At 44.1% G+C, this 72,089-nt stretch overlaps 1 long non-coding RNA gene across 2 annotated transcripts; it reads right to left on the bottom strand.

The window, feature by feature from the left end:
* Positions 1–15,912: 15,912 nt before the first annotated feature.
* LOC123367068 lies at positions 15,913–71,629 on the bottom strand. 2 transcript variants are annotated; one of them, XR_006578294.1, is made up of 3 exons: positions 71,538–71,629; positions 16,577–16,628; positions 15,913–16,220 (listed from the first exon to the last, which is right to left on the bottom strand). It is a non-coding gene; the product is annotated as an uncharacterized LOC123367068 (long non-coding RNA). The 2 variants fall into 2 exon arrangements; XR_006578295.1 differs by lacking the exon at positions 71,538–71,629 and adding an exon at positions 66,003–66,384.
* Between the last annotated feature and the right edge of the window lie 460 nt (positions 71,630–72,089).

Genomic DNA, 72,089 nt, shown 5'->3' with positions numbered 1-72,089 from the left:
CCCCTGTTGTCCAGTCCCAGCTTCTGACAATCAAAGGTCTAGGGACACAGAATGGGGTTGATTCCCTGACCAGCTTGACTAATAGTCATTGATGGACCAATCCTTCAAGAACTTATCCAATTCTTTTTTTTAACGCAGTTATATTCTTGGCCTTCACAACATCCCTGGCAATGAGTTCCATAGGCTGACTGTGCATTGTATGAAGAAGTACTTCCTTATGTTCGGTTTAAACCAGCTTCCTATTAATCTCATTGGGTGACCCCTGGTTCTTGTATTATGAGAAGGAGTGCTAACTATCACTCCCAGCTTGGTGTCATCTGCAAAATTTTATAAGCCGACTCTCCATTCCTTTATCCAAATCATTCATGAAAATATTGACTAATACCAGAACCAGGACTGACTCCTGCAGGGCCCTATTAGATACATTCCCCGTTTGACAGTGAATCATTGATAACTATTCTTTGAATACAGTCATTCAAGCAGTTCTGCACCCACCTTATAGTAATTTCATCTAGACCACAATTCCCTTGTTTGCTCATGTGGGACTGTGTTAAATGCTTACTAAAATCAAAATATATTGCATCTACCGCTTCCTCCCTCCACTAGGCCAGTAACCCTGTCAAAGAAGGAAATTAGGTTGGTTTGGCATGATTTGTTCTTGACAAATCCATGCTGGCTATTACTTATAACCTATTATACTCCAGGTGCTTATAAATGGATTGTTTAATAATATATTCCAGTATCTTTCCAGGTATTGAAGTTAGGCAGATTGATCTAGAATTCCCCAGGACCTCTTTTCTCCCCTTTTTAAAGATAGTTACTACATTTGCCTTTGTGCAGTCTTCTGGGACCTCACCTGTCCTCCAGGAGTTATCAAAGATAATTGCTAATGATTCCAAGATTGCTCAGTTAGTTCCTTAAGTACCATTGGATGAATTTCATCAGGCCCTGCTGACTTTAATACACATAACGTATCTAAATGGAAATTTACAAGCACAGTTACCTGGCTGCAATATGTGCTCATAGGTATGATGTGTGTTGTACAGCCACTATATAAGCCTCAGTTTTTAACAATTTAACCTTTGAAGACTTGAGTCTTTGTTTTCTCATCTGCTCATCACTTAAGCATCTGAAATTGGTTAGTGTTGCCTTATCCCATAGGCACCACACTTAAAATCTAGTTAGGATCTGGCTTAGAACCGGATGAATGGCACCAATGTTTTCGCTTTGGTTGATGGGTTTTTCAAGTTGCATTCCATCAATAATATTACTGCTGGCTAGTAATTCTGACTTGTTTTGTTGAACCAGTCTGTAAGAGAGTGACTTTCACAAACCCAGGGGCAGCTCCAGGCCCCAGCATGCCAAGCGCGGGGGGTGCTCTGCCAGTCGCCGGGAGGGAGGCAGGTTGCCTTTGGCGGCATGCCTGTGGAGGGTCCGCTGGTCCCGCAGCTCCGGTGGACCTCCCACAGGCGTGCCTGCGGAGGGTCCGCTGGTCCCGCAGCTCCACCGAAGCTGCGGGACCGGCGGACCCTCCGCAGGCACGCCTGCGGGAGGTCCACCGGAGCCGCGGGACCAGCGAGCAGCAGAGCGCCCCCCGCGGCATGACGCCGTGCTTGGGGCGGCAAAATGTCTAGAGCCGCCCCTGCACAAACCACTTCCTTCCCCAAGCCCACAGCCAGTAGTTAGGTCTCCAAATGTTTTATCCTACAGCTTGATAGCAAGGCTCTCCAAATCCCTTGTGATCCACAGATCATAATTTGTGTAGCTGAATGCCAGTAAATGCATATTCTGGGTGTATGTTTGCCTTATTCAAAGGCAGAAAAGGCAAAGGCAGAAAAAACCTACAGGTAGATTTTTCAAAAATACCTATGGAATTAAGGAACACAAGTCCAATTGATTTTCAATAGGACTGTGCTCCTAAATCCTTGAGACACTTTCAAAAATATCCATTTTAGGTGAAATTAGAGAGACCCTAATTAGTAAATATTGAGCTGATATAATTATTCTGACTGTCACAAGGTGCACCCTTGGTCTGGTGCCTCCTCCTGGTCACTCCTTAGTTCTTGAGGTCACCACCCCCTTCCATAGTTTGCAGACTGTCTCTCCTTCTGGTCTCCAGCCACACTCTTAACCCCAGGAATAGCAGCATCCTCTTCATGACTCAGCCCTCCGGCTTGGTCACTCCATGTTCCCCCCTTCTCTGGTAGCAAAGTCTTTTCTCCCTAGCAGTTCTAGGCAGTCTTCCCTTCTACTCCCTCAGTGGCTGGTAGAGAAACCCAGGCCTGCCCTCTACTCCAGGTTCCAGCTCACAGACCCTCAGTTCAGCAGTTCTGGGCTTTCTTCTCTCAACCCTTACTGCTCCTTCCCTGGACTGCTTCCTACCACACCTAGTTCTCCTTCTCTCTCTGCATGTACCAGCTCTAAAACCCACCTCCCCATTCCCAGGGAGTGACTGCTGCCTGCGTTCCTGCAGCCTTTCCCAGCAGCCCCTGTCTGTTGCCAGCCACCTGCCTTTATACAGGCCCTGCATGTTCCTGAACAGGTGAGCCTACTTGCAATCAATTAGTTCTCTGTGCCCTGGCTCCTCCTCCAGGTGCAGCCTGTGGAAGTAATAGACCCACCTGGCCACATTAATTCCCTTTTCAGTCCTGTGTGGGATGGCCACCCCATCACACTTACCAATTATATGAGTTAATTAAAGTCAAGCAAAGAAAATGCTAATGAAATAAAACAGTCAACCATTTTCATTTAAGATTACTATTTAGGGATTATAACTGAAGCTAAAAAGAAATTAAACAATCTGCTTTAATTAAATACTCCAGGAAACGTCTCTGCAGTCTCATCTATTATCCAAATTTGTCTCTGAATGTTATGACTTAACTTTAGTTCACAATAATAGACGTCAGAGAAAATCCCCATATTAACCAAACAATCAGAACTGCTCTGTATTCTTCAAATACTACCAAGTTAAATAGCCACACTTCACTCAATCTTCAAAATGTTAATATCTTGATGATAACTGCTATTAACTAATTGCTTGAAGTCTACAAAGCTCACTATGCACAACTCCATATTCTCTTCCAAGATGTCCTCACCTGTCCAGAGCTATCTTGTTTATTGACAGGCACCATGATCTGAATGGTTAGGCTCAGGAGTGGAAGTTGGGAGACCTTGTGGCCCAATTCTATTCTTTCCCTCACATTTGGGTCACCAGGAATAACTCCATGAAAGTCAATACAAGCTGTGCCATTGTAATGTCCCTAGTTGTATACATTAACCTCTCTTGGCTAAAACCATCCCATGATGGAATTTGGCCCTTTGTCTCTGTAGCCTCGTCTCTAAAATGGGGGCATCAATACCTATCAGCCTCTCACAATGTTGTGTCGTTAGTGTTTGTAAAGTACTTCGAACATGCAAATGCTTAATAGATTTAATATTAATTATTATTATTATTTATTCAAAGAAAGAGACAAGTGACAGGGGCTAGGGAGCAGAATTATGAGTTTGTGTATTTTTCCACTTCCCTATTTCTTTCTGGACTTTCTCATCTGCCAATTCCTAATCGTCTGGCGTGTCTCACAAGGCTAAAATTCCAGATGACTGGATCTCAATTTTACCTCTGTTATATTTGGGGTGTCACAGTCAGTCTCTCTTTCACACACAATTTAGTTATTGAAAATTGGATTGATCATTGATAGTAGAATATTTTGGCTTAGAGCCCAATATCTGTAGGAGAGTTTCTTCTTGAACAGAACAAAGGGGTTTTGTTCATAACACTGGAAAGGATTAAAGATGGCTCCCTTTTGGATCATTGGGAACTCTTTGTATAGCCTCGGAGGTATTTGTAAGAAGATACCCAGCTCCTATTTAGGCAAAGAAATGGTTTGGTGGTTGAGGTTTACAATAAGAGCTTCCACAAGTGCATTGTAAAATGTGTCAAGGGAGTGTAAATGGAATGAGGGGAAATACATACTAATTCATTTGCAGTGTAGGGTACACAGGGTAGTTTTTAGCATCTAGAGATGAATGACTTAGATAATAAATGGCAGGTGCCAGTCAAGGAATGACATATCTGCAGAATTCATTCCAGGTAAAGAATTTTGCCAGACTGCTCAAAAATGAATGTAGGAACCATCTGCTCCACCCCTGAATTCTATCTGCGAAGGTGGTGAGACAGCTGAACAAGCTCCTCAAGGCCTGCAGAGCGCCTAAAATTAATTAATGTTTCGAGTTGTTTTTGATGCATGATAAGGCACATGAAGTGAAGAATGAATTAGATGAGAAAAATGTGTAGAACTAATCATATTTGTGACACTACACTGAAGATCATCTAGGGAAGAGATTATTTTAGGACTCAAACCAGTCAAGAGAGCTATATTTTACAAGGAAAGTTTGATTTTCTATTAATAAAAGAGGAATACAAATGAAGTGATTTGTCAAGGATTACAAGTCAGTGATACAGTTCCTCTCAGCAGCCTTTGTAACATAAAAAATGGGAAGGCAAAGCTTCCAAAAGTTACAGGTCTTTGGACAGTGTATAAAAAAGGAGCCAATAATAATACTGTTGCACTTTCATAGTGCATTTTATCACTAGAGCTTCACATGCTCCACAAAGTTAGGTAGATATTATTATTATTATTATTATTCCTATTTTATTGATCAGAAAGCTAAGGAATTGAAAAGTTAAGTGACTTGCCCAAGGTCACTCAACAAATCAGTTGGCAGAGTTGGGAATGGAAACCAAGTCCACCAACTCCAACTCCTATGCTCCATCGATCGGGCCACACAGCCTAAAATTTATAGCGCAGACTAGAAAGGGAAAGAGGTTAGTGGTCAGAGGAAGGGACGTAGAGTCAGTACTCATGGCATCTATTTCCAGCTCTGCTTCTGACATGCTGATTGGAAAATTCTCATCTCTGTTATATCACTGATTTCAACAGAAGGATAGCAATCTAACAGAGAAAAATATGGTCTTTACCCTCTCAGTGCCTCCGTGGACCTGTCAATGAAATGAGTATCATTCTTATCTATAATGTGTGTGTAAAGCTCAGAAAATCAATGTGATATATGTAAATGAGGATTAACACCATGACAGATAGGAAAAACTATTTGAATCCCAAACCCAAAGAGCTGAGATTTGGGGATACAGGCCATTCAACGATAGCTCACGAGCAAACATGGTGAATCTTGTCTTTGCTGTTTTGTGATGAGATCAGAAATATCACTACCCTAGCATCCGTACAGTGTAACAATCATAACTTGATACAAGCCTGATGCAGCTTTCGTTGGGATCTGACAATGGCCTGGAACATAAAATCAAATGTAAATGTTTATAGGCACTAAACTAAGAATTCAAAATGGCACAAAACATTAGTCAGACAAGGTTTCTGAATGTCCAGTGTACTTGGCTCTTCACTGTTTGGCTCTGCTCAGAACAAGAGAAGCAACGCTCTTATCATCTGTGATTCCATCTATCAGACTTCAGCACTCTTAAGTAACGGAACCATCTCAGATGTATGGTAATAAAGCCTTTGTACCACCCCATTGTGTATTCGCTGCATTAATTATTACTCTTCTTAACCTCTCACCCCTCTCCTCTGTCTCTTTCCCCTTACAATACAAGCATGCTTTAGTCTCTCCCATCTTAAAAAACCTACCCTTGACCCCACTTCCACCTCATCTCTCTTCCCCTTTCATCTCTAAACTCACTGAACGCACTATTTACAGTTGCTGCCTGGAGTTCCTCTCCTCTAATTCCATGCTAGAGCCTCTTCCACCACTTGTACTCCACTGAAACCACTCTCAAAGTCCCTAACAACTTCTTCCTAGATAAAGCTCAGAACCAGGACTCCATCCTCATTTTCCTTGATCTGTTAGCTGCCTTCAATATAACTGACCATATTCTTCTTGAAATCTTGTCCTCCTTTGGCTTCTGTGACTCTGTCCTCTTCTGGTTCTCCTCCTACCTCTATAATTACTCCTTCATCATGTCCTTTGGAGGATCCTCCTCATTCCCCCTCCAATTTTCTGTGGGGGTTCTACAGGGCTCTGTCCTTGTTCCCTTCTATTCTCCCTCTATGCCTTATCTCTTGGTAATCTCATCCCCAAACACAAATTAACTATCATCTCTATGCTGACAACGCACAGATCTACCTCTCTACTCCAGACCTGTCTCCCTCTATCCAAACTAAACTCTTAGTCTGTCTGACATCTCCTTGTAGATATGTAGCCTTCAGATCAACTTGAACATGGCTAGAAGAGAGTTCTTAGTCTTTTCTCTCAAGATCCACTACTTCCTTTTTCAATCACCGTGGACAACACCCTACCCTGCCTGTCACTCAGGCCTGTAACGTGGGTATCATGTTCACCTCAGGTCTCTAGGTCCTCACATTGTCTAAATCCTGCAGATTGTTTCAAAATAACTTTTCTAAGATATGACCCTTCCAATCTATCCAGGCAGCTGAAATTCTCTTCCAGGCTCTCATCATCTTGTGTCTCGATTACACAACAGACCTTTTCCTGGCCTTGACAAATGTAATCTTCCCCCACTTGTATCAATTCACAATGTTGCTGCAAAAATTATTCTCTGACCCCCCATCATTTTTCCTGTGTCGCCCTCTCTTTAAATCCCTCCACTGGCTCTGCCTTCTATAACGCATCAAACATAAGCTACTTGTATTTACTTTCAGGGCTCTTCAAAGAACATCTCCTCCTACCTATCACATCTCATTCACTATTGAGAAGTCTACTCCCACCGGATCCAGTGTTGCCAGCATCCATCACCACTTGCTAAATTTTCAAACAAACACCTTCGTGCTTTCCCATGCTGCCCTTCATGCTGTAAACATCTGCACTGGTTGCAGCACTGCACTGAACGCTAAGTTTTACAATGCCACATTGTATGGGGATGTCTAAAAATGCCCCTTCTGTGGTCTTGAGTTTTTAATCACAGAGCAGTAAAAATGAAGCTTTTGAGGACATTTATGAATATCTAGCAATCAAATTAAATTCAGCACTAGAAAAAAATGGCTTTGTCTCATTATTACAGGAATTTCTCTTCTCTTTATTTTAGAGGGTGGGGTGTTAGGTTTCTAACAACACAAAAGCAATTAATAGACCTCAGTGTCAAGACCTGCCTGAATAATGGGGAAAACATGGGCATGAATATTCATTTTAATTTTTAGTAAATTCTCTTTAGTTGTGTTTGTGCGTCTGTTATTATTAACAATATTATTATTTTCATTACAGTAGGTCCTAGAGGCCCCATCCCAGATGAGGCATTATACTAACAGATAGTAAGAGACAGTCACTTAGGGCATGTCTACATGTACAGTGCTGCAGTGGCGCAGCTGCACCAATGCAGCTGCGCCACTGGAGCATGTCTGGTGAAGACGCTCTATGCCAACAGGAGAGCGCTCTCCCGTCAGCATAATAAAACTACCTCCGGGAGTGGCAGAAGCTATGTCACTGGGAGAAGCTCTCCCACTGACATAGTGCTGTCCACACCGGCACTTATGTCAGTGTATCTTATGGTCACTCGGGGATAGTTTATTCACACCCCTGAACAACATAAGTTATGCTGATATAAGCTGTAGTGTAGACGTAGCCTTATAAACACAGATGAAGAGACAAATCCTTCCCTAAAGAGCTTATCATCTAAAAAGACAAGGTGTGGGGGAAGGAAGTATTATTAACTGCATTTTACAGATGAGGAACTGAGGCAGAAAAAGATTAAGTGACTTGCCTAAGGTCACACAGGAAGTCTGTTTCAGAGCTGTGAACTGAACCAGGTCTCCTGAGTCCCAACCCAGTACCTTAACCACAAGGCAATTATTCCTCTCTTCCTTCCTTTTGCATTCATTATCCATGACCTTTCAAATGATTGAGGCTTATTGGCTCAAAAAAATGTGGACATGGGTGTTTTTCCATATTTTATAGATCGGGAAAATGAGACACAGCCATTCAATGACTTGACAAAGTTCACAAACCTCCATTTTTAGAAGCTTTTCCAAACCAAATGCAAACTGTAAACTTTTGAGACCTGCCAAGTAACGTAGTTAGTGTCATATTGCTACCACCAAGCCACAGTAGGACTGAGATGTTCACAGGATAACCAGACAAACATCAAGTGTAAATGGAACCACACAATTTGGCAAAGGTTCCTCTTAACTTTTATTAATTATTTCCAGACAATGATTACATATACAACACATTCTATATACATGCAGATCTTAGACACCACTCTCCCCAGAGACCAAGGTCCAAATCCTCACCTCATGGCAATTGCTCCATTCAAGTCATAAGGAGATATATTAATTTACACCAGCTGAGCATCTGGCCCCAAGGTTACAAAACAGACAGCTTGGTCTGCTACTCCGTGGCACTGGTTTTACATCCCTGTGACGTGACTGATCTCAACAGAATTATATCGGTATAAAAACTGGTGTAACAGTTCTCTGAATCAGGCCCAGAAAGTTCCACCAACAAGAATAATAAAGCTTTAAACAATACCAACTAAATCCAAAATATCCACTAATTTAAAAAAAAAATCAATCTTAAGTAACCTATCAACATTAGCATAAAGCCATACAAATACATGTGTCGCACAGTGCTCTGTCTCCACTATCCAACTAGTTCTACCACAGTACATTTTAGACTAAACAATTTTAAAAATTAGTATCATTTACTCGTGTTTTTAAATGATCTATTCGGTCTAATCTCAAATCAGTAATGAAAACAAGACTCATTAAATATTTTATCATTCTTATTTTTTTCCTCAGTAAAAATCCAACAAACTAGTCAGAAGTGAAACATCATGTCAGACATTTGCAGAGGAAAGCAATTTGAAATCTGCATTGAGTACCTTAACCTCTGGCACTAGAGATAAAAATAATTTTCGTCAACTCATACCGCATTGAGTTACAGCTGGAAAAACTGACGTAGTAATGACCTCGGAGCAAAATATCAGAGAGCTGTCATGCCAGTTTCAAAACCCAGTTCCTATTTCTAGGGAAAACAAGGTTAACTATTAAAGTCCTCTTAAATATTGAGGCCTCTTTCTATGTTGCAGGAAGAATTTATGAGATTAAGATAACGATACAAAAAGGGCGATGTAGAACAAAGGTGACCAAACTGTGGCTAGCAAGCCACCAGGCTCTTTTACCATTAAAGTGAGGCTCGCAAGCCCCCTTAACCCCCACCCCCATTGTCCATCTACCAGCCTTGCAGTGTGGGGAGCTTGGGATCTTTGCCTTGCAGTGGGGTGGTGGGGTAGGAGCTTCTGCCCAGTGGGGAGGAGGTTCTCAGGGCTTCAGCCCTGCAGGGTGCACCTGCCGGGGTTCGGGGCTTCAGCAGGAGTGGGACTGAAGTCCCAAGCCCCAGCTCCCGCAGGTGTGCTCTGACTCTTGAGCTTCTGAAGATTGTTGTATGCAGCTCAGAGGGCCCGTAAAGTTTGTCCACCCCTGATGTAGAGGAACAAAAGAAATTGTTTTCAACTTTAAAGAGGTCAGGCCCATAAGACCCATCAAGACTTTTACACAAAAATATTCAGCTTTGCAAGATTCCCTCAAAAGGTTTGTGGTTTGAAATTTTGAGAACAACTAGCATTACGTGCTGTGGCCTAGATCGGTGGCTCTCAAAGCCGGTCCGCCGCTTGTTCAGGGAAAGCCCCTGGAGGGCCGGGCCGGTTTGTTTACCTGCCGCGTCTGCAGGTTCGGCCAATCGCGGCTTCTACTGGCTGCGGTTCACTGCTCCAGGCCAATGTGGGCTGCAGGAAGGGCGGCCAGCACGTCCCTCGGCCCGCACTGCTTCCTGCAGTCCCCATTGGCCTGGAGCAGTGAACCAAGGCCAGTGAGAGCCGCGATTGGCCAAACCTGCAGACGCGGCAGGTAAACAAACTGGCCTGGCCCTCCAGGAGCTTTCCCTGAACAAGCGGCGGACCGGCTTTGAGAGCCACTGGTCTAGATTCTCCAATCTGGCCAAGCTGTGGTACATCACAGAACCAGAAGGAGGGGTTAAAATCCCCCCTTAGACTGGTACTGGAACTAGACAGGGACTGGACCAGTGCTTTGCATAAGTCAGAGCAGCATTAGGGTCTCCTCTGTTGTCTCTTCTAAGTGACATTAAAAATCTCTTCTTGTAAACATAGGAGGTTCACTGTGGTGTACTTGGCTAAAATTCCTCTTCCCTCCACAGCCGAGCAGAGTTCTGTGAACCAGATGCCTGTCTAGCTGGCACCCTCCACCCCAAACAAAGCTGCACTTCACAGTTGCTGAATGCACATGTGGATAAATCTTCCTCTCGTTTGCTACAGTGCAAATTTAGCTCATTGTTTGTGAAGTGCATTGTAATTCTTCAAGTTCAGCTTACCTCTCTTAGGTACTGCCTGGAGGTGGAGGATACCGCCGGAACATCGAAAGGAAAAGATGGAGGCCCAACTCAGCTTTTACCTCAACGAAAGTCACACATGCCCACTTTAATGGTTATCTAACCACCACAATTTAAAATAGACAAATTGGTTGATGAACTTTTGCAACACACTCTTCAGGCAAGAAATGCGTGCAATTTCTTATTGTAATAAAGAAATTCTATCTTACCACTTGCTTTGTAATGGTCTGCTAAAGCAACTGAAAATAATAATGAGGGTGTAGCAAGGAAGCGTGGCCGCCCTCAGAGGCGGACGCGGTAGGAACACCACAAGCCGCCTGGTGGGCAGAGTCAAGAGGACCATACCCCGCATGCTGGAAGCAGAGGGATGGGACAGGAAGAGGAAGTATAAAAGGATGGCTCAGCTGCTCAGTGGAGAAGGAGCTGCTGAGGGAGACAGACGTGTCTTCCCTGCTGCTGGATGCCGAGGAGAACTGCAGATGTCCCAAGGGCCTGCACGAGCTTCTAGAGAGCCCTGCCTCTCCCGATGCTGAGGAGCTGCTACTGCTACCCTTGGCGGTATATCCCAGGGAGACTGAGGATGACCTCTGGATGCAGATACACCTGAGAGGGAGAGTAGGAAGCAACCCAGGGGAACTAGACAACAGTCTGGTTGAGAGCTGGCCTGATACAAGGTCAGTGTGTTGTGGGCGGATCCCACTGACCAAGTGGTGGACTACTCTGCCGCTGTTAGGGTAGGCCCCTGGCTGGGATGTGGTGGAGTTGGGAGGACCCACGTCCCCCCTACGACCCCACTCCTGGGGTGGCAGTACTCTCCCTCCTTAGGCCAGGAGGCCTGCGCTCCTCAGACACCTCTGCCTGAGCCCCAGAGACTGTGCTTGGTGCTTGCCCCTGCCTGAGCCCCAGAGCCTGGGCTGTAGCTACCTCTCAGCCTGACTGCAGAACAGAACCTTGACTGTTGGCTGTCCTGCCCCACTTGAAGGCTGGGTGTATGACTGTTTCAGCTCTGCCTGACTGCAGGCCAGAGCCCAGACCCTTTGCGGCTCCGCTCAAAGGGGCACATTGATTCCCTAATTCCCCCTTTTTTCTTCGTTTGTTGAATACTCTAACAGACCAAACTGCGTGGCCTCCCTCAGCCACACCAGCTTACAGAGGGACATATGTATGTAAACACTGAGGGTTCCAGTGTATTTTACAGAGTATGCAAGCAGGTACACTACTACTGCTATCTCAAAGCTCATTGCAGAATAACGTGTTGCAAAACTATTTACGAAGTTGCAAGCGCTTCTTATTTGCACCTACCTTCAATAAAAGCTGGCAATGAAATGTATTAAACATGCTGAGTCTGCTGTTGTGCCTGTTAGACTTTGAAACACTATTTGCAATAGCTTTTTCTGGCATCTTCTGTTAATCAATAGCTACTAATTCAGGGGGGGAAATGAATTACTTACTCAGGCACTACACCACATGAGGACTTGACTCCAAATTTGCAATGTGCTTGCTATATATATAGCAAATGCCATCTGCCAGTTTGCTTTTGCTATTCACAAAGAACAACTGTACACACTGGTTCTCATGGCTTGGGGTTATGGTCCTTGTCTACTGCTTGGGAAAGTTTGTAATATGTGTCATAAAATCAGTTGGACTGGCTCCTTTGTAGGTTATCCCATAGTGCTATTGTCTGCCATGGGATTTCCTGCTCACAGAGAGCTGGTGAAAAAGACTCTCCGATTACATATTGTATGGGACCCCTGCAGTTCATAATGGTTTTACCAGACACCAGTGTTTGTCATCTGCAAAACTACCTCTCTTAGCAGCCAGGAGTGTTCATGAAAGCCACCTTACTTCCATTTTTCAACAGGTATTTTGGTTTCTGATTGCAAACAGATATCAATACCACTGAGGCATCGGCAGCACTGCCTTGCCCCTGGGCTCCAGGGGAAGAACATGACATTTGTGAGTAGGCACCATAGCATCCAAACAAGACAGAAACACTAATGTAGGCTCTGAAAATCCAGATAATTGTGGTTTGGGACAACAATATGCTTTTTGAGATGGGAATCCATCTTGAAGCTTCCATGGGAATGGAAGACTTTCCATAGCCATGGTTAAATGGCCCCACTCATCCAGTACTGAGGTAGGCTGGAGTGCAAAATGAAAATCATCATAGGCATGTCAGACCCATGTTGGGTCCCACTGAACAAGACAGAGCTGAAGAGAGCAGGGAGGGTTGAGTATTAACAGGTTTGGGCTTCAGCTATGGTTCAGCTGAGCATGCTTATCCAAGCCTTCTAAAACCTCTTGGTTATGCACAAGTGAGCTGGACGACTTATGAAAGAACAGGACCTCACATCAAGTTTCTGGAACTTGTGGTCAGAATCTGCATGTGAAAACACATGCACAACCCCTTCATAAACTTAAAAAGAATCAGGTGAAATTTGAGTGTAGGAAATGTGGGGGTTGATTTTTTTTTCTGAATTAATTTGTTGCCTGTCCATAAAGGGGGTCTCCACAAATCAGGCTCCTCATCCATGTCTCAAGATAATGTCTCTAAAATTAAGGCACCCCAAAAATTACTAGTCAATTTGAAAACGTTGGCTTAAAAGCTAAATGGATTTATTTTTTAAAATAATCATTACCCTTCCTTGGATGGAAATTTCCAGACCAAAATGAAATTTATGGCTGAGTTCCCCTGAACAGAGGTGATAATAATGGAAACAGTGACACAAACCGAACTACAGCATGAGTAGCAATAAAGCTTAGTGCATGCTTAGTTATTTCATTCTTCTTATCAAATTGGGACCTGCTCCCACAAGACACCGTGACACTTGGCTTGTGTGTCTGACAGTTAAAATCCCTGAGATATCTGTGGCTTTACAAACAGCCAGTCTGATTGACATTCAAAATATTAGGATAAAGATAACAATAAAAAATTAGAAAAAAACACCCCCACACACAAAGCTAAAGTCAATGTATAGTCCTGTTTCCCTTCGAAATGCACTGTCCCTGCTATCACTACTGTCAGTTTAATACAGTAATCTGTCACTATCCCAACAGAGCTGTCATTTAATTAGCCCTGCAGCATGGAAGGGAAGGAAAAATCCCCTTGGTATGACAATTTGGTGTCCTGTTTGGTGTCACCTACTGTTGACTCACTGGCTTCAGCTCACTCCTTCTTAGCATGTCTGATAGGGGAATTTGTGGAAACACTCTCCTTATATTGCCAGGCTGATGTACCACACCCCTACCAATGGGGAAGGAGAGTCCGTTAAAAAAAGAATACAAACTGATAAACTTGCTTGATTCTTTTTTGTGGTAGCATCCGAAGTTGTGCTATGAACTTTGCAGCAAATACAAAGCTATGGTGTCCCCAAAGTTTATCATCTACATGATGCCTGTTAGGCATGAGGAAATGAGTGAGGGTGACAAACTGTCCAGAGGGGATGGCGAGGAGAAGGGCAAAGGTTATAACAACACAAACCACACAGTTACTTGGCACAAAGCAGGTACGTGTCCTGACGTGAAATACTGGCCCCACTGAAGTCAATAGGAGTTTTGCTATTAATTTCAATCATGCCAGGATTTCATAGTAGGTGTTTTGTTACTGTTACTATGTTTTAATAAAGAAAAATAAAAACAAATAGAGCTGGTCAGAAAAACCCCACAGAAAATTTCAAATTTTTTGGTGAAAAATCAAAATATTTCAGGCAAAAAATTACTCTAAATAGCCTTTGACAGCTATTCAGTGCTGCGACAGTGCCTCACGGGAGTTGTAGCTTGCGTGCCTCATGTTCCCATTTTCATCTATAGGGTGGGCCCTGCGGTTGGCCTACATCTCTTATGATGCACCATGGTCTCTTCTCTTGGTGATGGCGGGCGGTGTACTCAGTGAGTCCTATTCACCCTTTTGTCAGCATCTAGGAAGACATGGCTTCAGTAGACACATAAATGAGTCAAAGAGCCCCCCAAAAGTTTTGACTAGTGATCTCTGGACACAGAGCCTGGCATGGCCACAAAAATCTGGACTGTTGTGTCATAAACAGATAGTTAAGGGTTAAGGTCTCTTTTACCTATAAAGGGTTAACAAGCTCAGTAACCTGACGGACACCTGACCAGAGGACCAATCAAGGGACAAGATAATTTCAAATTTCTGTGGAGGGAAGTCTTTGTCTGTGTTCTTTGTTTGGGTGTTGTTCTCTCTTTGGATCTAAGAGGGGCCAGACGTATCTCCAGGCTCTCCAAGTTTCCTTAAGTAGTTCTTCTATTCAGTATAGTGAGTATTAGAAAGGCAGATTAGTCTTATAATTAATTTCTGTATTTGCAAATGTGTGTTGGCTGGAGAAATCTCTTTATTTCTATTTGCTGTTACTTTTGATTATCCTGAGAAAAGGGAGGAGGGAAGTCTCTCCAGTTTTATAAGCTAGACCCTGTAATCTTTTCATCCTGGTGTTACAGAGATAGTGTACTTTCTTTCTTTCTTTTAATAAAATCTTTTCTTTTTGGAACCTGATTGATTTCTTCCCTTGTTTGGAATCTCAGGGGAAGAGGAGGGGGAGGGGGGAAAGAGAATCCCTCTTTGTTTAGATTCAAGGAGTTTGAATCAAGGTGATCTTTCCCGACAGATAAGGGAGGGGGAGGGGGGGAATGGGCTATTTCCCTTTGTGTTAAGACCCAAGGAGCTTGGATCTGTGTTCCCCAGGGAAAGTTTTGGGGGAACAGGGAGTGTGCTAGACACTGGAATTTCTAGCTGGTGGCAGCGTACCAGATCTGAACTAGGATTTAAGTTTAGAGGAGTCCATGCAGATCCCCATCTTGTGGATGCTAAAGTTCAAAGTGGGGAATAAACCTATGACAGTTGAACACCTGGGTCAGGCTCTGAACCCGTGTGAAGTCAGCCAGAGTCAGCTCTGGAGGGTTGGTATCCTATCTAAAAGAAACTCTTTTCCCATTAGACAATCATAAAAAAAAACATTAGCTCTTATGGTGAGGCAGCTTAGTCGTTTCTCTAAGCACTTTTTATTTCCTTTATGATAAGCCTCCTCTCTTGATTTAAAGTATTCTGCAATTTAAAGCCTCAGAGTAAACACTCACCCAATTTGATATAACCCATTTGTTAGACTATTGACCTGGGACAAACAAATCCAGCATTTACAAGGACATCTTTTCAAAATCCATAAGTAATCATAATTCTATAAACAGCAAAGGCTGCAGACAAAAGGGGAAAGGAGAGAGGCGCAATGAGGTGTAAGAGGAAAACTGACTAAACTCTAATATCATCTTGAATAAAAAAACAGTATAGATAATATTTCCCAACAGCATTTGGAACCCATTCAAGAAAGAATTAAAAAAAACATTTTAACTTCATAACGTTGGCCTTCTATTATGCCATTTAAATTATATTAGAACCACACACAAAAATAAATAAATTTAAAAAAGAAGATTAAAAAGAGCAGCCATGCAGGCATTCTCTTGATGGAGTGCCATGATGTTTTATTCATCTGATGAGCATGCAGCTGTACAGGGAGAGTTGTCGTACATACGCGCGGGAGGACAATGTACAGCCTTGATGATGTTGTTAAGCAATGAGGGAGTAAAATGGGAGGGAGGGGAGTTAAGCAATTTCATATGAGATTCTTCCATGCTGAGGAGGCTCAGCTGGCTGCTAATCAGGGCAAGGTATTTATCTCAGTTGAAAGGAAAGGCATGTGATTCTGCTGATCTGTTGGAGGCAAGATGAAAGAAATCCTCAGGACAGAACATCATGCTGCTCTCGCTGTGTGATGGCTGATGAGTGGCTTGTGTGAAATGAGTTGTTACTGGTATCAGTCCAGTTCCTGAGAAACAGTAGAGATGAACTCAAGCCATAGAACTGGGATCTTGTGGTTTTGCAGTTTACAGGGTTTTGGGATTCGAGTTGGCTCGGCCATTACAGAGTTAGAGGGCATTGGTGAACTGTGGCTCAGGGTGTAAATTTGGAACACTCCCAAATCTTGGGTATGTTCTGTGGATTCAAGGTTTTGGTTTGGCCCCATTTTTAGTGGATAGGTGTCTACATCACAAAAACCACTGTCACCACTTTGTTCCCAGGAAAGCATTTCTGCGTAGAAGGGTGATATTAACCTTCTCCACATGGAGTTTTCTTCCCATAGAGCCCTTTAAGGTATAGGATACAAAAGCCATTTGCACTTACCTTGCTACACAGGTGGGTTGCATCCTGGCTCGGCAACTAGACAATTCACTGCCTGAAACAAATGGCAGAGAACTGTACGTGAGGTTTGTTTTTTCTCTCTCCTCAGAAGGATGAGTTGACCCTACCACGATCTGAGCCAGTTGGCCTGATTTTAAACAGTCATGCCCCCGGGGTGGTCATTTACCCCTGTGCACAATGAGTGAAAAGTGCAGATAAAACAAATTAGAATGAAAGGCTCAATTCTGTGTTCAGGTGCAGTGGAAAGTGGGGGTTGGAACTTGGCAGGAAGCCAGTCATGGCTCCCCAGTCCTCAGCTGCCCAGCTTTAGCTGCCCTTTACTTTACATTGCTGGTGGAAGACTTTCCACCAGCAGATAATGGGGTGTAATGGAGCCTCATCCACAGCACACTCTCCTCACCAGACACTTCCTCTCCCATAGTCCCACCTCCCTGCCCCAACACAATCCTTCCCTCCTTATACCAGGCATAGGAAGCAGCAGCAGAGCAGGGGCAGGAAGGAGCAGAGACACCGTTGCCTGCTTTACTCCATCTGAAGGTTCCCCCTACCTAGGGGGAAGTCTCCAAGGGGAATCTCCAGCTAGTGAGAGTTCACTTTTTGTTTCTCACCCTCAGTGTTTCAAACATGATGGTCAGCTCACCAAATCAAGAAGTTATTGGATTAAGGCTCCCAAACCACCATGGCTATGCCTTCCTGCTTTAGGCAATGCAGCTCACACAGTTATCTAACAAAAACAGCCGTCCTCCCAATCAGTATCGCTGAAGTCTCCATTCCACCAGTCAGCTTTAAGCATACAGTTGGCTACAAATATTTTTTGCACCACTTGTTTGACAGCATTACTTATCTATTCCCCAGGAGTCACCAGGGTATGTGACCACATCAAGTCAAGACACTATTACTTTAATATTTTTATAAACTTCCTATCTCAGTTTAGTGAGGATTTAGTTCCCTGGAGCTGAGAGACATGATAGAATAATAAGCAATGAGTGTTGGAATCTGGCAATTCCGAGACAACCTAATAAGACAGATCAAAGTAGCAAGTGACAGAAAAAATAGTTATTCCCCAAAGTATTTTTCTGCAGACCATGTACAAACCAAAAAAAACCCACATGTATAAAGAATGTTCATAATGCCACTTTATAAATCCATGGTACTCTGATACCTGGAATGCTGCGAGCAGTTCTGGTCACCCCATCTCAAAAATATATATATATTAGAATTGGAAAAAGTAAACAGAAGGGCAACAAAAAGAATTAGTGGTATGGAACAGCTTCCATACAAGGAGAGATTTTAAAAACTGGGATTGCTCATCTTAGAAAAGAGACAATTAGGGAGGATATGATAGTGGTCTATAAATTCATTAATAGAGTGGAGAAAGTGAATAAGGAAATGTTATTTACTCCTTCACATAATACAAGAATCAGAGGTCACCCAATGAAATCAATAGGCAGCAGGTTCAAAACTAACATAAGGAAGAACTTCTTCACACCACACACAGTCAACCTGTGGAACTCATTGCCAGGGGACATTGTGAAGACCAAAAGTATAACTAGGTTAAAAAAAAAACTTAGATAAGTTCATGGAGGATAGGCCCATCAATGATTATTAGCCAAGACAGTCAGGGATGCAACCTCATGTTCCGATTGTCCCTAAGCCTCTGACTGCCAGAAGCTGAAACTGAACAACTGGATTACTCAATAATTGCCCTGTTCTATGCATTCCCTCTGAAGCATCTGGCACCAACCACTCTAGAAAATAGGATACTGGACTAGATGGACCATTGGTCTGACCCAGTATGGTCATTCTTATGTTCTTATGAAAGGCAGTAGCATCAGGGGATTGAGCGTCAGTGGAGCTGGTTGGAAAAATTCCAACATAACATTGGTTCATCAGAATATGCCAATTTTACAGAATTGGAATATTTTCCAGAGGCAGTCTATTTCACCAGAGTACCAATGGAACCCAGGCAGAGTTCTGATAGAAACCTGGTTTCCTGTCAGCCCCTTCCCACCCCCACCTCACCTCTTCAGCTGCTCACCTGGCAGGTTACTGGGGAGCCTTGGCTTCCAGTGTCTGCAGCTCCAGAGCATTCAGCCATATGGACACCCCTGAGGCCAGGGACTTCAGCGCTTCCAAAGTCTGCAACACCAGAGCAGCCACCAGATTGCCCTGGGGCCATGAACCGCAGAGTTTCCAAGGTTCTCAGCTCTGGGGCAGCCCACCAGATGGGCTGCTCTGGGGCTCCATTGCCTTTTGCAGAGAATTTCAGTGTTTTTGGTTTTCGTGCCTAATCAGAACAGAACCAAACTTCAAACCATCAAAATCCACCATGAAACAGAATTACCTTTATCTGCACCACTCTAGTCAGGAGATCTGGGTTCTATCCCAGGTTCTGTCATGGACCTTGGGCAAATCAATTACTTTCCCCCTGCCTCTGCTTCCCGATCTGCAAAATGGAGATGATGATAACTGCACCAAAGAGGGGCTGTGAACCTTCATGTTCATAAAGTGCTTTGAAATCCTTGGATAGAAGGCACTAGAGAAGGGTATTGATATTTTTGAGAGAACACACATTCTTCTAGTAGATGAACATAACCAAATCTTATCATGGGCAGATTCTCATTTACACAAAGGCCAGTGCAGTGTAAAGAGGCCAGAAAGTGAACGTTTAATTACATTTATACCCACATTAAAAAGTCCTTTTACACTACCAGAGTTGTGTAAAGGGGCCCCAGAGCAAATGAAAATCTGGTCATCAAGTCTTTTTAATGCATATAAGCAGGTGTTGATGAGTTATGGTGATACTTTGCAGATGTTTGACAGCACGTGCTACCCAATAAAATACTGTAAATAGATCCATTACCTGCCATACATTGTGAGAGGAGAGAGATTTTGCAGTCAGTTTGTGTGGGCATTCTGGTTTGCTTGTTCAGAGCAGTATGCATTAATTTCCCAAGACTGGTGTAATTAATTGTATCTGTGCTTTTCAGCTGTACAACACATCCTTGCTTGTGTACTGCTTCTGTTTGTCCCTGTAGGGAATTATCCCTAATGAACACAGGACTGACTGTCATATCGCCTTAATTGTGCAAACAGATCAGAAGGCAAATGCATTGCTAACGCAAATGTATTATTTATACTGTTTTAAAACAATATTTAATAAGTGACTCATCACTGAATTATTAATTTTATTCCACGTTCTGAAAATCCACTTTAGCCACAATTTGATCCCCAGAGCAGAGGCAACAGAAGCACCATGTGACTGCCCATTTTCAGAGAGCTTAACCACTTTACACTCTACCTCTGCTCCCTCTACCCCCTGCCTCCTGTCTGAATGTATATCCTGAGACCTGATCAAAGTGGGGTCAGTAGGTTTAAAAATGTCTTCAAGTGGGTGTTCTGGCTCACAGAACTTTCATGCTCGGGTGGTGCTCCTCTCAACTCTCAAACTAAGCCAGGAGAGGCCAGATCTACACTACACACTTACTTCAGTAGAACTACGTCACTCAGGGGTTTGAAAAATCCACACCCATGAGCAAGGTAGTTATATCGACCTTAACCCCCCATGTAGACAGCTCTATGTCAGTCAGTGGGAGAGCTTCTGCCACCAACATAGTGTGATGGGGCAAGGCCAGATGGCTATAGAAAAGTAGTGGGAGATAAATATTAGCCCCAGGTTAAACATATCCCTGGTACCAGGATAAGTAAATGGCAGCTGCTCCAGGTCAATTAAGACACCTGGGGCCAATTAAGAGCTTTCCAGAAGGCAGGGAGGATGCTAGGTTGATTGAGATACCTGAAGCCAATGGCTGAAACTAGTTAAAAGCCTCCCAGTTAGTCAGGCGGGTGTGTATGTCAGGAGCTGTGAGAAGTTGTGCTGCTGGAGAGACTGAGCTGTACACACCAGATCGGGCACAAGGAAGGAGGCCCTGAGGTAAGGGTGAAGTGGAGCTTGAAGAAGTGGGGGCTGCTGCGGGGAAGTACCCCAGGGAATTGTACGTGTCCTGTTCCTAAAAGATCAGCTACCATAGCTGATACCATTAGGGTCCCTGGGCTGGAGTCCAGAGTAGAGAGTGGGCCTGGGCTCCCCCCTTTTGGCCCCCTTATTAACCACTGAGACTGGGGAACAGACTGTGTAAGGAAGGATAGCTTCTCCTCACCTCCCTTGCTGGCTTATGATGAAAATGGCTCAGTAGAGTGTGATCCTTCTCTCTAGAGAGATGAGGGTTAAGTGGAGGGTCACAGTGAGTCTCTGAGGCTAGTGAAATCCATCAGGAAACGCAGGACCCACAGAGACAAGGACAGAGCTTTGTCACAATAGCTATCACCTCTCACAGAAGAGGAGTAACTAAGCTGATGGGACGGAGAGAGCTCTCTCCCATCAGCTTAGAGCATCTCCATCAAAGCCCTACAGTTGCCTGTGCAGCATTTGTAGTGTAGACCTGCCCTTAGTCAGTATCTGGATGGGAGATGTCTACAGACACCTCAGGGTGCTGCAGGAGGTGGGGTTGATGCTTCAGTTGATGGCTTTCTTCTTTCTGAGGCTCTGCTGAACCATGTCTCAGCCTGGTGCTTGAGGACACTATCTGGTTAGGGATCATTTTCATTAGCCTGGATCAAAAGTGTGGCGAGTGTTAACATATTTCTTAAGGCAATTGTGAACTACCTCAAATTTAACTGGGAAGCAATTAACTCAAGCTACAATGTCCTAGTGGTAGACATACTCTGAGGAGGTACTACTGTTACGATGAGATATAAAAAGGACCTCGTCCTGATCATTTTTATTTCCTAAAGAGAGGTGTTAGCTGTGGTGCTCTCACCAAATTTCAGTGCAGGTACCTTCTGCTTCTGTTTATTCTCTGCATCGTTTCAAACTGGATCTGATCGTTTTCTTTACTGACAGCCTCAGCCATTGCACGCAGTGTTATCCTGCAGCCATTCTAAAGGGAAGTGGGCAATTAGTGGCAAAATCCCACCCTTTAAATCACAGCACTACATTTTTGAAATGGCAGGAAATTCATTTCCCGAGCTTAAATTCTGTCATACTTTAGGAGAACAAATGAGCAAATCCCAACTGGTGCTGAGCCTGTTGATGTCAAGGGCTCCAGGATTTGGCTCAAAGTTAATGGTAGAGGGCCAGAGTGATATCCTTACTTTGAGTATCGCTTTACTCCATAATGAATCATTGATTAGTACCTTGAATAGCACCATATTCCTTGTGAATATGGTCCTCAGTCTGAAACACAGTAAATACCAACAACATTTTGTATTATTAACAGCTCTTTCCTTATGTGCTGCTACTGAACCACTAGGTCAGAGGTTTCAGTAACATTCATCAAGGAAAAAAAATTTCTGTGTAAGCACAAAAACACAAACATTCTTGTGACTGATTTGTTTCATTTGATAGTCTGTGGTGCCCAAAGAAATAACAATGGATCATCTCTAACAACTGGCTGCAAAATCCCAGCTGAAACCACTTAGACTAGAGTTCTGAGGAATTAGGATCACCCTCTTGGCCAAAAATTTCCTTAATGTTTGCCAGACTGGCTCATATACAAGGTGTATGTAGTTTGTGTCTGTTATATTTGTTTTCTGTATACTATATCTTGAGAGAGAGAGGTGTCTTCCCCCCCCCCAACAGAGACAGCAGCCATTTTGTTCACAACTGCTGCAATGTTTTATAGAGGACACACACACACACACTTTCTCACAGTCACTCACTTTACTTTGGTTCTTTCTTATTAGTAGTTTAGGGGCAGGAGTCCTTCAATCTAAAAATCAAAGTAATTTTAGACTGACAGTATATGTTTTGGTCTTGCTCATGAAAACTTATTATTTGACTGAAATGACTAGCCTCTCCAATGAGAAAGGAAAACAAAATCTGATCCTTTCTTCTTACAGTGAAGAAACTTCCTCAATATTATGCAAACAGAATATATGGTGACAAGGGGTAATATTTTCAAAAGGACCTAAGTCCCATTTTCAGAATTTACTTTGGCACTTAGGTTTCTAAGTCCCATTGACTTTTAATCAGACTTAGGGTAAAGTTTTCAGAGGCATCCGCTTACAAAAATACCTTTGGAGCCTAAATATCACTGAGGGCTAGTCTACATGAGAAGTGCTGTATCAGCTGCTGTAGCGCGTCTGGTGAAGATGCTCTATGGTGACATAAGAGCTTTCCCAACAGCATTACTCCATCTCCGCAAGAGGCGTAAGCTATGTCGACAGGAGAGCGTCTCCCACCAACGTAGCGCTGGTCTGGATGGCGTGTAGGTAGTTGTAATTTGCTTGGCTTTTTCATACCCCTGAGCGATGCAAGTTATATCGACATAAGCAATAGTGTAGACCTGCCCTTCTGTCATGGAAATTAGCTCAACCACTTGAAAAATTTTGCTCTCCTATTTGACCTATAAATTTCACCAAAGCAGCCATATCTTCACAAAGTAATTATCTTTAGAGTATCTCATTATTACATTCTTATTTCTTAAAAACCCATCACTGTCTCTTCTGGCTTAGCCTTGACATGCTGATCTATTAATGCCATACATCACTGCAGCACCACTCCTGTGCTGATGACACATTCCAAACTTGGCAGCAGCAGGAAGGATCCACAGGGAATCAGTTTTCATTTGATTTCATTATTTTTCAACACTGAAGATGAGGGTTTTTCAAAAACAAAATGAGATATGATGGGGTAGGAAGTCTGACAGGAAAGAGATGGTGGTAAAACTTGGCTCAGAATCTATTGGTTCACAAACCTGAGCTGAGTTTCAAGTTCATGATGAAATATGAAACCAGGAGAGTTTTAGGTTACATTATGAAATATTTGTCCAGCCCTAACTCTGGGCTGTGCACCTGCAACTACTATTGAGTCCAAATGGTAGCTCAGCACTTCACAGGTTCAAACCCTACCTGCACACTTTAAACCTGCTCTCTTAATAAAAGCATTTTCTTGTTCACCAGCTTGTTGTCAGAATAAGTTTTTACCAACACAACAATATTTTCCACTGTCTACAACTGAAAAGTCCACTTGTGGTAATGCTGCCTTTCATTGTTCTGCCTCTGAACATGTCTTGAACTTTTCTCACAGACTAGAACACATAATTGATGCCTGGTTTGATTTAAATTTCTGGGGATCAGCTAACAGAATTAAAAATATCTGGAGCTTTACTTTCAGATTAAACTGTACCAGGTATGGCACTATGACTTGAACTGCTCAGCTAAAGTAATGCAGCAGATTGGATAACAACTGTATTAAAATTCACTTCAAAAGACAAGGTGTGCGCAATAATGACACATGGGTTATTGATAACAAGATAAAGGATCTTACTTTCCCAAACCCTGAACTGAATAAAAACAGTTCAGTACACATGTTGGGAGAAATTAATGTACTTAACTGGGTGAGGTTAAGGATCTGATCTTATTTAAATCCTGTGTCTCACAGCTTTTCTATTTAAGATAGTGAATGGCACAACTTCACAGGTCTTTGATTTTATTACAGCTCTGCTTTGTCTATGAACTGGAAAAAACTGATACAGAACAACACGATTTCATCATGAAATCATCTTATAACAGGATACTTGTCAAGGCAATGCTGCAAGAATGCCTATGTTGGGGAATAATAATTCAAAGCATATTAGGGAGAAACAACATCCACAAAATTCTTAGTGGAGAGCAATATGCCTTGAATCAATTTACCATGTATATGTAAAAATAAAATAGAATCTCAAATGATTGAGCATTTAATACATTGCCAGAGTTAAATGAATGACTCTGTTTAATACAGAGATGAGGTGGGTGAGGCATCATCATTTATTGGACCAACTTCCGTTGGTGAGAGAGACAAGCTTTCAAACTAAGAAGAGCTCTGTGTAGCTCAAAAGCTTGTCTCTCTCGTCAACCGAAGTTGGTCCAATAAAAGATATTACCTTACACACCTTGTCTCTCTAATACTCTGGGACCAACACAGCTACAACACTACATACAGTAGAGTTTAATACACTGTTACTATTTATCAAACAACTAGAAATGTGTTGAAACCCACTTCACCAACAGTGAATCACAACTCCGTTTTGAGAGGTGGACTTTCCTCCATTCAAACATCTTAAGGTTCTTGAAACTAAGACCCTCCAGAAGTAAAGGAGTATAATCCCTATTATATAGATGAGGGGAAAAAGCCATAAAGAGATTAAGTGGCTTGCCCTAGGACACACAGGAAGTTTGTGGCAGAGCTAGAGATACAAATGAGTCCTACTCCTATATTTTAATTGCAAGACCATTTTTTGTCCCAAGATCCAGCAATTTAGCTAATTGAGCACTGAAGATTTCAGAAGCTTATCTGATCATCTTTGGCACACAGACAGACCTACTTGCAAGGTCATCAGTACTTTCTGGTTTCAGTAGGATCAAACTGAGCCTCTCCCATGGTTTCTTGTCTTTCCTCTTTGCCAGTGCTTAATTTGTGCCAGATCTTGCCAGGGCTGAGCCCTGGCACCTCTAGGCTTGGCAGTTCATAGCCCCAGCACCTCTGGGTTTACTGAATCAGTTATTAAATTGCTTGAGCCCCAGGATCTTTCATTACAAATCAAGCACTGCTCTTTGCTGATTTGTTTTACTGTAGCTATTGTAGGGTACACGTTATAAATATGGTGATTGTGCTTTAAAACCAGGCTAGATTCAGCCCCATTAACTCATGGAAGTGCAAATAATACTTTCCTGCAGCCTCAAGGACCACTGCCTCCAGGGGAGAGTCCCAAAGAAGAGCAAGCAGTATTTCCACCCACTGCCTTCTCTTGGGAGCTATGGCAGGGCAGGGGAAGCATTTTGAGTTTCCAACAGGGTTGCAAAAGAGATCTGTTAGTGGAGTTCCTGGGAGGAGGGGAGAATGCATTGAATTAACATATTCCCAGACTGTTTTAACAGTGTCACTAACTAACCTATGCCAACGATGTTTGGGCTGTACTGGTCTTCTGCTAACCCCACCCTCAGTTGATGGAGAATTGTTGACAACCTTATGACTACACAATCTCTCCTCGCAGATTTGCCATTGATGGGTCCTGCGCTCTTCTGTCTGGATGAACAAGAAATGACTCTAATCCAATCAATTCCAGTGTATTTGGGGTTAACTACAGGGCTGATCAAAAATTTTCCATCAATATTGTTTTCCAGCAAGGAAATTGATTTTCAGCTAAATGAAACTTTTTGCAAAAAGTGTCTGCTTTCCAGGGAAAAGGTTGACTTTCATCAAAAAAACCCAAAACTTCCAATTTGGAAATGTTGACATTATTTCAACATTTTTCAATCAAAATGTCTTGTTTTGGCTCAGTTTATCACTAAAGTGTGTCCTCCTGAACTACTGTAGTGCCTCCAGGGAGTTGTGGATCAGGTGCTTCATGATTTTCTCCTGTATGGGCCAGGCTTGCAGCCACACTAACCTATCATGATGCACCACAATAGCTCCCCTAGAGAGGAGGCGGACACAGTTCAATGTTAAATTGCACCTAACTAAAATGTTTCAGTTCAACAAACCAAAGTATTTCCTGACCCAAAACAAAATATTTAGTTTCAATTTTCCCCAACGGAAATTTTCAGTTTTTGACTGAAGGCTTTCAGTTTTCTGTTGAAGTCAACATTTTCTGTGGACAACTTTTGATAAAAACAATTATTTTGCTTTTCATTGAAATTTTCCACACACAAAAATATCCCTGCTCCCATTTTCTGACCAGTTCCAGTTAGTCATAGTCTTCTATAGCTTACAACATATAGCCCCACCAGTTAAGGAAGAAATATTCATTGCACAAGGCCTAGGTATTCACTCAGGATCATCTGTATGGCTAGAGGACAATCTTTATTCATGTCAACTTCCAAGAAAGACTAACAGGCTGTCAGCAAAGTGATCCTTTGCTGTCATCTTTTCAACCCAAGTACCTTGTCAAAGTTCATGGCTCTCTCTAGGTTTCTCTCAGGGTCACACCGTTCTTACGGGCTTGTGCTTGGATTTCTGCAGGCTGTCTGTGTCTCTCTCTGCTTCTGTGTTCTGCTTTCCAGCATCCACAGTACTCAGCAAAAACCCCTTCACTCAGGGTATGGCTACACTTACGGTTTGCAGCGCTGGTAGTTTGCAGCGCTGGTCATCCAGCTGTGCAGGGCCAGCGCTGGTGTGTGGCCACACTCACAGCTACCAGCGCTGGTGTGTGGCCACATTTGCAGTATTTGCAGCGCTGTTGGGAGTGAAGCATTATGGGCAGCTATCCCAGCGTTCAAGTGGCCGGAACATGCTTTTCAAAAGAGGGGGGTGGAGTGGGGTCTAGTGTGACAGGGAGCAGGGGGAAAGAGGGGATTTTTGGAGCCAACACTGTGTGTTTAGCTTCCTGCCTTGAAAAATCAGAACATGTTTCCGACCCCTTAGTCTTAACTCTTAATTGCAAACAGCTTGCAGCCAACACGACTCCCCACTGTTTCACTCCCTCCCTGCCTGCCTCTCATTTGATTGTTTACAGCCAGGTACAGATGATCACAGCAAACAGGAGCTCTGTTTGTTTTTTAGATAAGCAACGGAGCTCCGATCGGAGCTCATTCATAACAAAACAAAGAGAGTAATTTATAAAAGCATTCTGGGATACATCCTTATACCCTGGAGGCCAATCACAGCACTGGTGTGTGGCCACACTTGATGACCAGCGCTGCAGCACCAGCACTGGAATCCTTATTCCCCATGCTGAGTGAGGTGTACGGCCAGCGCTGCAGCCAGGGAGTTGCAGCGCTGGAAGTGCCCTGCAGGTGTGGCCACTTACTAATTGCAGCGCTGGTGGAGGCTTTCCAGCGCTGCAACTCGCCAGTGTAGCCATACCCTCAGACAGCTCCTGAACAGGTTCACAACTCTTGTCTTAGGTGGGATATTGTGATTAATTTATCCTTACTGTGTTAATTGAAGGGTATGTTCACATCCATCAATTTCAAAGAGATTTGAAATCACCCCCATAAGGTGGTTCCACACAGCTCATAACACACAGGTAAAACAGGGTTTTGTGATTAAAGATCAATAGCCTTATTTATACACGCACAAAAAACATTTAAGCATTTTTATCCATTTAAATTTTCAGTTGAGAAATTATGGGTTTTAAGCAGTTTTTCCAATTTTTATCTACAGGTCTGTCGCATCTTAGGCGCATTTAACATGCGCGATTTCGGCTTTATGCAGTCAGCAATAACAAGAAAAAAACAAAGGGAATAACAATTTAAATACTGTTTCTGTAGTGCGGGCGATTCCGCCTGCCATTAGACTCAATGTAATTTTGACTATACACGATTTTCGCTTTACGCACTGAATTTTCATTTAAATTACATTTATTTGGTGTTCTGTAAAGTATAATGTCACTTTAAATTGCTCAAAGAACAAGAGTACTTGTGGAACCTTAGAGACTAACATTTATTTGAGCATAAGCTTTCGTGGGCTACAGCCCACTTCATCGGATGCATAGAATGGAACATATAGTGAGGAGATCTATATACATACAAGCAGCAAAGAGTCCTGTGGCACCTTATAGACTAACAGACGTATTGGTGAATACCACGAAAGCTCATGCTCCAATATGTCTGTTAGTCTATAAGGTGCGACAGGACTCTTTGCTGCTTTTACAGATGCAGACTAACACGGCTACCCCTCGGATATATACATACAGAGAACATAAAAAGGTGGGAGTTGCCCAACCAACTCTAAGAGGCTAATTAAGATGAACTGTTGTCAGCAGGAGGAAAAAAAAACTTTTGTAGTGATAATCAAAATAGCCCATTTAAGACAGTTTTACAAGAAGCTGTGAGGATACTTAACATAGGGAAATAGATTCAATGCGTGTAATGGCTCAACCATTCCCAGTCTCTATTTAAGCCTAAGTTGATTGTATCTAGTTTGCATATCAATTCAAGTTCAGCAGTTTCTCGTTGGAGTCTGTTTTTGAAGTTTTTCTGTTGCAAAATTGCTACCTTTAAAATCTGTCACTGAGTGGTTAGAGAGGTTGAAGTGTTCTCCTACTGGTTTTTGAATGTTATGATTCCTGATGTCAGATTTGTGTCCATTTATTCTTTTGCGGAGAGACTGTCCGGTTTGGCCAATGTACATGGCAGAGGGGCATTGCTGGCACATGATGGCATATCACATTGGTAGATGTGCAGGTGAATGAGCCCCTCATGGTGTGGCTGATGTGATTAGGTCCTATGATGGTGTCCCTTTGTAGCAGGGTGGACCCTGCTCCTGCCCAGAGGGGCTTGAAAAGCTGCCTGCCAGGGCTTGAGAGGGGTGGCTCTGGAAGCTGGGCTGAGTAAGGAAGTGGCCACAGCTGGGGCCACGCCCCAAACTGAAGCCCTGGGGCTTATAAGAAGGCAGGGAAGCCAGAGCCCAGACAGTCTCTCTCTGCCTTCAGAGAGGGATGGGCCTGGCTGTTTTTATGAGACAGAGCTAAAGTACCTGGGTGAAGCAGGGCTGGGAACAGGCTAGGGAGCTGGGGAGCTCGAGCCAGAAAAACCCCAGGCTGCAGCCTAGCGGTAGGCCACAGGTACTGGGGGTTGCAAGGGGCGACCCAGGGGTAGGAAGAGCACCAGGTCCAAACCCTTTGCCTGTGATGAGAAGGCGGATACTGCCGTCTGTCCCAGGAGGCTGGGTTTTTTTTGTTTTTCTAGAGCACGACTGGGCAGTAGCCATTCTGAGGCGAAGCGGGGAAAGCAGGGTGGGGGTTCCCCGGGGAGGGGGAAACCCAGTTAAAGGGGCACCGGGATCCTGGGAGGGACACGGGGCCGAGAGGAAAACAGGCAGATCACCGGCCAGCAGAGGGCGCTCCGGGCTGAAAAAGAGCTAATTCCCCGGAAAAACCAGCGGGAGGTGCTGCGGCGGTGAGTAGCCCGTTTACACCCTTGAATAGATATGTGGACAGAGTTCATGTTCTCTGTATGTATATATATCTCCTCACTATATGTTCACTTCTATGCATCCTATGAAGTGGGCTGTAGCCCACGAAAGCTTATGCTCAAATAAATGTTAGTCTCTAAGCCCTGGTCTACACACAGCCCCGGGGTCGAACTAGGGTACGCGAATTCAGCTACGTGAATAACGTAGCTGAATTCGAACTACCCTAGTTCGAATGACTTACCCGTCCAGACGCCGCGGCTCCAAGGTCGACTCCGCCAACTCCTCCTGCCGCGGTGGAGTACCGGAGTCGACCGCGGCGCTTCCGGAGTTCGAACTATCGCGTCTAGATCAGACGCAATAGTTCGAACTCCGAGAAGTCGACCCGCGCGGTAAGTATAAACGTACCCTAAGGTTCCAAAAGTACTCCTGTTATTTTTGCAGATACAGACTAACACGGCTGCTACTCTGAAACCTTAAATTGCTCAGACTTTCACACATGAAAGTCATAGTTTTTCTAATCATTGTCCTGCATTTTTTTTAAATGGATAAGTAAATTCGATCATGAGCTGTAATCTAACCCCATTGTGCCTCTCTGGCACAGGGGAGAAAGCAAGAAAGCCATAGACCTTCCTAGCTGAGGATTCCATTACTGTCATTTACAATAAGGCTCCTTTACAGCACTCTGGCAAGGCAAAGGAGCCTTAAGCCTGGTCTACACTAGGCGTTTAAATCGGTTTTAGGAGCGTAAAACCGATTTAACGCCAAAACCGTCCACACTAGGAGGCACCTTATATCGATTTTAATGGCTCTTTAAACCGGTTTCTGTACTCCTCCCTAACGAGAGGAGTAACGCTAGTATCGGTATTAACATAATCGGATTAGGGTTAGTGTGGACGCTGATCGAATGGTATTGCCTCCCGGGAGCTATCCCACAGTGCACCAGTGACCGCTCTGGACTGCAATCTGAACTCGGATGCAGTGGTCAGGTAAACAGGAAAAGCCCCGCGAACTTTTGAATATTTCCTGTTTGCCCAGCGTGGAGCTCCGATCAGCACGGGTGGCGATGCAGTCCGAAATCAAAATAAAAAAAAGAGCTCCCGCATGGACCATGCGGATGTGATCGCTGTAAGGGCAGGCAATATCCGTTCTATCAGCGCTCCGTTACAGAAGATGAAATTCAGAATCCTTTTTTAAAAATCTCCAGACAGACGCCATAGCAGGGACTCAAGCGCACTGCAGCGTGACAAGCGTAACGAAAGCCAAAGAATCAAATGGATGCGCATGGACTGGTAGGACTGAAGCTAACCCACAGTTCCTGCAGCCTCCTAAAATTATTTGCATTCTTGCTGAGCTCCAAATGGCTTCTAGGGTCCAAACACAGTGCCCGCGGGTCAGGGCATAGCTTGGCAAATCTACTCACCACTCCCCCAACCCACCCCCAGAAGCGGAAAGGTAAAACAATCCTACTGACTCTTATTACATGTCACCCCTATCTTTACTGAATGCTGCAGATAGACGCGATAGTGCAGCACTCTACACCAACATCCTTGCTCCCCCCCCCGCCATGGGCGGTTTCTGATGGTACAAAAAGGATGGAAAATCCATCCTCATCATCAGCATAAGCTGATCGTACAAAATGATGGAAATCCATCCATCATCATCAGCCTCAGCTGATGGTACAAAAGGACTGGTAACCGTCCTCGTCATCAGCGCTATTGGCCCTAATTTTTTCTGGTGGATGGATGGTGCAATATGGCTTGGTAACCATCCTCATCATAGCAACAGGGGGCTGAGCTCCATCAGCCCCCCCCCCCCACCCCCCACCCCCCCTTCATGTGTAAAGAAAAAGATTCAGTTGCCCCTGGACTAGCAGTGGGATGCTGGGCTTCTCTCCCTACACACTGCTTAATGTCCTGTCTGGACTATCATAGCAGCTGGAGGCTGCCTTCCACTCATTTCTCACTAACAAGTCAGTGTGTCTTATTCCTGCATTCTTTATTAATTCATCACACAAGTGGGGGGACAATGCTACGGTAGCCAAGAAAGGCTGGGGGAAGAACGGAATCAACAAACAGGTGGGGTTGTTACAGGAGCACCCCCTGTGAATAGCAATACAGATAATAATTTCTGCGGCTCTGACACAGAGCAGGTGGTTCTCTAGCACACTTGCCTATATTAGGCAGCACTGATTCTATTTTTAGATACCAAAAAGGAGGGATTTGACTCAGGGAGTCATTCCCAATTTTTGCTTTTTGCGCCCCTGGCTGATCGGCCAGGGGCACTTATGACAGCAGCCAATGGTACAAAACGATGGAAGGTGCAATATGGCTAGTAACCACTCTTGGCTTTTGCGCCCCTGGCTGATTGACCAGGGGCACTAGCAGCAAATGGTACAAAAGGACTGGTAGACATGATCATCCTCAGTTCCAATTTATGGAAGGGGTTTGGATGGTGCAATATGGCTAGTAACCATCTCTCTGCTGTCATGCAAAAGCAAAAGCATGCTTCTGTGTAGCGCTGCTGAATCGCCTCTGTGAGCGGCATCTAGTACACATACGTTGAGAGTCACAAACGGCAAAAAAAGCTCCATGATTGCCATGCTATGGCAACTGCCAGCGCAATCCAGGGGAAAAAGGCGCGAAATGCTTGTCTGCCGTTGCTTTCCCAGACGAAGGAGTGACTGACGACATTTACCCAGAGCCACCCGCGACAATGATTTTTGCCCCATCAGGCACTGGGATCTCAACCCGGAAGTTCCAAGGGGCGGGGGAGGCTGCGGGAACTATGGGATAGCTAGGGAATAGCTACCCACAGTGCAACGCTCCAGAAATCGACGCTAGCCACGGACCATGGACGCACACCACCGATTTAATGTGCTTAGTATGGCCGCGCTCCACCCGATTTTATAAATTCTGTTTTACAAAACCGGTTTATGCAAATTCGGAATAATCCCGTAGTGTAGACGTACCCTTAGGGTATGGCTACACTGACGAGTTGCAGCGCTGGTAGTTTGCAGCGCTGGTCGTCCAGCTGTGCAGGGCCAGCGCTGCAGTGTGGCCACATTTGCAGAATTTGTAGCGCTGTACTGAGAGGTGCATTGTGGGCAGCTATCCCACAGAGCACCTCGTCCTGTTTTGGCGCCGTTTTGCCGCTGAGTATTGTGGGAAGGGGAAGGAAGTGTGTGGGTCATTCCGCTTCCTGTTCCAACGCCCCATGGTGCATCGCTTCACTTCCCAGCAGTACAGTTTCCCGGTCCACGTTTCTAGCCATTGTGAGTGCAGCACGCTTTCTGTGTGAAATGGAGCCTGAGCTGCTGAGGACTTTGCTGATGACTGTCGCCAGCACATCACGTTTGGCAGTTGAGCTATTCCTTCAGCTCCAAAGTGACAGTGAGGAGTCCGACGATGATCTGGATTTGCTTAATGCGGGTGACATGAAATTGCTTGTGGCGGTAACAGAAATGCTCAGCACCGTGGAACGCCGCTTTTGGGCTCGTGAAACAAGCAGTGAGTGGTGGGATCACATTGTCATGGAAGTCTGGGATATGACGAGCAGTGGCTGCAGAACTTTCGTATGAGAGAAAAGCCACTTTCATGGGACTGTGTGCTGAGCTCGCCCCCCCCACCCTGCGGCGCAAGGACACGAGATTGAGAGCTGCCCCTGACGGTGGAGAAGCATGTGGCTATTGCAGTCTGGAAGCCTGGCAACTCCAGACAGCTACCGATCGGTGCACTCGGGAACCAGTTTGGAGTGGGAAAGTCGACCGTGTGGGAATCGTTTTTTGGATGCAAGTTTGCAGGGCCATTAATCGCATCCTGCTAAGGAGAACCGTGGCTGTGGGGAACGTGCAGGACATAGTGGATGGCTTTGCAGAAATGGGTTTCCCTAACTGTGGAGGGGCAATAGATGGGACACATATTCCTATTCTGGCACACCCCCACCTAGCCTACGAGTACATTAATCAGCAAGGGGTATTTCTCTACAATGCGTTCTCCCAGGCGCTTGTGGATCACTGTGGGCGTTTCATTGACATTCTTACACTGGCTGCCTGGAAAAGTGCATGATGCACGCATCTTTCGGAACAGTGGCCTGTTCAGGAAGATGCAGGAAGGGACATTTTTTCCCAGACCGAAAGATCACAGTAGGGGACCCCCGCTTACCCATTAATGGCCTTGCTCATGAAACCCTATACAGGAAGCTGGGACAGGAGCCAGGACCGTTTTCAACTACAGGCTGAGCCGGTGTCGCGAATGACAGTGGAGTGTGCTTTCGGCCGTTTAAAGGGCGCTGTAGAGCCCTTTATGGGAAGCTAGACTTGGGGGGAAAGCAGCATCCCTGCGGTTATATCCGCGTGCTGTACCCTCCATAATATTTGTGAAGGGAAGGGTTGTGAAACATTCAGCCAGGCATGGACCAAACGAGGTGCAGGTCCTGGAGCTGAATTTGCACAGCCAGACAGCAGGGCTACTAGAGATGCCCACCACAGGGGCAACAAGGATTAGGGAAATGCCTTGAGGGAGGAATTTGAGGCTGAAAGCCAACAGTAATGTTTTTTGCCTTGACCAGGAGTGACGTGCACTGGTTTACAGTGCTTTTAAGTGCCTGTGTTTTCCTTGGGGTTTGTTATCTTTCACTTTATGCAATAATAAAAACTGTTTTCATAATCAAAGAAATCATTTATTTAAAAAAAAAAGCAAATGGGCAGGGGGGTTGGTTGTTGAACTGTACATTCATAGTTTTGCATATGGTACTGCCCAGGAGTGCTGTTTGTGCACCTCAGGATTGTACTGTTGCATGGTGATGGGGGTTGAGTGCAGAGGGTAAGGGTCGTAGTTCTCTGGGCTCATAGGTGACCGTACAGGTGTCGGGGGCAGCCTGGTGATGGTGTAGGTAAGAACCTGGATACTGGGGAACGGGACTTGGAGCTGACATTGTGCATAGGGGAAAGAGGTTTGGGAGGTGGGGGTTTTTGGCATGGTAGTGCTCTGCCTGCAATTGCTACCAGTGACTGCATACAGTCTGTTTGGCGCGCCATGAGGTTTATAAGCTGCCTCGTGGTTTTCTTCAGCGTCAACGCCTTTCTCCTGCTTTCTGTTTCCTTCCAGTGCTGCATCTTTTCTCCCCATTCCTGCGCAGTTTTTATTCTCTGTTGCACACTGGTTCATAACTGCCTTCACCAAATTCTTCTTTGCTTTTTGTTAGGCTTCCTTCTCAGGTTCTGAAGCTTTCTTTCAGTCACTGATAACACCGGACCAGGACTAGTCAAGGACACTGTAAAAAATCAGCAAATGATACATTTTTATAGAGCCTGCATTGTGTATAATCTGAAAGTTAGTTTCAAGTCCTCACACTGTAGCATTCCTCAGACATTTCAAACACAGCTAGAGAATTCCACAGCCTCCCAGAAATGGTAAGTTAGGGTACAGTGCCTGTTTTTTATGGGCTTTGTTAAAGGCAGGCAGCAAGCAAGCACTTGGGGAAAGCAGCACTGCCATGTCCCTCAGGAATTAACCCTGGGGTTCCTGCCCGCGGTTTTGCTTGGGCAGGGGTGCTTTTTTGCTTCATGGGTACAGTGCCTGTTTTTTTTGGCTTTGTTAAAGGCAGGCAGCAAGCAGCACTTGGGGAAAGCAGCACTGAAACACTCCCTCCATTTCCCACAGGTGTTAATACTTGAAGATATCTCCCTGCTGCGGGTTACCAAAGAAGCAAGGGAGGGTCTCCTACAACAATGCGGATTCCACCCTGGCCCCTATGCAGCTTGCCTCTGTTCAGCCATGGTTCCCCCACCCCTCCTGGAACAGTGGCACGGACACGTTAGCCTGACTGGGACAGGGACCACACTGGCTCTCCCTTTAAACTTGGTCACGCGAATTGCCTATGCTCTTGCAGAAACTTTTGAAGAGATTACAGAGGCAGATTACCGCAACGTGATAGACCACATCAATGGGATATTCCATGTCTAGGCATGCAGGCATGCAGCCATACCACCCCACCCCCTCCTCTCCCAAAACCTTTGCATTGCAATAAAAGCTGCTTACCTGGGACCTGCTCCTGTGATTCTTCTGCACCAAGCCGTTATGTGGGGGGGGTACCATGGCTGCGACTGGCTAGCTTCCTCCTGGCTTGAGAAGAGCTCCTGACTGCATGCCTCCTGGGACTCCGGGGGTGTCTTCCCCCACCACAGGAATAGACTCACTGTCTGCCCTCCCCTCCCCCTCCTCTACCGGCTCTGAACTGTCCATCGTGGGTCCTTGGATTTACAGAGGGGTCACCCCCATAAATCGCATCCAGCTCCTTGTAAAACTGGCAGGTCGTGGGGGCAGCGCCGGATCTGCGGTTCCCCTCACGTGCTTTGCAATAGGCACTCCGCAGCTCCTTTACCCTGCACTGCAGCGCGTCACGCTCATGGCCCCTTTCCAGCATGGCTCTTGATATCTGGGCAAAGGTATCATAATTCTTACGGCTAGAGCGCAGCTGTGCCTGCACAGATTCCTCCCCCCAAACACTGTGAGGTCCATCAGCTCGCCATTGCTCCATGCTGGGGCTCGTTTGCCACGTGGAGGCACGGTCACCTGTAAAGATTCACTGATTGCACTCCACACCTGGCTGAGCAAACAGGAAGGGGATTTTTAAATTCCCGGGGCATTTAAAGGGCGGGTCACCTGAGGCCAGGGCAGTAGAGTCTGAGCTGATGAGCAGAGTGGCTGAACAGGCATTCTGGGATACATCCTTATACCCTGGAGGCCAATCACAGTGCTGGTGTGTGGCCACACTTGACCAGCGCTGCAGCACCAGCGCTGGAATCCTTATTCCCCATGCCGAGTGAGGTGTACGGCCAGCGCAGCGCAGCAGCCAGGGAGTTGCAGCGCTGGAAGTGCCCTGCAGGTGTGGCCACTTACTAATTGCAGCGCTGGTGGAGGCTTTCCAGCGCTGCAAATCGCCAGTGTAGCCATACCCTTAATTGACTAAGAATGGGAATAATTAACAATGGGAACATTAGCAGCCTGCCTACTTAGTAGTTACATTTCTGCTCTGCCTCAGAGACAGAGCCTGCTTCACACAGCCCTAGGACTCCAAGGCCCAGATGCAGCAACAGCGAGTGAGGGACAGAGCAAGTCTTTGACTCGTTCATAGGCAGGGACGTGCCCAGACCCACCCCCTTAATGCCTCTCCACAGACGGACACACACATGCCCAGCCTCCCTCCTCCCCCGATCCTCCCCACGGTGATCTGCTCTCTGCTGCCGGCTGCTCCCAGCAGATGTGCCTGGGCTGCTGCAGAAGGAGCGTGTTCCCCACAGATTTCTTGGCGCCCCCATTTTTTGCAAGGGAGCCAAGATATCTGCAGAAGGTATGAATTCTGCACCCCCCCAAGGGCACAGAATTCCCCCAGGGTTAAAATGTCCATACGTCAAACGCTAAGTTCTCAAGCAGCATTTTTCTTTCTTTGCCTATCTGTAAATGTCTATTGTTACTGATGGAAATATTTTTGGTGTGTGTGTGTGTGTGTGTGATTAAATTGAAGTTAACCAACATTCACTGACAAATCTAATCCTTCAAAGTTTATTTATAGCTGAAAGACTAATTGAAAGAGAGCCAATTCCAGGCCATAAGAGGCAACATAGAAAAACTAAGGAACCCACAAGAACGTAGTATTGGATGCTAGGTTGAGTTGCCAGCCCTGGAGATTAAAATTACCTCACAAGAGGCACAACTCAGGCAGCAGCAGTAGGAGCATCCTTCACACTGCCACCACCTGCCAATACACCCCCATCCTTGACCCAGAGGGATCTCCTATAGGGGAGAGATGAGGTCAGTCTGATGTCAGACCGTGGCTTCTCTTTTGAAAATGCCAACACAAAAAGGCCCAATTAATGCCATGTATGGTGATTTTTGTGAGGTGGACTCTTCTCCAGTCCAAGAGGAATTAGAATGAGGCCACCAACTGTTTTCAGAGACATTAGATAGAAATAACTTTGGTTCACGATTATTAACCTTTATTATTGTTGACTGGCTCTTTTCCCTGAGGCCCAGAATGCATAGGTTCACAGACTCTTGAGATGAAATAGTATGTCCTTTTAGTAGACACTTCAATGAGCAATCAGTTCACTGAAACAGGGCACAGCATAGGGTTAAATGCAAGCGCACACCTCCATTCGTGTGCTTGCCTTAAATACATTGTATACAGAGTTATTCATTATATATTGTATAAACACTTAGCACTAAGATTAGTTTGTTAACTCGGTTGTTCACCTGATCAGGTTGCTGGTTCAGCTTTTCACCTGGCTGTTCTCTTTCCTTGCCAGACAAGCAGGCATCTTTTCATATGTCCCAACACCTAAAATATGCATTTTACATATCACTTCCTACAGTTATTTTTGTAATGTAGGAAAGTGTGCCAGGCAACAATCTTGTAGACTAAGTAGATTATTTGTATCCCTTGTCTGTAAATTAAGATTCTTATTTTGTTCCATTTATTAAACTCCAAGCCTAGCTGATAGTTTTGATTATTTCTCAACCTTTCACCTATTGTCTTCCTTTTTTTATCCCAAGCCCTGCCTAGATGCACTGTTTAATTTTTTTAATTAACCCATCTGTTTTCAGTGACTGATTTTCAAAACTGGGTTCCCAACATTAGGCTCCTAAATCTTTAGTTAGATGCCTATATCAGTGGTCTGTTTTTGAAAAGACCTAGCCACCCGCCAGTGTCACTTGACTTAGGAGCCTGATTTTAGTTACCCAGTTTTGAAAATCTTTGCTTTTGGCTAGATTTGACAGAAGGGTTAATATCCTATCACTAATCCTCTGAACCATCAGGCCTTAACTGGGCTTATCGTCGTTGCTTTTTAAAGTAATTTATCTGTAATTTGTGTAAATCCATCCAATTTTTAATAGCTATATCTAATCATAAAACTATAGAACTATTAACCATCAAGAAAGATGTGTGCACTTGCTACATGGCTCAGCACTTTTGAGCTGTACAATATGCTGCTTTTTACAGCTGTCAATGAAAGTGGTTAAGGTCACAATTCTTTTCCAGCATTTAGGACAAGGGGAAGACTAGAAATTGTTGTGAAGTAGGACACCTAACACCTGAAAATCGATGGGTTCTCTACAGATCACCAGCCTGTCTTAGTTACAGCACTCAGGAACTCCCCTTTAACATCTGTACAGAGTACCAATTCTCTGTCCCAGAAAACCATTATTCCAAGTGTTCTTCTTTATTTGTTATCCATACAGCAGTACTCTAAAAAGGACCTTTTTATAGAAATTTAGGGCCCAGCCCAGCTCATCGCTGTATCATGCAATATCAGCAATGGAGATTGTGAACATATGCCCACGTCTTTTGTGTTGAGCCCTTTCTCTTTAAATGGAAGAAGTTTGAGCAGTGGTCCATCTACTTAAGATCCTCCTGGCTCTAATTCAAGACAGCGCTTATCTACATGCCTTGACTTCAATGGGACTTAAGTGTGTGGTGTGGCAGAGCTCTGACCTTGCTCCTGTGGGTCCTGCGCTTATAGGCGGTTTATGCTTAGCCTCAGTGGCTCACTGTGACCCTCCACGTAGCCCTTCTCTCTCTAGGGCCAGGGTTACAGTCTACTGAGCCCTTTTCATCATAGGCTGCAAGGAGGTTGGTGAGAGAACTCCCACAGTCTCTGTTCAGCCTCCTGTCCTGACAGGGACCTGACTTCCCCTTCCAGGAGCTGTTCCTGTAGTTGTGGGTTGGGGGGAACCCAGGCCCGCCCTCTACTCCGGGTTCCAGCCCAGGGACCCTAATGGTAGCAGTTGTTGGCAGCCAACCTTTCACTGCCAGAGTTGCTACATTTCCCTGGGCCACTTCCCCACAGATCTCCTGCTTCTCCCTTCTTCACCCTTACCTTAGAGCTCCTTTAACGATGTTTTAGGGTGTCTTCAGTAACCAGCCCTTCAGCTGCACTTCCTCTCCCCTGGCTCCCCTGCCTGACTGGAGTGAGCCCTTTTTATAGTAACAGCAGGGCCTTAATTAGAGTCAGGTGGCCACATTAACTGAATGGCCTCACCTGACTCTTTACAGGTTAATTAGAGTCAGGTGTTCTCATTAGCCTGGAGCAGCCCCTGCTCTGGTCAGTCAGGGAACAGAAAACTGTTACTCCAGTGGCCAGTATATCTGCCTTCTGCTATTCTGCTGTACCCAACTGGCCTGGGTCTATCACAGTGGTTAAAATTAATCATGTGCCTAAGTGCTGTCTTGAGTAAGACATGCTCTCCCAACTGGGGCCTCTGTGAAGGAAGGGGAAATGAGACCAGGCAGGTAAAAGGTTGGGCTTGGGAAAGAAGAGGTGATTGATTCATTTACCCATTGGGCCCTCTAGTAACTACAGCAGTGGGTGCATTAGGAATGTTAGAGAGTTTAGATTCCCTGATTATATTCCTGTTGTAAAGTGACACTTGTCAAGGAAGAACTGTGCATATCTAAATAAAACAACGTTCACTAATTAAAACTATGCATCTGTGCAAATAATCTGACTTGCATCAAATAAGCTGAATCCAAGGAATCAGTTGCATCATGCATTCAGTTTAGGAGTTCCCACAGTCTGAGAATATGATTGGTACATAGGAATTGCCATCCTGGATCAGACCAATGGCCCATCACTCTAGTATCCTACAGTGACCCGCACCATATGCTTCAGAGGAAGGTGCAAAAAAAACCCACATAAGGCAGATAGGGGATAAATTGCCCCTCACGGAAGTCTCATTATGACCTCTAGTAGTTAGACCCTGACACATGAGCTTTAATATCCCTTCCAATACTATTATCGCTAGCATTAACTATTGTAACTATTGAGCCATGACTGATTTATGATTTCTGTGCATTACATACATTAAGTGAAGCCTTACACTAAACTCTTCTCAATGGATAGCACTGATTGCTCCCATGCTCATATTGCCCCAGTCATGTCCATCTTCTCTGAATTGACTCTCATCCAGTCTATTGTCTTCCAGGCTCCCATCTCAGCCAGGGAATGAAAAAGCACCATTCAGATATGATGAGTAAACACAGAGCCAAATGGAATCAGAGCTCGATTAACCTCCCACCTGGATTGCTCCACAGAAATCCAGGCACAAATCAAGGGATGCTGCTGTGGCAAAGAAGTTCCACTGTCTTTCTGCAGGAAACTATGAGAACCCACACCTCAAAGGAGTCAGGGATGGGGACCATGTCACTGAAGCAGCAAAAACACACAAGGAAAACAGAAGATCCAAGCACAGATGATCCACTCTACACGCAGATCCCCAAGAGACCGGCTGAGCCTATCTTATTTCAGCATCATGAGTGAAATTACACCATTGTTTTTTAGAACAGAACTACAATAATGCTGTCCTGAATGAAAAGACCCCATAAATTCTTGCAGTAATGATGCTGCCAGGATCACTGGATGAATGTAACCTGATAACAATTGCAGTACAAGACTGAGGGTAGGGTTATGCCATGTAGATCTTTAAACCTTTAACAGATTACTTGAATAATTTTTCTTTTAAAAGCTACAGGATAGCTTACCTCCACCCCATTTAGATATTGGTTAGATTAGATATTAGGCTATTAAGCTTATTATTAGGAATCATTTCATTTTTACTCATTCAAAATAGGTGGAGGTTGGTCTATATTTAATATTCCTCTGCACTGGTTGAACCCCAAACACTATAGGACTTTGCTAGTTCATAGAAAACCAGCAAAGTGACTATAAACACAAGAGAAAGTCTAATCTTTCTTTTCAGGGTGGGATCTGTAGAGGTGGCTTCACTCTGTGCCCATTGAAGTTCGTGGTAAAACACTTCTTGACCTCCCTGAAAAACAGTTAGTCCAGTGCTCAGTGCTATGGACAATCTCAGTCTCCTCATCGAAGATAAGAAAAATGCACAAAGGTGAAAAGTAAACTTGTTTTGAAAACAGATTTCAGTTCTAATAAACTTAGATATTAAGATATTGTTAGTAACACAGGAAAGGATACTTTTTCAAAAAAAAGTAGGACTTTTAACTAGATATTATCCCTTTATCATCTCATGTTTTAACACTGACCAGGCCTATTTAAATTTGGGGCCGGTGGATAAAGCCCATCAACACAACAAAAGGTCACCTCCTCAGACAAAGGAGGAGCCACAGGACCCAGAACATAACCAAGTACCAAAATGGCAGCTCTGGAGAATGAAATCTGCTCTTTATCCACAACCAGCACAGCACAAGCACTGGAGATACCAGTTCCAATGTGCCTCTGCCCTACCATGGACAGACCAGCCTCTGAGGGTCAGAGACTTCTTCAGGGCCACCCAGAGGATTCAGGGGGTCTGGGGTCTTCGGCGGCAGGAGGCCCCAGCTTTGGCGGTAATTCGGTGGCGAGTCCTTCCACTCTGGGACCCGCCGCCAAAGTGCCCCGAAGGCCCGTGGCAGGAGCCCCCGCCACCAAATTACCACTGAAGACCCGGCACTTCAGTGGTGGGGGCCCAGGTCCCGCTAGAGTTTTCCGGGGGCCTCGGAGCAAGTGAAGGACCCTGCTCCAGGGGCCCTGAAAAACTCTTGTGGGGGCCCCTGCGGGGCCCGGGGCAAATTGCCCCACTTGCCCCCCCTCTGGGTGGCCCTGGACTTCTTCCATCTCAGTGGCTCATCTAGTTTTTGGTCTCTTGGCTGAAAGTCGCAATACAGGTGTCAATTAGTGCCAGTTCCTGTGATGCTGGCATTTGTCCATTAGGAACTGGATTGGGAACCGCTAACTCATTTAACACAGGCTACCAAGCATCATCAGGTGGTAAAAAATAATTACACCCAACCTGGGCTGGATTTGAACTGTAACAGATAAATGATAATCTCTGGATCTACTCCCAACCCCTTGCAGCATCCAGTCTCCTTACTTGATTATTTTTGGGTGACAGCTTGGAGCCACCTGAGTTCAGCCTGAGAGGAAACTAATGGATAAATAAAAAGCTTTAAGACTCCCTGAAGAAATATGCACTGTGTTCCCAAGTCCTGGCAACTCCTGTGTGAAACAGCATAGAACTATTTGGATAAGAGCAGTGATGAGTTATGAATGGCAATTAAGCTGCTATCAAATTTGTAATTACATTACCTCTTCTTTCTTAGGCTGTCCAATATATTTCACAAGAGCTTCTATTGAAAGGGTATTGTTAGGTCAGGTCAGAGAACACAAACATACTTCATCTCCTTTAGTTAAAGCTGATATGCTCTCACTTCTATTATCCTTGAACTTTGGTAATGAAAGTCATCATTCTTAGCCCTGTTGCCTGACTGAAGAAAGTATCAACTGTAAGTAAACAGCCCACCTTTCATAAAGAGTGGTAGAGAACTCTAAACTTGTAATACCGTATACCAGAGAAGTAGTAGCATGAACAGGGGGCCAGATGAAGCATTCTGCCTGTGCTGTGAAAAGTTCATACATGCATCTCATATGGTAGACAGAAGATTTAGGAGGCAACTCATTCTGTCCTTCTATATGTAAGATGAGAGTTTTGCACCACTCATGCTTCATAACGATGTTAAGTTCCAACATACCGATCCAGTTCATTCTTCTGTCTCCCTGCTCTAATAGGTATCACATGACCATCTTTCAGATGAGTGTTTGGGTTTTTTTTAAGAAAGGGAGGTCCTATGCACTAGTACTCATGAAACGTTCCAGAGAACTTAAGGAGAGCAAGAGTCTTATATAGTCCCTCTGTTGTGTGCAATTAAATGTGTGGGTACTAGAGATGGCTCAAGCCACAGCATTTGGATCCATATTGCTAAAGTTTACAGTTGTTCAAAGCCAGGGCTTATATGCAGATCTATATCTGCATCCAAAACTTTCCTAAGGTCCTAGAGTGGGGTTGAACCACTGACCTAGTTTAGGGCAAGTGATTACACTTAGGCTGGTTATATATTGCATCAAAACATCTGTTTCAATGTGTTGCCTTTTAATTGCATTTTTGTCCCTTTTTATTGTCAAGGAAGAGCGTGCCAATGGGTATCCAGCTGGCTTTCCCTTCTTGTCATTCATATATCAACTCTAACTATTCTTCCCCCACCGGCTCTGCAGGCAGAAAGTGTGCCTATTTGCAATGTGCATTTACCTATTAATGAAATTTATGTGGATAATAAATTGAGACATGCAGATCAAGGTTCTACATTTCCAAACATTCACTTGTGGAGATTTCAGACAAACATTCTCACTGCATATTCTTTTGATTCTAGGATCTCCAGCTGAGATCAGGGCCACATTGCACTAGACACTCTGTATACACATAGCAAGAGAGAGTCCCTGTCCTGAGCAGTTCACAGTCTAAACAGAGAAGTCAGGCAAATGATGGACAAGATGATGTATTATCAATCCCCATTTTACAGTTGCGGAATGGAGGCATAAGGAGATCAAGTGGTATATAGCAGAACTAGGAACTGAACAGCTCTCGTAAGTCCAGCACCTTAACAGCTGTCCTCTCTTTGTCATCTCTTTAGTGGATTTTTTTTTATCCTCTTTTGGTTTGTTTCATCTCCTAATTTATATTTCAAACCCTTGGTTGCATTTTGTTGCTTGGAATATTCCAGTTTCATCATGACTTTCAAGCCACACTCAAGGATTTATGCAATTAGCAGCTCTTATCTCACTACTATGATGGATGCTTCTCTTTAAAATACAATTAAAGATCAAAGAAAAAATGTCTGAAGCAATGTGATCCTATGTCTAATTCACCCTGTGGAGCCAAAACTGGTACAGTGCATACCCTACAATCACAACTGCTCTGAGCCCTCTGACAGTAGACCAGGGATAGTCAATAGGCGGACCACGGGCCAAATCTGGACCGCCAGATGCTTTTGAATGGACCCCAAAATCTTTTTATGTACTACTTATTGTTAGGGGGTGGTATTTTCTCGGGAGTCTGGACTATGACCAAGAAATCTGGACCTTGACAAAAAAATAATTGACTACCCCTGCATTAGACCATACACATACATCAACCATCAGCCAAAACTAAAAGCAAACCCAAACTGATATTTTTTTAATGTTCAAAATATTCAGTTTTCTTCCTGCATTGTTTTAGAGCTCCAATCCTGCTCCCAGGAAAGGCAGCAGCAAGACTTCCATTGACTTCAATAGTGCAGTATCCAGGAGCACAAGCGCTGAGATACCATATAAAAGAGGAGAGGGAGTTGGTTTTTGTTTTTTGGCAGTATATCCAGCTGGCTAAGGATGGACCAGAAGAGTTCAGACCAAGATGGACCATGATGCCAGAAGAATTAGGCACAATTACTAATCTTGTTGCAGTCAGACCCAAATATAAAAATCTCTCTTCACTCAGGCTCTCTCACAATAGTAGCCCAAAACTCCCTTGGCATAAGGAAGGTGGCTTAGAAGGAAGAGAGAGAGCGAGAACACTGTCATCTTTAAGGATTGAAAAATGCTGGTGTTCAGATACTGTGATTTAAGAAGGCCAGATAAATACATAGACAGATGGACATATGAGCTAGGTAGAAGAGTTTCTTCTTATGAGTTTCCCAGCCTAGGTTTGCAGATTACAGAGTTTAGATAGTCCATATGGACATCAGATGCTTCAGATAATGATCCAGACCTCTGAGTGCCAAAACGAACATCAAAACCCTGTCCCTAAAGGCTTACAATTAGAGCAGGTCAACATTTTAAATTTCTACAAAAAAAGTTATGAAACTTTTTCCCCGTGTTTTGACCATCTCCATTTACAATCTAAATTAGGCCAACAGCAACACTATTCATTTTTATTAGTCAGATCTTTTTTTTTAAAAAAAGTCATTGATAATTGTATAAATGTTCATGGTACTTTACAATCGCTGGGCTGGATCTTTCTACCATTGAAGTCAGCAGCAAAACTCACAGTGAATTCAACTGATGCATAATTGGGGCTATCTGGTAAGCTGCTAAGCACCCATGAAATCCTATTCATTCTTGCAGGTTCAGACATTTAATATGACAAAACAGTTCATGCTCAGTTAAGATAGAGTGTGAATTATTGACAAGGATTTCAGTTCTGACCATGCAATACATTAGCTGACAGTCCAGTCTCTAAACAGTGTTGTTATTAAGATTACTCCTTGGTGGATTACTACTGCAAGCAAGTTTTAAGAAGGCATTTGAATGAAAAGAGACCAGTCATTTGGTACACAAGAAGTGGGATTCAGTATGGAAGAAGGCATGAAAACAGGCATGGAAGAGATGCAAAGGAAGCAGTTAGGACACAAACTTGGGTGGAGCAGTGACATTATAGCCACTGTGTACAAGATCCTGTTCTGAGATTGTACCTCAGTTTCACTTCAGCCCAGTAGAAACTTGTACAAACAAGTTTAGTCCTTTAAGATAGTTGTTTTCGAGCAGGGGTACACATACCCCTGGGGTATAAAGAGCTCTTCCAGGGGGTGCATCAACTCATCTAGATATTTGCCTAGTTTTACAACAGGATACATAGCAAGCACTAACAAAGTACAAACTAAAATTTCATACAGACAATGAATGACTTGTTTATAGTGCTGTATATATTGTCCACTGAAATGTAAGTCCAATATTTATATTCCAATCAATTTATTTTACAATTATATGGTAAAAATAAAGTAAGCCATTTTTCAGTAATAGTGCACTGTGACACTTGTATTTTGATGTCTGATATTGTAAGCAAGTAGTTTTTAAGTGAGGTGTAACTTTGGGGCATGCAAGACAAATCAGAGGGCTTAATTTATTAGTTAACAATTAACATATCACTTCTAAACAGTTTTAGTCTCTAGTTTGTTCTCTTTAAATTCTTGCTCTTCTCTCCCTAAAAGCAGTCAGAAGCCCGGGCTGGGATTAACAGTCTCTTGCTCAGTGTTGCCTCTTTTTTGGCTACACCCTGAGACCATACTCTCCCTCCGGGTGCCTTTCAATTCCCTGCTTCATCCCTGGGAGCTAGTCTTTTAGACTTCTTCGAAGCTTTTTCTCTCTGATGCTTTCTAGCTAGCTTCTCCCACCCTGAGAACATACTCCCCACAGGGTGCTTTTCAATCACCTACTGCTTCCCTGCCATCTTTTAACTGCAGGCCTCTCCTCTCCAGAGACACCTCCTTTCCTTGCTGGCTAAAGAGCCCCTTTAGGCTGCTCAGGTGGCCTTATAGGGAACAGGTGCACCACCACTAATTGGCCAATAAGTCACCCCCTGGAGTACTCAGTTGCTACCAGGTGGAGTTAAGAGAGCTGTCTATGGCAAGTTAGGCCCTGATTCCCTTTGAAGGGCCAGTGACCCTCCAACTTTTTCTGCAGTGTGTGGAACACAGAGGATGTGATCATGCAAGGTGCTGAGCAGTTCAATTCCCACTGAAGTCAGTAGGCTTGAGCCTCAGGTGCACTAGAGCTGTCTCCTCTCCCCCACCCACCCTGATCATAGGGCCAACGGGGGAGGCAATTAGAACAGAACTTAGAGCAGCCTCACCTTGAGTTGCAACAAGCCCCTCCAACTTCTGGTGAGTCCCCTAGGCCAGGCATGAGGGAGAAGAACCAGCATAATCAGTGCCATATCAGCCAATGGTTGCCCATGCAGGTCTGCTTTAGCATAGTCCATGAGCTGGCCCAGCGATGAAGAAATGTTTAAAAAATCCTAAATTCAGCTTTGAAAAATGGATGAACACACAGGAATGGACTGACTCTAAAAGAAATGTTCCTCTGGTGCACTGAACATTTTTTAGTGCTTGGAAATTTGTACATATGTGGAGCCTGGCCAGATACCACAGAACCATTGCATCTTTTTCAAATGTATTCACTCTCACAAGGAATAAGATGTCGCTAGGATTGTCAGGCTTAGATAAAACATCATCACATTTGTGTACAATATGTATAACCCTGCTAAAGCATAACATTCCCTGTATTTATGGTCAGATGGAATTTAAATTCCTCAGCACTCCAGGGATGTCATTATTTTTCAGTTTCTCAGCTTAAAAAAAAACTTAATTATGAATACGTAAATAACAAAATCCAATTTTATGGAGTTATGCAGTCTTTGGATGCACAAGGACTTTGAATTGATGGGCTAAGACCAGTAAAACAAAGATTTAACTAATAAAATATAAAATAGCTATTTGTTTAGTAAGATTGTTAACACTGAAGTAATGGGTTTTTATGGACCAGTGGGCAGGGTTTTTTAAAAAATAGTCTTTAAATTGCTCTGTATTACACTTCAAAAGAGTTGTAATACGTTTGCTTGCCAGCGTGAATTACAACAAACTAATCTTAGATGATGGCCCCATCTGAAAAGACATGGAGAGATTAATTTATTTAATGTGGAACTCATTTTTCATTACCAGGCTGTCTTCCTGAGAAATATACTATCGTTTTGCTTCAAGGGGAGAAGATATGGGAAGGAAGAAGTAGCAGTGTGATGTTACCTCTCTTACCAGAAACACAGTGAAGGAGGAGAAAATTGGTGTCTGAATCATTAACAACATGTTGATCCTCTACGGCACTTTTAATCTAAGGATCTCAAGACAGTTTAATCATTAATGAAATAGCTACCTCACAGGGGAACTGGGCTTAAGTTCTGCCCTTTCTACAGCTGAGGAAAGCTAAATGACTTGCCAAAACAAGCCAGTGACTGCACTAGATATAGAACCCAGGACTTGCAACTGCCTTCTCTAACCACTAGACAATCACCACCTCAATTTACAAACAAATCTAGCATAAAGTATCATGCAAAATGTTAGTATCATGTTAAATATATAACACAATCAGATTACAATTGTAATTAGTAAGTACATTTCACACCTACCCACATCTTCGTTACAAGGGTCCTTAGAACCTGGATCAGAATCTAATTTTGATTCAAATATTTATAAATCATAATAGCACTTATTGGATCGCTCTAGGTTATTCTGCATTATTCCAAAAGGGTCGCTGCATTTATACATTTTAAATGTCTCTCAGGATTTCCATCATAAGGCCCTGTTTTCAGGGAACTGTAAATCAGTTGTAAAGCTTCACTTTGGCACATCAGGCGGGGAAGCATTCTTAATACAGTTGTTATTCTACTTTGTTTTTATTTTTAACGATATGAGATGAAACAAAATCATTTCATTTAGCAGAAATTTGACGTCAGTTTTCTATAATTGTCCCCATGCAGACCATCAGTAGGGTGTGAATTTGGGACTTTCAGTACTGAAAGAATGAGTCACTCCCCTTCAGCTAAAGGACTAGGTCCGACAGCTTGCAGTTGTCAGAGACTCACTAATCAGCCACTACAAGGGAACAAAGATCTTTGTTTTCCTTGTATGTGTTACCTTTCATACTTTGATGGTCAAGAGCATTTTTTTTCTTGGGTCTTTTTAAGGACAAACTCAGAAGTTGGTTCATCCATGGATTTTTTTTAAAGATATTGTAGTAAGCTACTTAGCATCTATATGTGCCATTGCCTTCTCTGCCAGTCTACCTTCACAAAAATCCTCCTGTGACCTTAATATCTAAGGGCTTGATTCTGTGCCTATTGAGGTCAACAGCAAAGCTCCCATTGTAGGATCAGTCCCTGAACACCTCCACTGAATGAAACCAAGTGTACTCAGCTGTGTTCCACATGTCTGTGGTGCAGGAGTCCCAAGTCTCTGACCATTCTGTGCTAAGTTATTTATTTTCTGGAAATTATGTGCCAAAATCCATACAAAAATGGAATATGCCTTTAAAACACATCACAAATACTATGTCATCAGTAAGTTCCTCTAGTAGTGAGGCTCAATGCCCCTCTAGATAAATACTCTCCTGGAGAAATCATCTGGGTAATGAGTATCTAGACAAAACCCCTGCGAAGTAGTGTACCTCTTTGGAAAACACAAGAGGGAAAGATACTTCTAAGACGTACCCCTCTAGACCAGTGGTGGGCAACCTGCGGCACGCAGCTCATCAGGGTAATCCAGTGGTGGGCTGTGAGACAGTTTGTTTACATTGACCATCCGCAGGCATGGCCTCCCGCAGCTCCCAGTGGCTGTGGTTCACCGTTCCCGACCAATGGGAGCTGCGGGAAGCAGCACAGGGCGTAGGGACACCCTGACGGGCTGCGGGTGGCCCGCAAGCCACTCGTTGCCCACCACTGCTCTAGACAGACTCTTTGCTAGTTGTTTCTCTGTGAGATTTCCAAAGGGAGAGCCTGAACAGCTCACAGGTGAACTAAGCCCTACCATTACTCCATTTCTACCAGACCCAACAAAATCTCTTATAAAAGAGGACCTGGTTTCTTTCTCAAATTTTCCTGGCTTTTGGATAGCTACACTTCCTTAAGTCCCTGTATTGCTGCTAGTTATTAGAGATGCTCCTTCAGCTTGAGTGTTTGTTGTTTGTGTTTTCATACGCTCTTCAACAAGGAAGATCTGATTTCTATCTTCACTGTTGTGAAGCTATGAAAGCCACAGTATTCAGCATATAGTGATAACCATGAAATCCTACATGGCCATGGATTTGTCACTCTAGATATGAAAAATCAGCTACAAAATTACCTGCCAAGACCTGATTCTACTATGCTATATGTTCCCTGCAATAGCTGATGAGATACTAGACTCTCACTACAGAGCAGGAAAATGCTTTGGTTTAGGTGTTTAGTGATATCAGAAGCAAGGGGAAACAGAACCCTGAGCTCATGTCTAGGTACAGAAAAAGCAATATATTTACTTGTGCTTTTTAGCTCTATTCATACAGTTTCCTATGAATGATTTGAAATCTTAAATGACTCTTTTAAGGGGGAGAAAGGAACATTTTTCTAATCGGTCTCTCTTCTCTCCATTTTTTCCACTGAAAACTTAAAGGACTTAAATGGAAGGTTTTTAAAGTCTCACTTCTGTCCATATCATATAGTCATTCAACACGGCAATGGTAAGAGAGCTCTTGAGGTGGGCTAGGTAGAGGACCAGGGATGGCTACTAGCTTATTTTAATTATGAAAGGGACGAGCACATGATTTAGAACTCTGAAGTTCAGCATTTTATTAGTTTATGTAACTACATTCTGAATGCTGTTACCTTTGCCTCTTCTCTCCCTAGTCCTTTTGTTTGTCACACTCCTTGTGTCTTGTGTAAATAAGATGTTATGCTCTTTGGGGCAGGGACTTTGCCATATTTGCTTGTACAGTGCCAAGGACAAGAAAGCCTGACCCTACCTGGGATTTACACTACAACTACTGGCACTAGAGCAATTATAACCCCTCATGTACACATTCTTTTTAGATAGCAAGGCTGCTCCTGTGAGGTTTGGTGTGCCCTCAATTCCTACTGCCTTCAATAGCAGAGTGAGCAGAAATCACTGAGAGTTGAGAAGATCTCTGACTACCTCAAAGGAGACATTTGAAGGATCGGGGAGTAAACAGGCTAAGTTTTCAAAGAGGCCTGCCTCCTAAATTACGCTCTCAAGATGCACGCAGTCAGGTGTGCTGGAACAATTTTTATAGTGGGGCTGCTGAGAGCCATTGAACCAAACTGTAAACCCTAAATATAATGGAAACCACTTCAAGCCAGGGAATGCAGCAGCACACACACCCCCTCAAGCCCCTAGTTCCAGCACCTATACATGCAGTCATCCGTGCCTTCAATACCTGCATTTTCATACCTAAGACTGCAAATGCAAATTTTCTAGACTCAGTTTCGGAAGTTCCTGTGAACATATGGCCCCATATGTTCGACAGTTGTTCCCTACTAGGCAAGCCCACAGCACCACAGCAAACTTCATTTCCAAGAATGACAGACTAGAAAAATCAAGATTTAAAGCAGAAATGCTGATGGACTGAAACATAGCAGCATGAACACAGATGCTGTGGCAATGATGACCTAACCCAAAGTCCTCCATGTTCTTTCAACACTGCTTGGCAGGTTACAGTCAGCTTTTTCCTTTCCCTGAGGAAAGGGGTGTAATAAGAGTTAGCCACTGGAGTTACTGGCAGTAAATCACTGGATTAACAGTATTTCGAGATTGTAGGTTAGGAGGTCATGCAGCATTTGTTATAGACCAGTAAACTCGAAAAGATTTTTTAGCTCCACCTGGTGGGCAAAAAGTAACTCATAGGCTACCAGCATTCACGCTCACAATGACTCATGATTTTATACCTGAAAGATTCTTATGCCAAAATGCCTTAATTACTTTGTTTCTCCTGTTAAGAACTTGATTCACAAAAGTGAAACGGACCACAGTTTGGTGGGGTTATTTCCTGCACAATGTTTCTATTCCCCACATTTCAGTTATAGGACAATGTTCTTTTTCATTGAATGGAAAAGAAAGATTGCACCCTTTAAAATAAAATAGTACATTTTTCCAGCATATTCCTTGTATCTCAGTGGAAGAAGGCTGTGCATAATTGCCAGACAACTCGTGAATACAGTCCTGGGGGCAGATATGAGCTATCTGGGTCAGACAAGAATGCAAATCCCCTTGATGTCTGTAGGCCAATATCAGGTTTTACACCCACAGACCAAAATCTGTTCACATGGAGGGGAGGAGTATGTGTGTAATGCACACAGCATGCTGGCAAACTGTGGGCAGTTATGATCATGTTTGGTACACTGGTTGTCTCCTTTGCTTGTTACACAACAAAAACAAAATGGAGAAGCTACATGGCATGGCTCAAACTATTTAAAGAGATACTACCCTATCCCTGTATACTACACATGTGCCTTCCTGTCTAGCCCTGCGTTGTGGGAGGAAGGAGTCTGTTACAAGTACTGCAGGGACTCCAGAGGTTTTCTCCTCCACTAGGCAATTCTTTGGTCCAGTCTCAGTCCAGGCTGGGGATAAAAGGCTGCAGCTTCTCACCTACACCTACCTGCCTCTCCAGGTGACACTGCTCTGCTACCCCAACACATATTGTGCCACAGATGTACAAAGAAGTGATTCCCCTTGCTTTTTTTGCCATTTGGCCCTTATTTTTAGATCTGCCCCTGTTCAACTGGTACAGCAAAGATATCCTAGAAATATCATGTCATCACTGTGCTTAGAAATGGAAAAGACCTACCAAGTCCTTGAGTCTATCCCCAAGATACAGTCATCTGACAGTGCATCCATCTAGCAATATTATAATGGGTCCAAGAGGTCATTGCTCTTGTATTGTGAGAATAATGGATTTATTATTGAAGGGATTCATAATTCTCTCCCTTTGAACAAGCTCACAGGGAATGGTCTTTCAAAATGACTGTCGTGCTTCTCAGGGCACCCAGGGCTGTGAGTCAGAGCCCTGCGCAGGACTTTTTAAAATCCCACTCCCGCTATGATGCCAGCAGGTCCTGCGGGACCCATGGGATCCCAGTCCCCCTGCAGGTCTTTACACTAGCCTGCGCAGGGCTCTACTGTGAGTCACCTTGTTACCACTTGCCTCCAGTGTCTTGCCTGTACTATTTGGGTGTTAGCTCTCTAGCACCACGAAGCTGTCAGCCACTCCAGCATTCTCCTCTGGGCTACACCAGCCCTGTCTTTGCCTTGCAGGTTAACAACAGGTGCACCTGAGCTTCTGAGTCCTTTCAAAAGTGTCCCCCTGTGCTGTCCAGCCCAGCTCCTAATCACTGGATATGCAGAAATCCCAGATCCTCTGTTCCCAAAGGAACACTACACCACAGTTGACCAGTTTCACCATAGACCACTGCTCCTGTGTTACACCAAACACTTGAGTTCAATTATAAAAACAAAAGGAAATTTATTTAAGAAAGAATAGAGATTCAAATAAAAGCAAGTGAGAGAGATGGGAACAAATGGTTACATAAAAAACCAACATCATAACACATATTCTAAAGCCTAAACTTAGCTAACAAGTTAAGCTTCTTTAGACAGGAGGCTCTCTCACCCAAAGTTCTCTCCAGCATTTTCAGGCAAGCCTGGCTGACATCCATTTCTCATGAAGCAAACTCACTATCCATTTACTTCCTAGGTGAAGGATACCAGGGTGTCTCTTTACGCCCCCAGATATACCAGAACAGACCTTTGATAGGGTCCCTGGCCCTGCTGTTTACCTCTTCCTGTTACTTTCCTTCTCCAGTCTCCACCAGCTCTTCATTAGCATCTGATTTAGAATGCTAATGACTCCTATTGTATGACATACAATATGGAATGGCCCATCTGGAGATGAGTTGGCTCCCACTCCTGTCTGAAGGAGTTTGTCTCAAGATCTTTGAGTGACCTGTTTTTATTACAGACCTTGAGAACACAATCTTCAGCGTATATACATAACTCCTGACATATTCTCCACACATATACAGAAGCTCCCTGATTTATGCAAGCATTCCATTCAGGAGCGCTTTGCATAAGTCAAGTTTGGTGTAAGTCAGGAACGTATCTCCCACAAGTACACACACACAAAAAGGCACTTATGGAACTTATGGAACTTTTTCCGTAAGTCCAGATTTCCGTAAGTTGGGTTTCACAACCCGGGGAACATCTGTATTTCACAATGATTACAATGTCCAGTGTGACACAGGCTTTCAGTAGACACTTTACATTATATTATTTTGGTGAATGCAGTGAACCTCTATATGTCCAGTTCCATCTGCCAGTTGGATCAAGAGGTTCTTGGGTCACAGAGATACAGGCAGTTTTGGAGGCTAAGTCATGTGGTCAGTCACATAGACCATTTTTTAAAGTAAAATGATGTTCTGGCCCAAGGGACAGCTTAGGGTGAGCAGATGTCCCGATTTTATCGAGACTGTCCCGATATTTACTTGTTTGTTCCGTGTCCCGACCGAACATCGTTCGGGACACAAATTGCCCTGATATTTTGCCCTCCGGCACACAGGCGGAGGGGGCTCACCCCAACTCCGTCCCTTCCTCCCTCATTGGATCACTCCCCAAATCCCTGCCCTGGCCCCACCCCCCAGCCCTGCCCCCTCACTGCCTTCTTGGATCCCTCCCAAATCCCCATCCTGGCTCCGCCTCTTGCCCAAGCATGCCGCATTCCTCCTCCTCACCCATCCCTCCCAGGCCTGCGCTAATCAGCTGTATGGCAGCGCAAGCGCTGGAGGGAAGGGGGATAAGCAGGACGTGGCAGCCAGCTCAGGGGAGGTGGAGGCAGAGCAAAGGCGAGCTCGTGCAGGGGAGCAGGGCATGGAGCTGCTGGTGGGGGCTCAGTCCCCACCAATTTTTCCTATGCTCCAGCAGCTCTTGGTTTTTTTATTTGTTGTTGTTGTTGCTCCACCAGCACGCCCCCCCCCCGACCCCACATCCCAATATTTCACATCTCTCATCTGGTCACCGTAGTACAGCTGGGAGTTGTGCACAGAATCCCATTCAATCTAGAGGGAACATCTGGCACTGGATGCAGCTCAACATGAAATAGCTTTGATCCAAAGGATGGAAGCAAAGCGAGAAAGAAGAAAGCAGCAGTTGTAATCATGGACTCCAACTCAGACAACACATGGATCTGTGGAACTTGTAACAAGCTGTGTCACTCTCAAATTGGGCTTGTCAGCCATAAGCAGATTCTTCGGACACCTCACTAGACCTTTTATACGTACACCATGATCCAGTGGATCAACAGTTGCCTATTATGATTATTAGTTAGATGCATAAACTACAGCTAAGATTCTGGCCCCACTTATGTCAATGAGGCCAAGATTTCACATCTGACTTTTACTTACCATGGCCCCAATCCACCCAACTGAGCTCTGCATGGGTGCAGGGGTCTGCCAACGTAGAGTTGATTGCAAGGATTAGGGCCCATGTAGGGTGACCAGACAGCAAATGTGAAAAATTGGGACAGGGAAAAAAGACCCAAAAATCAGGACTGTCCCTATAAAATTGGGACATCTGGTCCCCCTAGGCCCATGTCGGCACAGCAAGAAGGGCTCAATATAAAACCTGGGATGGCTTCTCAGGGCACAGTTTCTTCTTTGGTTACCCAAAGTCTGGCACAGGTATCTGGAAGGGATGTCCAGACCACAGGAGTTACAGATACCAGTGCTATTGTGGCACTTTCCCTTAACAGTGTTACCTAGAAATACATTACCATTATTTCTTTGTGGACAGGGGCGGCTCCAGCCACCAGCGCAGCAAGCGCATGCCTGGGGCGGCAAGCCACCGGGGGCGCCATGCGGGTCCCTGGGAGGGCAGCAGTCAGGCTGCCTTCGGCAGCACGCCTGCCCGGTCCCGCGGATTCGGCAGCAATTTGGCTGCAGGTACACCAAATCCATGTGACCAGCGGACCTCCCGCAGGCGTGCCGCCAAAAGCCACCTGACTGCTGTGCTTGGGGCGGCAAAATACATAGAGCCACCCCTGTTTGTTGAGTAGATGGATTATAAGAGAAGCTCATGATAAAGAGACTCAACAATAAACAAGCAAGTCATTGGGTTTGTCCTTGTCCTGGTGACCCACAAACAACAAAATATAAACATTAAACAGGTCAAATGAAAGACATCAGATTAAAGAACATGGCTTCATTTAAACTCTTGATGGATTTTGTTTGTCAGCCCTGTTGGTGGACGTTAGAGTAATTTTTCATCCTGCATTATCAGATTTCTATATTAAAAAATAGGTCTTATCTCTGCCTGTTTAATTGAGCCAAACAGCAGGATAGTCTCAGCCACTTTGTCTATGCACCCAAGCTAATGGTAGAGGCAAATAAAAGATGTTTAGTTAAATATCACTGTCTGCAATTTGGATTCAAAACCAATGGCATTAACACTTCAGTAACCTTCCCATTCAGACAGACATATGGACAAAAGCCCAAGATTATATCTCTGTAATTGTTGTAATGATAGGTTTCTAGCCTCTGTATTCTGTCCTGGGGTATCAAAGTCCCTACTGGTACCATTTATTCACTGATGTTAAACCAATACACTTTCACACATTGGGTTTCTGATAGATTCAAATTAGTATTGCTCTAGATTTTTCATTTTCAGGTTTCTCTTTCTCTCTCTTTATCTTATTTTATTAGATGTGAATTACTTTATTATGAGATAAAAAACAGTTTCCCGATTCAGAATCACTCACAATTGAAACTGAATTTAAATTCATTCCAAACATCAAACAGAAGCTTGGTCCTGCTGGCTCCTGCTGCAGGGCAGGCTCACCCCTCCTTCGCCTTTTCCCCCAAGCGTGCCATGTTCCCTCCCCTCCCTTCCCTGTTTCCTCTCCCAGCACTTACCCTGCCACCGAAAAGCTGTTTGCCAGTTCAAGGGAGGGGGAGGAGCAGGGCTGCCATGCGCTTGCTGCTAGGGGGAGGAGGTGGAATCGGGGCATACCCCCTCCAGCCCTCTGCCGTGAGCCACTCAGGCAGGGGGCTGGGAGCACCCCCACAACCCCAGCCCACACCCCCAGCCCTCTGTCCTGACTCCTGCACCCCCTCACACACACCCAGCCCCCTCACACACCCATGCCCTGGCTCCTGCACCCCCTCAATCCCCACCCCCACTCTGAGTACCAAACAGGAGCTCCTACACTACCACCCCACATTCCCATTTGCACCCCTCGCACCAAACCGGAGCTGCCCCAGGTAAGCGCTCCACACCCCAACCTCCTGCCCCAACCCTGAGCCACCTCCCTCACCTTAGCTCCTGGCCAGACCCTGCACCCCAACCCCCAGCCTGCTCCTGCACCCTAACTCCCTCCCAGACCCTGCACCCCCAGCCCTGTGCTCAGTGCAGAGAGAGACAAAGAGAATAGGCTACCAGGGAAAAGGTAAGTACCTGCTCTATGTGGGCAGGGACGGGATCTTGTTTACCCCCTCCCCAGCCCTGCTGCACTTGCAGTTTACCCCCAGCCCCTCCCTTGCTCCAGGGACAAACCTTAGCTCCCACCCTGCTGTACTTTTGCCCCCGGCCCCTGCCTTGCTCCAGTCAGCAGGGACTAATCCTCCCCCTATGCCCTTGCCACTGGCCCCTGCCTCGCTCCAGCTGGGCACCAATCCTTCCCCCCACATACACCATGCCCCACTGTCAGGGAGGATAAAAATCAATGTGGTTTTTTTTAAGTTAAAAAAAATCCATTTTTTTTATTTAAATCAGATTTTTTAGGAAAAAAACTATTATATCTCATCATGGAATAGGGATTATAAATTCTAATTCTATAGTGTGAGACAATATATTCATGTAATGTTTAAGAAAGCTTTTGTAAATGAGTTCCAATAGTTCATGGATTAGGGACCCAATATTATGGGGATCTATGGGCTTCTGTATAGATTATTTAGGTTAATCTTTCTATCTACCGAATGGGACTCTATGCTCAGTCTAGAAGATACCATCAGAGCTGCTTAGTTTTGCAGTTCTCAAACTGTGGATATGTGTTTCCAGAGATAACAAGCTTGTTAACAGCAAAAACGTTTTTAAATAAATATATAGAGGTGAGAAATAACAGACCTCAACTCTATTGTCCCTCTGCAAATTTGTGTACAGAGTCAATCCCTTACCTCTCTCTCTAAAAGTGAAAAGTTTCAAAAAGTTCAATGAATAGAAGATTGTTGGGGGCGGAATAGATCTGGACAAGGAGAAAAAGTCTGGAGATAAATATGAGAAGCGAGGACACATGCTTTTTTGTTAAACTATTATGTTTGCTGTCGAAGAAAAAAAATCCAGAATACTTAACATTGTTATAGTTAACTAAAACAATTTAAATGGCTGTCTGGTGATGTTCTCCTCCTAATACAGCATGTCAAGAAAATCCTCCAAATATTAATAATTAACCTGTTGAACTGGAGATAGTTCATCTCCAAATGACTTCATAAATATCTGCTTCAGTTATCTTTGGTAAATGAAATAACCAAACAATCATTCATTTTCTGATACAGCTGTAAAACTCATCTGAAAGGTTTCAAAATAAATCACTGTTTAAAAATGTATAGTGTGTACCTTCTAAAAATGAAACTTACGTCTGAGTTGTGAAGAATATGTATTAAGGTTATAACAACCAACAAGAATACACTTTTATGTAGAAAACCATGATTAAATCGAGTCTTCCTGACTAGTAATTTAAATCAAATCCACCCTGCCCACTGTGCTCTTGCCCCTGGCCCCTTCATTCCCCAGGGTGGCCCCACAAATATGTTTGGCGCCAGGCCCACAAAAAGTTAATCCAGCCCTGGCTGCATGCTACACTTGTTCAGGTGTTTTTATCACTGCAGTGGTTTTTAGTGTCAGCCCTGAAAAAAGTGCATATTCAAATCCTATTACTAGAGAGTCTGCTTAAGCTCAAAGTGACGTAGGTTGGTGGTTTTGTATGTATTGAAGGTTGCAGATAGTTGAACTCTGTAGATACTTAGATACGCGTATACAATTATATGAGTGATGAATGTGAAACTTTACCTATCTACTCTAATTGCATTCAGTCTCCTAGCTACCCTTTCTACCTAAAGTGAAGCAGTAATAACATTAAAAAAAAAAAGATATTTCCCAACCTCTTCCCCCTTTCTTTATTCATAAAGAACTCAGTTCCTGAAGTAATACACCAGGGCACTATTTGAATGCTACAGTGAGCAGTGGCAGTCACACAGAAAATTAGAACTAGTCCAAAAACAAAAGACCCAGCAGCTAAAGTACATGCCCTAATACCAATTTAATAGTGAAAAAGTACTTCATCTGTTTAGCCTTTTTTTTTTTAAACTCTATTGGTGACATCAGCCAGGCACTAATGAAAGCACAATTAGCATATCAGCTAGAATGTACAGGTGGAGCAATGGATTGTTCTCTGTTACTATGTTAAAGAACCGCCACAGCCCTAGCCAGAGAAGCTATTTGGTAGGAGAGATTTAGCTTCATAAAATACTCAGTTCCTCGTGCATCAGAAACAAGTGAATGTGCCAGCAAATGCAAAGTATTGATGCAAGGAGATCAATGCCAGTTATCTCTAGTTTTGAAGGGCACTCATTTGGGCCTAATTCCAGAATAAAGGCTTTAATTGCTAATTGATTTTGAAGACTTTGTTAATCATCTGCTTGTAAAATCTGGAGGTCAGACCTTAATGGGATCTATGCAAACATTAGGCCTGATCTTCCAAAGAGATGAGCACCTCAATCATGCCCAGGCAATTGTTCAGATGGCAGGCAGCAGTTACAAGGAAATGTGGCTCCTGGGGGAAATAACAAGGGGTAAATGTAATGCAGCGACTGTAAGTTGACTCTAGGCTCCCCAGACCTCTGCCAGACAATACAAATACGTACTTTTCTGTGAGCTGCTCAACCACAGTGTATTATGCTCTCCACATATTAAAAATCTACATCAAGCTTGTGCACCATGGTATAGCAATGGTGTTCTGTTATAAATCAGAGACTCTCAGGATTGTTACTCTGCTGCCTAACTTGGGCCTTTGGAATTCCATAACAACAATGGGAATAAAACCCATATTCTTCTGCTGTAAAAGCAGTTGAGATAAAGAACTGTTGCAAGCAGTATGGGGGCTATGACACATTTGAGTAGTTCTGATTCTATCCAGTAGAGGGCAGTGACATATGCATACCAGCCAGTTTGTTATAATAGAACTGGTTTAGGGGGTATGTAAGAGCAGCCAGCCAGCCTTGTATGGGTGTCAGGCCATAAAGAAGTAGGGTATAGTCTGGTGTGAATCAGGCTCCAAGTGACTTGAATAATGAAATGCATCACTGATTACCTTTAGTTTCCAGTCATGACCAGAATAATGAGGAAGTAGAGAGGGTGTAGAGACAAATCACTCAGGCAGTAAGAGAGGCAACACAGGAGATACAATAATAACCTTATGGTGAGAGGGATGTCAGAAACGAAGGGACTAATTCTGCAGCTGGTGCTCCTGCATGGCGCTCCCCTAGAAGTTCTGTGCATGGAACAAAAGCAGACTCAGACCCAGGGCTGTTAACACAGTTTATAGAAATATTTGATTCCGATGATTCAGTGCTCAATATTTTTGAGACTGAGAAACTGAAAACTTGTACTTATCCACACAACAGGCTCAGCCTGTGCAGAGGGTGTGCAAGCTTTCCACACACAACCTCAACAATGTACCTCAACCATCTGAGCAATGGGGAATTCAGGTTATTTCTCTTCACTCTTTGGCCTCTCTGATGAGGCTACTAGCTAGGGTGCCAATTAGTTTAAATTGATTTCCAGAAGTTCTGAGCACTTCTCATGCCATCTGAAATAAATGTGAGCTGCATGGGCTCAGCTTCACAGAAAAATCAGGCTCTGGAGACTACAAAGTTGAGCAAGACCACCAGCCTATTTCATGTAAGCCACCAAAGAGCTTTTAGTCACCAACACCTTGAGTTACCCAATCATCTTGTCTGGCTGTGGTACCTTTGGAAATTACACAAAAACAATCTGTAGAGATCAATAAAATTAATGATAGGTAGGTGAAACTGAGAACTAAAGAGCGTGCTTAGAAAAAGAGTGGTTATAACTGACTGCTTTTCAATCTGAATCCATGTTCACCACATAGGTATTCAGTCACTCAGAACAGTGTTAGACTGCTGCCAGTTTTCACTACAGAGAAAAAGAAATGATGCAAAGTCTAACAGGAAGATATTACCTTTGGGCCTTTACTAAAAATGGCTGCATTGTTAAGAGCCCAAGTGTAATAAAAACATTGGCTTCGACTTAGGAAATAGCCATTATATAGCCTTCTGTTTTTATGGTGCTTCATCAAAATCTGATGTGTCCTTCAGCTCCTCCTCCAATCCTTGGATAATATGTTTTATAGACCTACACGTTTTAAAAACACTAGAAGCTGCAATATTCAGATATCCTTCCTTTCTAGAATGAGTTATTTTCAAGTTGCTTTTCTCTAATATTTTCCATTTTATTGCTTCAAAGAAGGAACCTACTAGAGAGCCAGGATAAGAAAAGTGAGACCCAATTCTAGAATACAGGAATGACTCAGTATGTTTCTTTTCAGCTGGTAGTCTATCTTCTAAATGATCTATGGGAAAGAAGAAAAACATCAAGTTCTAACTCTGTGGCTGGCTCCTCCTTGCCAAATGATGTATTTAGTCTCATCACTGCTGGTGGCAGATATTATTCTGTTAGCTGCCGGTAGGGATTTTATTTATGTTAGAGATTTTCTGATGGGTTTACATTTATTCCCACTGCCTTGAAGAAAAAAAACATCACACTGATTGGCCCCAAATTTTAGTTGCCAATAAAATATTTTACAAAATTAAAGATCAATAGAAACATTTTTTTAAAGCCGCTACAAACAGATCTTTTGTTTGGCTTTAATCATTCCCCCCCTTCACTGTCTGCAATTCAGACACCACAGTACTGTAATGCTATGTGAGCCAAAAGTGAAACAGACTAAAAACAAAAGTGAAACTGATATTTTTTTCCATCATTATCTAATCTCAGTGAAAAGCAAAAAACCTGCATAAACAGTGAAAAATTAATTTGTTATTTAACTATGTGTCTGTTTCAATACTTTAAACTGAAACCCAGGTAAGAATATGAACCTGAACTTGGCAGTGTCCCCTTAATGTAGTACAGTGCTGTTAAAAAACACACCACACACTATTTACTTATGGTTCGTTTGGCCTATAGGGAAATCGAGGCAGTCTGGCTAGAGCCTCTAGACAAATTTCTTCCAATAAAACAACAACTGGCCTAAATCTTCACCCCATCTCAGAGGAAAAAAAACATTTTTAATCTGTGAAGAAGTTTTCTCCATCCACCATCTTGCATTTTCACACACGCATAGAACATCTAGCAGCCAGGACTAGAAGCAAAAGTGCCAAAATATCACAAGACAGACTATTGTTATGACATTTCCTCGCCAAAGAGGTTTGGACAGTAAAAATAAGTGCTTGGCTCTCCACTTCCTTGCAACTTGAAATAATGTACCCCTGTTTAGGGTTGGAGCAAAATGCTACCAAACCAGAACTGTAGTGGTTTGCACTCACTTTGCTCAGGTGTAAATTGACTTCACAAGGCACTAGGGTCTGCTTTTGCAGAGTATGTGCATCTGCATGTAGGAGAACTGGCAATATATGAGGGCTAAAGGCAAAATAAGGAAATTAATGGATTCCCAAAGACAACCACTTCAAATGGCTCAGATTCTGAACCAGTGATGAGGGCTGTTAGTCCTTTACTTGCTTTCAGCAGCTGCACAGGGTTATTTGCAATACAAAAGATTAGGATCCTTTGTTTCCTGAGATGAAACATTTCAGAAAAATTTTGCCTTCCCAGCACTGTTCTTCAGTTATTTTCCTCAGGCAGGCTGTGCCTGTAGGAATGTCTGATTATTCAGAGAACACCTTCTGACAGCTCAGATTCATTTCTAAATCACCACATTTAAGTTTTTCATGCGCACAGGGCAATTATTTTTATGAATGACTGCCAGTAAATTCAGAAAATCAGAATGCATTTTGAGAGTATTCTAACTGGCACTTAGATGCCACTATACCTCTTAAGCATGCTTCATTCTGAAGGGATTCATTCATTTTAGTTCCAGATTTCCTATGTTCCACACCAATTTGGTGTTCCCTCCCACACCTTTTATTGCTGAAAATTATTTACATCAGAAATAAAGAATTATGAGACTGAGGGACGGGTTATACAAACAGCTAGAACAAATCCCACAGCATTTAATATCTCCAGCCTCAATAATTATTGGTATCCCTGATTCGGGGTCTGTGTCACACAGTACACTCCACATTTGGGCTTTGGCAGGTTACCATGGTGAGGTGCACCTTAGAAATACCATAGTACGATTGGATAGAGAGAACTTCAGCACATTTCTACATTATCCTAGGAGCTGAACCACACTAAGCATCTGAATTATCAGAATAAAGAGCTCAATGGATGTCTCTATTTTTTAAAAGAAAAAGACACTATAAAGAAAATATAATATATATAATCTAGTATTTTGAGAAGATGGATTTTTTTTGGCTAGAGCACTGGAGAATGGGGTCAAATTCCTGGCTCTGCCACAGATTTCATGTCTGATCTTGGGCAGGTTTTTCATCTCTCTGTCTCAGTTCTCCACCATAGAATGAGGATAATAATACTTCCTTTCTCCTGCCCTCCGTCTGTCTTTTCTACTTATACTGGAAGCTCAGGGCAGGGATTGTCTTGTATTGTATTTGTACAGCACCTCAGGTCAAGACTGGAGGACTTCAGTAACTTAGCCAGAAGTTATGGGTCTATTATAGGGGTGGGTTCTGTGGGCCTGCAATGTGCAGGAGGTCAGTCTAGATCAGGGGCTGGCAACCTTTCAGAAGTGGTGTGCCGAGTCTTCATTTATTCACTCTAATTTAAGGTTTTGCGTGCCAGTAAGACATTTTAACATTTTTAGAAGGTCTCTCTCTATAAGTCAATATATAACTATACTATTGTTGTATGTAAAGTAAATAAGGTTTTTAAAATGTTTAAGAAGCTTCATTTAAAATTAAATGAGCCCCCCAGACCAGTGGCCAGGACCTGGACAGTGTGAGTGCCACTGAAAATCAGCTTGCATGCCATCTTTGGCACGCATGCCATAGGTTGCCTACCCCCGGTCTAGATGATCATGAGGGTCCCTTCTGTCCTTAAAGTTTATGAGTCATGGGGCGCCATTCTTGGCTGGGGCCTTCACGAGCTATTGTAATGCAACTAATAAAGAACAATAAAATCCAAAACAGATGAGCAGACCATAGCTTTCAAATCTGGGGAGGAGCAACTGGAGAAGGGTTTAGAAATCAAATAATATGATCAGAGAGGAAGCATGTGCCAGACACCAGAGATAAAATTTTCAAGAGCAACTTTACCTCATTTTCACCAGTGACTTAGGGTCAGATTTTGATAAGTATGTAAGTGCCTATACATTCAGATAGGCCCCTAGTGTGATTTTCCAAAGCACCTAGGTACCTAACTCTCATTGACTTAATGAGGAAGTTAATAGCATTTAAGCTCCTAAATCACTTCAGTGACTTTGAAAATTTTACTCTAAGACTCTAGGCTGGCAGTCAAGAAACCCAAGCTCTGTTCCCAGCTTTGTCATTCACTTTCTGGGAAAGTCACTTCTCCTCTCTGAGCCTCATTATCCACATATGAATCAATAACCCAATAAATAGCATTTTAGCTAATTTATATATAAAAGGGATGCTGTGACATTACCTTCTCTGGTCACCAAAAAAGGACTGTTTTGAAGGTTCAATAACTATTAGCAATCTGTGTCATTGTGGATGTATAATTTGGAAAAGTATACCCTTCTGAAAGGTAAGCTAACTCATTAGTATTTGTAAAACACTTTGTGATGCTTGATGGAAGGCTTTATAAACAGTATAACCCATCACTCAAATACAGTCATCTCTGGGAGGGAACACAAGAGCTGTTTAACAGCACAGACCAACATGACAATTTTAGTTTCCCATTGAACCTCTTGGGGCAATTTAGTGGCTGAGCCTGAAAGGTGCATAACCCTAGTGATTTCGATACCTGGCAGATCCAGGCACTTTAGTTGGCAAGATGTAGCTGCTCATCTGGAATTTGAACACAACCAAAACAGGGGATCTTCCGGGTCAAAATGTCAAGAGATCAGTTTCACACCTTCGCTTCCACCAACACAATGACCCCAAACACCATCCTGAAGCATTGGATTAGCAGAATCTCAAAGGGGTGAGTGCCACCTACTGAACCATCCATATCACTTTGAATCAGACTGTTACTCCTTTTTTGACCTGAGCACCTAGTCAAAGTTCAGGGCTCTGGGGATGTTCCAGCTGGAAGCAGAAACTGATGATGGAGTTCTTATCTCCCCAGCTTCCTTCTCAGCTGGGCCCGCAGGAGGTCTCTCTCCTGCCACAGGTTTTCTATCAAGAGGAGCCACCTGCTTCCATCTTCTGCAGTCTGGGTCCCCACCGTAGTCAGTCCCAGTCCTGCGTGGGTTCCCCTGTCTGTCTGGGTCCCCACCGTAGGTCATCCCGCCCCTGTGTGGGTTCCACTTTTTACCTGTGGCTTTTCTGCCCCAGACAATCCCCTTTCTAGGGCCCTGGTCTTTATCACCCCCTCCTTCGGAGCAGTCTCTGACCAAGCCCCATCCTCCGGCCTCCCCCTCCTTCTCTGGGGGCAAGGCCATCTTTCACAGCTGCCCTTGTGGCACAGGAAGCACAGCCAGTGCCTTCCTTTGGCCACCTCTGGGCTAGGCCTGGCCCTGTGAGTTCCATGAGGGCACTCTCTCTTCTTGTGCCCCGGCTCCCCACAGGAGCAACAAGTTTGGAGCCCCCGTTAGCTTCACAGGGGACACTCAAGTCTCTCCACCATGTCTCAAGCAGAGCCTCTTTGCTCCATCCCAATAGGGGCACTCCCTTTTCAAGTGTTCCTGTCGCCCACAGGCGAAACAGTCTTTCGGCCCTGGCACCGGCCTCCAGCCCAAGGTGCCTGGCCCCCATTGAGGTCCATGTGCCCTCCCCTGCAGCAGCTGAAGCAGCCCTGCTTGCTGCTTGGCGAGCCGGGCCACACAGGCTCCCCAATAATAGTCCCTCATTCCATCCTGCGTCTCCACCGAGTGAAGGAACTGAAGGATCTGGGCAACTGTCCCACAGTCCTTGCCCTAGCCCCTTGTATCAGGGCGGCCCACACGTGTCTGCATTCTCCACCACGATGTAACAGGGCAGAACTCACCCCTGCGGTGCCTCCTGCTGGTCATCCAGGGAATTAGCTCTTCCAGCTTCCGGAGCGTCCTCTGCAGGCCAGTGTCATGTTAGGCCCAAGTCCCTCCTGGACTGCAGTGTCCCTTTCAGGCTGGGGTGCTCCCCCTGGCAGTACCCCCCCAGTCTCAGGGTCTCCCCACCCAGAGGAATCCTCAACCCTCTGTCCCCACCTTGACTCAGTCACGGGCTACTGCCAGTCACCATCTAGCCTCCGCTCCCTGGGGCAGATTGCAGTGTAAAAGCCACTCTTCATAGGCAAGGGAGTTTTGGACCTGCTGCCTCTGCCTACTCATGGGCTGCCCCCTGAAGCCCCAGTACCTAATTGGCCTTCCACTAGGCTGCAGCCTGGGGGGTTTCTAGGCCAGAGCTCCCCAGCTCCCTTGGCCTTCCTCCAGCCCTGCTTCACTCCAGGTACCTTCTCTCAGCTCCCTGCATCCCTCCCTCTCAAAGCTAGAGAGAGTGTCTCTGGCTTCTGACCTTCTTATAAGGGCCAGCTGGGCCCTCATTAAGCCAGCCTCAGCCTGATTGGGGTGTGGCCCCAAGTTGAGGCTGCTTTCCCCAATCAGCCCTGCTTTTCCTTCCCTGCCACAGCCCTCTCCCCGGTCTGTTTTAAGCCTTTTAAGACAGGAGCGGGTTACCACCCTGCCGGGCGGAGTTCCTCTGGGCGGTGTCCGCTGGCTCCCTTGACGCCTTCGAGGAGCAGTGGGCGCTGTCCAGGGTTCTCTGCTCGTTGTCCCCATCAGGCTCCCTTCTTATGACCCTTTGACCGCACTCCTGTCCCTGTTCTTTTATTAGTTGTCCCCCGCAATTAGTGGGTTTCTGAGGCCCTGTGGAACCTCCCCTTAGGCTGGGGGGGGATCCGTTAGCATGGGGCGGGCTTTGCCCGCCCCGTTTCCCGGAAACCCAATAGATACAGCACACTATATCCTCCCCTTAGGCTGCGGGGGAGGATCCTTTAGCAGTAGGCGGGCTTCCGCCCACCCTCTTCCTGGAACCCAATAGATACAGCACACTATAGGCACTGGGTCTGTTACATGCTAAAGGTGATCTGAACACCACAACAATAGAAACAGTGAACTAACACAATAATATTACCGGTATTACTTTTAGCCCAGAAATTGTCTATAATTTCAAAACACAACCATAGCTACTTTGCTTTAGAACTTCTTTTTCTCAGCATGCTTTTTTTAGTTGGAGGGATCTCACTTTCTTCTGCCTGGGTGTAATTCCATATTGCTCGGTATTTAGTCTCATCCTGTTTCAAAGTTCTATGGTGTCTTTTTCTTGTAGAGTGCAATGGCTTGTTGCTGCTGATCAGCTAGCAATAGGCTTTCCACAGGCACAGTTAAAACCGTCTTAGGTGCTTTTCTAATGTATATCCATAGGCAGTTTGGAGGACTTAGAAATATTACTGTCTACAGCACTACAGCAAGCTTGTGACTGACTGGTCAGCTATATAGATCTGCTATCATTTTGACTCACATATATATTTTCCACCTAATTTAAAAATATATTCATTTTCTTCCAGAATCCTTCCAGGTAATGACAGGGCCTGTTGAGCATTCCCAGTATACCCTGAATGCATGTCACCATCCTCCAATTTTTTCCCTTCCCACCTCATCAGATACAAGCTTCTGGTCCTTCCCTTTAAGGCCATTCACAACTTATCTCCTATCTTCTTATTCATTCTGAATGCTGTCATACTATTCTTCCCCTCCACATTCCATCAGTGACACACCATCTATTTGTCCGCTTCAGCAAGCACCTTCATTTTCTTCCATAGAATGCAGAAAGGTGACAGTGGGAAGAATTTGAAATAGATGGCGAGGAGTTCAGTTTTGACTATGTGCAGTTTTTGTTCATGGCAAAATACCTAACAGGAGATGTTGAAGAGAGAGACTGAGATGCAGGATAGGATGGAAGTAGACATGTCCGGAGTAGAAAGGTAGATTTCTGAGTCATTAGTACAGAGAAGGTAGTGGAAGCCATGGAAGAGGCTGAGATCAATCAAGATAGGGTGCAGATGAAGAAGAGTAGTGGGCTTAGACATAGGTCCTGGAATTAGGGATGCGGGGAGTACTACCGCACCCCCTGGGTAGAAGTGGTTTCCATTATATACAGGGTTTACTGTTTGGTTCAATGGCTCTTTGCACCCCCACCATAAAAAATGTTCCAGCACCCTGGGCTTAGAAGAGAGGCCACTGGGGCTTCCTTTGAGAATGGCAGAGAAGAAAACATGCTGAAGAAATGACCATAGAAATAGGAGATGGACCAGGAAAGGATAGAGTCACAAAAGCCAAGAGAGGACAAGATTTCAAGAAGTAGGGTATGCTCAACAGTGTCAAAGGCAACTGAGTGGCCAAGAAGGATGAGGGTGGAATGGAGGCCCTTTACTGTGTTAACACTGGTGTCATATTCAGATTTGCTTACCTTAAATTTCTCCCCTAAAGCTTTAATTGGTGATATTCTTTTCTTACTCACTTTTTGTCCTAAACTGATGTGTGGGGTGCTATGTCCTGTTCAACAGTTATTATATAATACCCCAGACATGGCCGCACATCAGTGGTTTCTGAACTCAGGCCTGTAAACCACTGACCTATCCCATAGAGGTGTTATGAGGCTTAATTTTCATAAAACACGATTGTAAAGTGCTTTGAGAACTTAAGATAAAAGGTAGTATTAAAATGCAAGGAGACAGCATGATTCAATGGATGGGGTACAATAAGACTTGGGTTCTATTCCTGGTCCTACCACTGGCTGGCTGTTGTGAACTTGGGCCAGTCTCTATACCTCCATTTCTTGGAAAAGAGACTGTTTATCCACCTTTGTAAAGCATTTTAAAATCTGCAGATGAATGTGCTACAAGTCATTATTTTAAGACTGTTTTTGAGCCATATTAATCATATATTACAGCAACCCATTTCACTGTGACCTTCAACAATGGCCAAAAACTCAAAGATGTTTGATTGCTGTATTCTACACTTTAGTTTTACATTTTACACAAGGTACAGTGGAGGTTTTTCATGTACATTCTAATTAGTAGCTCTAATAAAACTGGTCTCAGTAACTTTATTCCAGCAATAAATATCAGTCATTGGCACCTTCCCCAGTCTGTTACTGTCCAAAATATACATCAGATTCCTAAGGATTGTTTGGAAAAGGTGATTCCAAGGGAAATTACTCTGCACGGAAAGCACTTCATTATAGTATACCAAATGCTGAGGCAATGAAAGGTCAAACCTGGATGAGTCTAAGCCAAGGAAGCAGTAAACCATTAAGAATATTCTGATATTCCTTGTATCCCAGTGGTCCCAGTGGCTTTGTATATAATGATTTTATGTATTTTTATTTTACGGTCAGCTCCAATACCCCTCAACTTGGCTCGGTCTTCAGACATCCTGGCTTGCTTAGATACAGACAGAATGTATCTAATCATATTTTCAAGTCAGCCATATGCAGGCAGGGTTTACTGTATTTTGCATTTGTTATGGCTTGATTGAAAGGAATAACAGGTTGATAAGAAAACCGCATGTGTACAGGGTAAGATATATGATCACTTTGCTTATACGTTAGGACAACAAGCCTGCACCACTGAAGACAGTCAATACTTTGGGGGACCAGGTCCTAACTTTGAGACCTAAACAATATGACATTATTCCTTCAGCATCTTCCCTGGCTTTTTCCCACCATCAGGATGCCAATCCAAATCCAGCCCAGATTAGTAGTGACCAGTGATTGTTGCCATCTGATAGCTGTTTGGTGCTCTACATGTTAGTCCCTCTCCAGTTCTCAAAAGACAGTCCACATCACAAGAACTAAGACCACCTTTGGCACTAATTGACACCTTTATTAGCAGTCTCAGCAGAGAGGCCAAAGATGGAATGGCCATGGAGATTGAACATAACTCCCACCTTTACAGGATGCCCTTCCTGTAACGCTTGAGGCATGCTGGTATGGTGGAGACGTTTGCGTTGCTGTCGCCTATGCTATACCTGTTTGATTGGTGAACAGAGAATGTAAGCCTACAATGCTGTCAGTCAATTAATTTCCCATGCATTGAAAGTAATACAAGTATTTTTTTTTAAAAGGATCTATGACAAAGGAAGAATCCAGCATTAGAACCACACCGCTGAAGTTCATTAAGCAGAGTTGCTTAGCCTTATACAATAATTGTGCCACATGCCGTCTTCCCCACCCCATGTGTGATGTAGCACACGGGTATGCCAGCCATGCCAGCTTGGAGTAAAAATGAGAAGCCACTATTTCCATGCAAAAGCCATGTGCTAAAGAGATGATGCTGAGAAATGCTTGTAGGTAACGGTCCATATTCTGCTCTTAGTTACACCTGCACACTTTCACGGGCGTCAGAGGATTAGAAGTGGGTTCAAATGAGAACAAACTCTGGCTTTTAAGGGCCTGATCCAAAGCCCACTGAAGTCAGTGGGACTCTTTCCATTGACTATAATGGGCTAATCTTGGATTGTTATATAATTTGTACTTCTTCTTCGGGCCACCTGTATCTGCAGCAGCAGCAGAGAAGAGTAGCCCATTGTTTGTTCTGTTTTTTAAATTCTTGACAATGTATTTATCTCAAGGGACATTCCCCACCGAATCCTTGACAGGGACTCTTAATTATTCAGGGAGGCCCACAATTGTCTTGCAATGCCAAGAGCCAAACTCCATGGACATGTACATTTACATGCTTTTAAAAAAGATAAATAACTACAGTGAGTGCAGGCCTGGAATCTTAAGCTCCCATTTGTCAACCAGGAAAGGGGTTTCTTTTCCATAGGAACTCGGAACTACCCAAGGGAGTTTAGCCTGTGAGATAAGTGGAATTTTCTGGCTCTTGAATTGTATAATAGTTGCTTTTGTTTGTCTTTCCTAGATTAAGAGAATTGAATTCTTGCTTGAGTTTACCAGCAGTGAACACTTGCATTCTCTCCTCATGCTGCACGTACAGATAGAAATGTGCCTATGGCAGGCCCCTATCTGTCTTGGATACGTATATGGCCCCTATTACCATAACATGTGAGCACCTCACACCATTTTCATGTCTGCCTCCTCACAGCACCCCTGTAAGGTAGGGAATGATGATTATCCCCATATTGCAAATGGGGAACTGAGGCACAGAGAGATTAATTAACTAACCTGCACAAGATCGCACAGGAAGTCTGTAGCAGAGAAGTGAATTTAACTCAAGTCTTCCAAATCCCAGACTAGCACCCTAACATCTGGACCATCCTTCCTCACCATTTCAGGAGCTTGTGCATGGCCTTTGCCCCCTGTTCCCACTTTATTGTCAAAATTATTTCCCATTACTCCTTGATAATAGAGAACTGGACAAGGTCTTCTCAGCTAAACAAGTACAACATGTAGTTGCATACATAATGGGCCAAATTCTGCCCTCCGTTATATTCAGTGGCACTACACTAGTACAAACAAGAAAAGAATTTTGCTTAGTATTTCATTTAGAATACAAATTAAAAAAAGAGAAAAAAATTACCTATAATCCATCAGTGTCTTAGTGTTCCCAGGTTTTTTCATTGCATGTCCCTGTCTCTTTAATTACAATAAGCAGGATGTGAACAGATGCTTATTGCACCCGGCAGTCAACTGAGTTAGGAGAAATTTTTGCTATTAGTAAGTACTTTAGGCAGCTGACTCATGCAAATCATATGTGCAGATCACCCACTGATTGTCCACTGGGTTCGCATAGGCCTGGCTCATTGACCACAGCTGTCTGCAATGAGTGTCCTGAACTGACAGATGAGTTCACAGTTTTGTCATCAGTTCAATTCTGAAAAAACAAAAATTTCCATAATAGAAGAGTTCACTGAAATTTTCTCTGTAGTTTGAGCCTCAGGAGATAAATCCCTGCAAGAATGAATCACAGGTTGAATGTGTTGCTTAAGTCATGCTAAGAAAAGCAGAGAATAGGACATGGGCCAAAATTATATCCAAAATGCAAGTCTCTAAATAAAACAATGAGTGTGGATATTTATTGGGAATCTGTACCAAAGATCTAGAAGGTCTAGAAATGCAGCCTGTCTCTGTA

The sequence above is a fragment of the Mauremys mutica genome, chromosome 3, assembly GCF_020497125.1.
Source record: "Mauremys mutica isolate MM-2020 ecotype Southern chromosome 3, ASM2049712v1, whole genome shotgun sequence".
In the NCBI taxonomy this organism is placed as follows: domain Eukaryota; kingdom Metazoa; phylum Chordata; order Testudines; family Geoemydidae; genus Mauremys; species Mauremys mutica.
The sequence above is the reverse complement of the archived record's forward strand: the minus strand, read 5'-3'. Positions and strand labels throughout refer to the sequence as shown.